The following is a 60,948-nucleotide window of genomic DNA, read 5'->3' as shown; positions in this document are numbered from 1 at the left end:
GACCGGACACAGCCGCTCCATTCTCCTGGGGCAGGAATGCTAATGGAAAATGCCAGCCCGCCCCGCCAGCCCAGCAGCCTCCCAAGGCCAGCGGCGAGGGGAGACCTCTGACTGCAAGGTCAGCGTGGTTAATCTTTGTCCCGGATAATCCCAGCCGGCTCGCCGGGCCCTTCAGGCTAACTACACCCGTGCACCCATCCCTCCCACAGCCGCTCCCGGCTCGGCCCCCGGGCCAGCCCGCCCCGGGGCGGGGCTCCGTGTTCCCCAAAAGCCGCCGCGGCCGGGCGGAGCGGCGCCGGGATTTGGGATCGGTGGGAACGGCACGGCGGGACGCGGGGGTCGGGCAGGGCTCGGCGGTGAGTGACGGTGGCGGATGCTGCGCTCGGGTCTTGGAGGGTGGGACATCATTTTCCGTGTGTAGTTTATACAGCCGTTGTTGCATCTCTAGACCCGAATCCATTTTAAATTGCTAAAACTACTATAAACTCGAGTATACCGCGCGCTTAATATGCTAGCGATGTTTTCAACTAATATGTAATTCCATGTGTGACTTTTCAAGCCTGTTCCCCGTTGGGGAAATACCGAGCTATTCAAGTATTTCGTTCTTTTATGGAACCTGGGCTTTTGGGTTTAGTCTGGTCGTGCTGTGGTTAAAAGAAAGAAGATTCTCTTCTGACCTCTGCAGAAAGTGCGTGGATGAATCTCTGTATTAATTCAACCCAATGTCCTTTAGGATCGAGTATCCCTTCTGTCATCACTGATGTTCAGGATACGGCAATATATATTTTGTAAAGGCAGTATCTTTCTAGTAAAAGTGGAGACATTAATTTTTTCTATAATGATGGCTGGATTCTCTTTTAAACTATTTTGCCACTTGCTCAGCTGATACAGGATTCTTCTGAGGAGATACTTACTATTTTTATTGATATAGGGAAGAAGTTCTGATCCAGAAGCAAACCAAGAATTTGGAACATAAGCGGGAAATGAGATACCTGAGATCATGGGGCGAAATTACTGGCTGGTGTGTCTTTTTGATTTTTTTTTTTTTTTATTTTTCTGAGGAAAAACTCTCCCTATTTGCTCTATTTTTTCTTCTTCTTCATACTTCTTCCTAATGTATGGAAATCTAGAAGAAGGGACTGGAGGTTAAAAGTTGAAAGATTCATGTGGTTAGTTTAGCATACTGGCAGGAGATGAAAAAGCCTTTCAGAGCTTCACCTTGGGATCTGTCAAAGGAAGACTGCTATAAAATTTTTGAATTAAGGTATCCTATTTATATATTGAAGCTTCAACTAATATTTGGAAATCTGTGTGCACATTGAAAACTTTATTTGACTGTGCTCAGAATTACATAGAAAAAGCAAGTAGCCTCCATTGCCTAGGCAGAGTGAAATATGAAACAAACAGAAAAAAGATCTATTTTAATTTTATTGGTGTTATAGTATTTGTGTTAGATGAGAACTTGTTTTTATATCAGTTTTGCTAAGTTTCTCAGGAGTACAGATCAGGTGTGCAGCGGATAGTGGGCACAGTGAGCTTCGCTTTGTTAATTAAATGATCTGCCATCACTCATGGCAGAACAGGATTATGAGGAACTTGGAGCTGTAACTGGCTTCCCTCTGATACAGTGTTGTACCCCTGTAGCTCTGCTTCTTCATACTGAAAAGCTGGCATGGTCTAAGCCCTGCCTTCAGACCTTTGTACTGCACTCTTTTTAGCAGTCTAATGGAGGACCTTAATTGCCTTTTCCTTGGTTTTTTTTTTTTTTTTTTTTCCCCTCCATCAATGTTGCTTTTTTTGCAGCAGTCTAGAGTAAGATGGATTTCTAACTCTTGTAAGAAAACTCTTGTGCCTGTAGGTGTTGAATATGTGAAATTGTGATTTTAGCTTCTTTCTTTTCCTCCTGTGTTAGAAGACCAGGTAACTCATGAACTAAAGATGATAAAAGGAAAATTAGAGCTGAAGAAATTGTTCAGGCCTGCTGAGTGTCTGCAACTCTGAAAATTCATTTAGGTGCTGGGTCATTGGCATTTCTAGAAGAAGTGATTAAAGAAGGTTCAGCTGTACAAGAGGCAGGGCTAAGTAACTGGTGTATTTGTGATATTTTCTAGTTGGGCACTACGGATGATTAAGCAGGGGAGAATAACAGGGAGTCTAAGTGTCAAGGGAAGTACTTTCAAGTATAATTTTCCCATAAAATTAATTGGCAAAAATACCTTTAGAATGCAATGCTTTGGGGGATATGATAGAAAAAGGGGAATGAAAAGTATTTATATTGTGAGGAAGGGGGAAAATAAGATGTTGAGAGACATGTTTGGTTTTGGGAAGGACAATCTTGTTTTGGCTGGACTAGTTTGGTTTTGAAGTTCTTATCTCTTTTCTAATATAGCTGGATTACTTTACCATCTTGCAAAGATGCTGTAGTTAATTATGAATTGCGGTCACTTTGTCAAATTCACTTAATTGACACAATTTTCATGTAGCATTCACAAGAATGAACATTGTGAACACTAGTAGCAGAAATAGGTCTGAAGGGAAGCAAAATGGTGCATGCACCCTTACTTTCTGTCCAAGTGTACCAGCTTGGTTCATGCTAAATGTTGGTAACTGGACAAAAGGAAGTTTTGTAATGACTCCAGGATGTAGTGAAACTAGTTCAGCTTGGTAAAAAGCCTTGGAGGCTATTCACTGCAGTGCTCCTTAACATTGTGCCTGGGAGACAAAATGCTTTAACCTTTCATGGAGGAGAGTGGTGGCCCAAATACATAGCAGACACTAATTTGAACCCAATGTCTTTCTGTGCTATTCCTGTCTTTCTTCTGACTGTCAAAGGTATTAGATTTTTTTTTTTGCTCTTACGGGTTTTTTTTATTCTTTACTCATGTTTGAAAGGCCCATTTTAAATGGATCAGGCTCAAAGTTTTTACTGAGTGTTAGCATGTATATTTATGACATGTACTTACAGTAGTGTTAAATCTTCCTCTTTCACAGAAAGAGGAACCAATAATGCCAGCACTGAACTGGAAGCCCTTTATCTATGGAGGTTTAGCATCAATCACTGCAGAATGTGGTAAGTGTTTGCTTTAAGTGTTAACATGATTTTCTTTAGTGGGTAGTCTCTATGTAAAACATGTTTGATTCCATGCTGCCAGTGACACAGTAGTATATGGTGGTCTGCAGCATAGAATTTTTTGCTTAATGCTGACTGAAGAGCTGCTCTGATCTCTGTTGCAAAGTCAGAACATTTGTGTCTGTAAACTCTCATCCTTGGTGAGTCTTTTTATACATGTTTTGCCTCTGTGTTTTATTATTTGGTGTTTGTTTGATCTGTTCCTAGACATAGGTAGATATAGGTTCTGCTTTGCTGCAGCAGATGAGTCATGATCTTAAATTTTTCTCTTAGCTTTACTGAGTACTGAGTATCTATTTTGCATTTAAAATTATCTTTTTATTTAATGTAAGTTGCTGCTTAGATTTGAACACTTAAATTCAATAGTGAGCAACACAGAATAATTGCTATAGTGAGACAGTGCATCTGATGTTTTAGGCCTGCTCTAAAGGCAAACCTAAAATACCAATATCTTTGTAAAGCTTTGTATCTGAAATTCACGTACATGAAATTAAAGGAAATCTGGATTTTCATTGTAGCAGGACATGATTTGGCATACGGTGGGCTTGCATGCAAAGTCTGTCTTGTAAAGTAGATGCAGTCAGTATAAAATTACACTTAAAACCCACTATTTTGTTTTCATAGTGTAGTTTGGGTTGGAAGGTCATCTGGTACAACCCCCTACTTTGAACAGGAACATCTTCAATTAGATCAGGTTGCTCAAGCCTTGTCCAGTCTGACTTTGAATGATTCCAGGCATGAGAAGGATTTATAGTTGGGAAATTTGTGTGAACTTGAGTTTGAAACCTGTCATTATTTGACTTGACTGAATATGGCCAATAATGCCAAAAGCTTTTAAGGTAGACAAACTGTTCACGAAAGCTTTGCTTGTCTGGTATGCCTCATTTAAACAGATGTAGTTAATCCTGACTCCTGTTGGTGCTTTGGTGAATATGGAATGTTGAGGTGGTCTCTTTCCTGGATGGATACAGTTTCTGAATCCTTCTATTAGGGGAGCATGCAGAATATGAATTGAACATAACATAGCAGTAGGCTACAGGAAAGCAGTAACAGAAATACGTACTAGTGTATCCTACGGAATTTATCTGCCTTCAGTCCTCTTTCAAAGGTGTTGGTAGGAATACACATGTAAGATCAGTGCTTGATTGGGATTGCAGAGTTCTGTTCAGTGTGGCTGCCTACAACCAGGCAATGCTATGCTGCCTGAAAATATAGTGAATGTGGAATCTAAACACAGGAGGTAGACAGGGCCTGTGACAGGCCTTTAGAAGAAACAAGGTGATAGAATGCCAATCACTTCTTTAAAAGAAAGTCTTGGTATAAAAGGCTTCTTTCCCATGAGACTACTTTTATATATTATGATATACAATAAATGTTGCTCTTTCTTGTATAATGTTCTCCTTTGTCTTTTTGCTAGGTAGGTGTTTCATTAATTTTCTCACTGATTTTCCTTTAAGGTACTTTCCCCATTGATCTGACCAAAACACGTCTCCAGGTTCAAGGTCAAGTTAATGATGCCAAATATAAAGAGATCCGCTACCGTGGGATGTTGCATGCACTGGTCAGAATATGCAGAGAAGAGGGATTGAAAGCCTTATACTGTGGGTAAGGTGAACTGAGTTGCAGCAATGCCTTATGAACAGTCTATTGATGTATAAGCCCATTGTATGTGATTTTTTTGGGTTTCACGGTTACAAGGGATTTGTCTAGGCTTAATCTGGAAGTTGGAAGACCCAGCTTTGATACCTTCAGTGCTGCACACTGCCATAGAATTTCATATTTGAAAAAAACCCCCTCAAATAACAATAGCTACATGAAACAAAATAGCTAAGCCTAAGGTTATTTTATTCTCTGCAGTGCTGCTATGATTGTTCCATCTCTCAGAATTAAAATTTAATTTACCTTTGTCTATAAATGAGCATGCTTTTCTTCAAAGCATACAGGATGGTGTGGGAACTGCATTTCAGACATGACTGCCAGCTATTTTTATGGATTACAAGTTGAAGAATGGTCTAATAGTAATAATCCCTTCATACTTCGTTCATGTTCTTGCAGGCTCTATTTAAAAAAATCCAAAAACCAAAACCTAAAAAGCTCCAAAGCTTGTTTTGTTTATAGTGAGTTTAAATTGTTGATTTAAATGAACAAACCTTTCTCTACTAGATATCTCTGCACTAGGAAGAATTTTATGAATTTTTGAAATCTTGAGCATAAACATTATTTCTGCTTGTTTTTATAGGATTGCACCTGCAATGCTACGACAAGCTTCATATGGAACTATAAAAATAGGCACTTACCAGAGCTTAAAAAGAATGTTTGTTGAGCATCCAGAAGGTAAGTGATTATTTTCTATTTAATTGGAGATTGATTTGCTTGAAGCTGATTGTTTCCATTTGGTATTTTACTGTAGCATTTGAACAAGTCTGCTGAGAAGACATTCCTTACACCAGTTACAACAAAGTTAGTCAGCAAGGGTAACTCATCAGAGCAGGTTTTATGGCTTCTGTTAAACAAGGATAGGCATCATCCTGTCTGAATGCATCTTGATCTTTGTGAATCTGCAGCTAAGCTCTTTGTTTGTGAAACAGATGAAACCCTCATGATGAATGTTCTGTGTGGTGTTCTTTCGGGAGTGATCTCGTCATCAATCGCCAACCCTACAGATGTCTTAAAGGTAATTACTTAGAGCTTGTCTCTTTAGTTTCTGTTCTCTCCTGATGAATATAGGATTTGTTTTGTAACCCTGTTTATCATCTCAACTTTGAAAAAATCAGTAACATCCTGAATGCTTGGAACCTCCTTCTGGTCCACACTAGTCATTTGGAAGTATGCATGAGAAAGGTGAAGGCTGGGGAGGTAGTTAGATCCACAGTTTTCTGAGTGTGGGGGGAGAATAGCTTTGATGCTATAGTGTTTGTGTGGAAGCCACAATGCATATTTCATCTGTACTTCTTGGTAACACTGTTACACTTGTATGTTTCTAGAGCTCAAAATAGGTAAAGATAGATTCAGAGGCAAGAGTTCCAGTGAGTGCTACTTGTACTCTATGGTTCCTTAACACTGTAGAGAGGCTTTGCAAACCTGTGTTCCAAGGAAATAGTTCCAGCATCAGTCACACAAAGTGAATTAGTAAAACCACCTCTTTTAGAACCTGTCAGCTTAATCATAGTCAGTTACTTGAAAGGGTTGATGGTATTTATCTTGTAAAACTGGAGCTTGTGACTTACACAGCTGCTCCTAATAAACAGGAAGTTCTTCTGAAACTACTAAAAAGCTTAATCCTTCATAGTGCTAGTGTGGTTATATAGTGGCGTTTCAAACATAAGCTTGAATTTCAAGTGTGGCTTCAATTAGTTACTTCCTGAAATTATGTCCACTTACCAAGTCACTTATTGGCAACTTGTATTTGGAAGTTACCTTGGCAGGTTCCTAAGGATGTTCTTATAAATCTACAGGGTTGAAGACCGTGGTCCTCAGTGGATGAAACAATAATCTTTTTAACTTTTCATTTCAATACTTTCCTGTCAGAACACTGTAAAACATCCTGCAGAACCCATCTGCCAGTCTTATCTAAATGGGGCAGTGTACCCATACAGAAATAGAAGTGACTTAATGTAGCTAAGAATTCTACCACATACTTGTTCAAAATTAGCAACTGCATTTGGATAGTTAAGGCAAAAGATTGCGCTATAGTTGTGTTAATGTCAGCTCTTGCTTTTATACTCAAAGAGAAATTGACTCTGCTACTTGCAATTGTAACTTAATTTTTTAATCTAGTTTTATTATTTTAGTGGTTGTCTTATCTTTTAATTGTATCTTCAAATGAATCTCAGATCAGAATGCAAGCTCAAGGTAGAATGATTCAAGGAGGAATGATGGGCAACTTCATACAGATCTACCAGAAGGAAGGTGCTAAAGGATTATGGAAGGCAAGTTTTTTTTTTAACTGTATCTTACATTGCAGCTACACTTCCTTGCTCACTTGAATGTCATGTATTCCTACAGTGTTCTCAGCTGAAATATGGAGGATGTAATTTTTGTCTGTCATTTTTCCTGACTGCTTCACTGCTGGTGTCTCAGTGCTTTTTGGTGAAGGGTTACAGCCAGCCCTGTGTGTGAGGATTAGCTGCCACTTAGGAGAGGGAAGACAGATGTAGGGTTCAGTTGGGGTGACTGGCTCTAGGAATAGTTCAACAACCCTTTGCATGACATGTCTCAATCTGCATGCTCTGTCTTTTTTATAACATATGCTAAAGAACATTTGGAAGACAAGGAGCTACTGAGCATCCCCTCTAGCTCAGGAATTCTCATTCTCTTACAGGCTGTCTCTTGGGCCAATTATAGTCCATGACTGTATAACAACCAAAAAGCTAAAATGGACAATTGTTTTGAAACAGATGGACGATAGGAATGTTTTCCTATTAGTGTGCTTTTCTCACAAAGTTTATTGATATCCAGTTTTCTGTTCATCCTCTTTACTTTGTCAGTTTTTCAGCCAGCAGCAAAGGAACACTGTTTTTGAGGTTTTAGCTAACTGATGATGCAAAAATTGAGATGTTAAGCAGACATAGAAAATAACTTGAAGGATCTGAAATTGCCATTCTGTGTGGAGAAGTGATTTGGCTGTTATTTCATATTTCTTTTTTTTGGAGCATACAAGACTTGTACTAATTAGCCTTATTTGAATTTGCAATGTTCTTAACACATCTGTGGTGTTTTGCTTAGTGTTAGAAGAGCTTGGCTTTTCTAACAGTGCACAGAAGTTGACTTTAAACTTCAACTATATCCTTTCTTTTGCTAGGGCGTATCACTGACAGCACAGAGAGCTGCTATTGTTGTTGGAGTGGAGCTGCCAGTGTATGACCTTACCAAGAAGCACATAATTATGTCTGGCCATATGGGAGATACAGTATATACTCACTTCCTGTAAGTTTTTATAACTGGCTATATAGCTCATGATTGGTTAGTTCTTGCTACAGAGGAGATGAGTATTTTGATTTTTCTGTCATCTGTCTGGATGTAAATATACTTCTGATGTATTTATTTTTTTAGTGTAATAGCATCTTAAGTGGTAACATGGAAGAAAACTAAATCCAAATGCTAAATAAAATTTTCTTTTGAGATATGGAAATTTTTTTTATGGGTGGTCTGAATCATTCAACTGCAAATTGAGGCTAGAAGAAATTTACAGTCAAATATTCCCTGGGGCATGAACATCTTTTTAAGCATACTGTATATAAGGGCTGTATAATAAATTTTCAAAGCTATGTTTTTATTGTAAATGAAAAGTTACTTTTCAAATCCATAGGTGGATTTAATTTTTTCACTAAAAGCATTTAAACAGTATTATTATTGTGTTTCCTGGGAATGGGATATTGTACATCTGTGTGGTAGATCAGATTTCATTAAACCCTTCTTTTACTAGTTCCAGTGTTCTTTGTGGGTTAGCTGGAGCCCTTGCATCCAACCCAGTTGATGTTGTAAGAACACGCATGATGAATCAGAAAAGCCAACAACATGGGGGACACTCAGCTTACAAGGGCACTTTGGATTGCTTGTTACAGGTAAGTAGTTTATGTATCCTCATAAATAGGAACTGCTGCCATCAAGCAATGGTTTTGCTGTAGAGCTCAAAATTGTTCTGTTTTCGCTAGTAACTTAGATATGCCTTTTGCCATAGTGCTTAAAACTACTATGCTGTCAGTAATGCACTCAAGTGTGAAAAGTATCGACTGTCTTGACAGAAAGGAAGAAAGTTTGTGTCTGCTGCAGAGCCTCACTTCCTTTGGGTGCTTGGATGAGGAGAGGAAGGCTCTCAGCAGCAGTCTCTCTTCCTCAGCTTTATACTCTGTCAGGCTGACAGGAAATTATAATTTCATAGGTCAGTCTTTGATGAACAAGTTCTTCTGGAACAGATGGTTTTCCATGTTGCTTACTGCATAATGGAAAGCCTAGTACAGCCAGAGGCAAGGTCAGCCTCTGATTTTGATTTCTTTGATATGGTTTCTTAAGTTTCTAACTCTTATAGCCTTTCACATGGAGAATAATGGATAGTAAGCTGCTGCTGTCCAACTATTGACTGGACAGCCCAAGTCACATTGTCCAGTGAAATTCTTTGAGGTCCATAAAGCAAACTGAAATGTTTCAAGGTACTGCCGAATGTTAGCTACAGGTTTACATGCAGCAAATTTCAAGAGGCTACCAAATGTGAACTGCAAGTTTGCATCTAATGAAATGTATTTCTTTGTCCTGTCAGACAATAAATGTAAATTAAGGTTACAGGACTAATCCACCCCCTTGTCTGATACGGTCTTGTTAGCTGAGATGCTGTCTGGATTTCTCACTTAAAAATAATCATCTAAGTGTGCTCTTGTTATGTGTTTTGTTTGTTTTTTTTTCTTAGACATGGAAGAATGAAGGCTTTTTTGCTCTGTATAAAGGGTTTTGGCCAAACTGGTTAAGACTTGGTCCTTGGAATATCATTGTATCCTTTTCACATATGTGCAAAACTACTAAATTAGCCATACAACAGCAAGTATCATTTTTTGCAGAATTAGTGTGGGAAGTGTCATATCAGCATAGATATTCCCTTTGTTTTATGAACGGGAAATTGTACAGTTGACAGGCTTTTTTAGTCAACTACTTCCAGTCAGATTGAATTTGTGATTCACACAGAGTCAATACTAAAATATGATCTTGCAAAATAATTTTATACACTTCCAATATCATACCTGTCCATTTCCTTTGTTATGAGCCTAGTTGTAATCCAAGTTGACCAGGTGAATTAGGAATGGGAGCTATTTCCAGAACTAGGGAAACTGTGGACAGTTACTGATGTAATCTTAGTCTGAGAATTTTGGCTTTGATTCAAGAGCCAGCTGATCAGAGCCCTGGGAAGTGGGTTGGTAGAAATGTTTTTTACAATAACAAACCTCCTTTAGCCCAGCAAAGCTAAGTGAGTAAAGACTCTAAAGGGCTTTTGCAGTACTGTCCTGCCTCCTCAGTCCTGGGTTTAAGATCCTGAGGAGGAGGGATGGGAAAGTAGTTTGTATCACCAGTCTTAAAGCAAGTTTCATTGTTCTGCCTAGCATTGTGTAAAAAAGTGGCCAACCTGCATGCAGCATGGCATAGGAAGGAACAAGGAGTGGAACACAGATGCAGCTGACCTTCAGTAGTGAAGTGACCACTTTTCACTGCATGGACAGGAAACAGTTTTCCTTAATCAGCTGTGCCAGTTCTTTCTGACGTATGAACAGCTGAAGAAATTGGATGCCTGACATTTTGAGTGTACAGAATTCTGTTAATGTACTGAGTTTAGAGCAATGTGCAAGTTGTCTTGAGTGTTTGCTCTGTATTGTCTGAGCTGCTGGCCAAAGGAAGAGGACCTTGCAAGACTGAGTGAGAAGAACCTGGAAGTGATTTCAAGGCAGACTGGCTCCTGTAACCACAGTTTGTGCACGTGCTTAAGTGGCTGATGTGCACTGTTTCTCAGACTGAAGCAAACATGGTGGAATACCTTCTGTCAAATGTTTCAATGTTCTTGAATGTAAAGATCTGCAATGCAACTTCATGCATCTGAGTCTCAAAGCATAGTGTTTTATAAGAGTCAAAGAACAGGGTTTTTTTCTTCTGTATTTCCATATATTTCCATAAAGGAAGGTAAAGAAATATTTCTGTAAAGGAAAAAAGTATTTCTGTAAGGGAAGATAAGCAGAGCCAAGGAGCTGGGCTTTTCCTGCTTCCAGGAATACAGGTATACAATTTGATTGTAATAGCTTAAAGCTTCCATTTAACTGGAAGTGTCACAAGACATCTTTGCTGGCTTTCAGGTTGGCAAAATAACTACTGCAGTATAAAATCTGTTTCTGGTTTTGAAGCTTTCCTGTGTTCTAAGTCCTGAGATATCTGCATAATTTTCTGGAAATAATCCAGCTTCATTTGCAAGTGTGGTTGCTACAGTTGACAGTTTTGCATAGCTTGAAGAAAGTGTTGTGGTTTTTTTTTCCAATGTGTAATTCTTGGTTTCAGCATAAGTGATTCTTCAACATATTCATATGGAAATTATGAATAGGAATGAAGTTCAAACAAGTTCATGCCCATCTGCTGATCTTACAAAGAAACTTTCCATGCCTCTTCCATTCTTGGAAGAACTATGGGTTACTGGCTGCTTTACAGTGAGCAGTCAGACTCTGTCATGTGGGTGCCTATGTGACAAGAACTAACCCCTCCAAAAGTGAATCTACTATGAAGACTGCCTTCCTTTAAAAAGACACCCAAGTCCAGAACTAGTGAACACTTTCATAAACCAAAGAGGCTCAAGTTGCTGTTACATGCAAGGAAACACTTGATGTAGAAATCAACCACAGCTTCTATAAATATTACCTTTAGGATTTAAGGTATATCAAAACTTCAGGGCCATTAACTCGACAGTTATATTGAGCTTCTTAAATGATGTTGTTGAATTCCAGGAAAAAGGAATATGTGAGATGCAAGTAGGAAGGATCTTCTGTGTTTACAGAGGGCAGCAGAGCTGAATCCATAGCTTTGGATTTTTGTGGCCTTGTGTTAATCTTTTACACATTTTTCATAGAATCATGCATTCCACTTAAAGAAGTTTCATTGCAATATCAAAATTGCTATAATTGCTTAAAACTACTAATTTTGAATTCACAAATAGATTTTTTTTTTTTTTTTTAAATGCACAAGGCACTTTCTTTCCTAAGGTAAAACATTTTCTATATATAGGGGTATGCTGATGTACAGTGTTTTCCCTTACAACTGTTTCTGTGCTTTAATAAAAAAAATTGTAAATATTTTTGTATGCTATCTAAGCAAAGTCTATGTTTGACTTTATTTTCAGCCCTATTAATTAAAATGCAAAGTGTGATGCCTTAGAACTGCTTTCAGTTTTGAAGTTTAGGACACTTTGATGTTCTTAACAAAGGAAAGCTGTTGCTGGCATTGAACTGTTCCATGTTATGAGTTGTTAGCCAGAGGGCATACATACTAAAGTTGCTTGTAGTTAAAAGCTTGTGTTCCTGTGACTTGTGGCTGAGTAATATGCACTGACCACAGGTTTTTGGTTCTTTGGCATATCTTAAACAGCAAGACCATTTCCCCCTCTGTTACAGAAACTGCTTGGTCTGAAACAGATCGATAAGATTAGTTCTGTGTAGCAGAGTGAGTTTATCACACTTGTGATCAGAGTGGATTTTTTGTGTGTGGTAGGTCAGTGTCATGGACTAACTCTGAGGGGGATGAGGAATCTGCTAGTTTGGAGTGACAGTGACTGCTCTGCACCAGTTCATCTGTGGAGGGATAGCTGGACAAGAGGGACTGGAATTTTCTGCAAAGCCCCACAGGCATCAGTGAAACAGTAGTTCAGGATCTCAGCTGAGACTAGGAGCCAGAGTATGTCCAGGTGGCCGAGAAGGCCAAGGGCATCCTGGCCTACAACAGCAGCGGTGTGGCCAGCAGGGCCAGGGCAGCCTGTGCCCCTGTACTTGGTGCTGGTAAAGCTGCAGTTCAAGTGCTCTGTCTGGTTCTAGGCCTCACTGTCCAGGAAGGATATTGAGTGTGGAGTGTGTCCAGGGAAGGGCAGTGGAGCTGGTGCAGGGTCTGGAGCACAGATCCTGTGAGGGGGAGCTGGGATATTCAGCCTGGGAAAAGGAGGCTGAGGAGGGACCTTATCATTTCTAAAGCTGCCTGAAAGGAGGCTGCGGGCAGGTGGGGTCGGTCTCTCTCCCTGGAAACCAGCGACAGGATGAGAGCACTGAACCTCAAGCTGCACCAGGGGAGGTTTAGGTTGGATATCAGGGGGAATTTCCTCTCAGAAAGGGTCATTAGACATCGGAAAGTCTGCCCGGGATGCCGTCACTGTCCGTGGAGGTGTTAAAGGAAGGACTGGATGTGGCACTCAGTGCCATGGTCTAGCTGACATGGTGACGTTCGGTCACAGGTTGCTCTCGACGCGCCGAGGTCTTTTCCAGGCGAGTCTGATCCTGCGGACACACCTGGAGCCGCGGAGGTGCCGCCGCCCGCGCTCCTCCCAGCCGCCAGGGGGCGCGCTCGCGGCCGGCCGCCCCTCGTGACGCGCCTCTCTGCCCCGCGCCCATGACGTCGCTGCCCCGCGACGCGGCGCGTTGCGCTCCGAGCCTCCCCCGGAAGCGCCGCCCCGCTCCCGGCGTTCCGCCGCGCTCCCGGCGCCGCTCCCGGCCCGGCCCGTCCCGGCCGCCCGTCCAGCCGCCGGCAGCATGCTGGAGCCGCCGCCCGCGGAGCCGCCGCCCGCGGGCAGGGACGTGCGGGACCGCCTCAGCCTCTGGGACCGCCGCCCGCAGCCCACCGCGCCGCTCAGCGACCGCCAGACCGACTCGGTGCTGGAGCTGAAGGCGGCGGCCGAGAACCTGCCGGTGCCTGCCGAGGTGAGGCGGCGGCGCTGCCCGGCCCGGCGGGGCGGAGGGCGGGAGGAGGCGGGAGCGGCGCGGTGCCACGTCGCCAGGCGGGCGGGGGTGACGGCCTGCGGGGCCGCTCCCGGCTTCGGGGGGCTCAGCGGCGCTCTGCGCTGTGCGCCGCGCCACAGCCGCGTCCCAGCCTCCTCCTCCCTCGGGAGAGCTCGCTGCTCCGGAGCCTGCCCGAGGAGCCTCTTGCCGCCCGCTCCCCTGGCTGGCGGGGGCTGTAGGCAGCGGTGGGAGCTTTCCCCTGAGAATCCCCGGGCTTTCTCTGCCTGCCCTCGCTGCTTCCCTCAGTCCACCAGCTTTTATCCTCTTGAAGTTGGGAGCTTTAGTAGTGGTGCTCATTCTTGTGGTCCTCTTAAATTGATCCTTACCAATGCGTAGCTGCTGGCGCCAACGTTATTTCCTGGTACGAATTGCAGGCTCTCGAACGAACTGAGGAAAGCCAGGTATAGTGGTAAAAAGCTTAGTAATTTGTCAGCACCATAGAAGACGTGGTCTCCCACTGTATAAAATTCCAGCTTCTGATAAGGTGATTATTTATGAACACACCCTTGTCTGCAAAGGGAGGTGGAACAGAATGCTTGCATTCCTAACTGCACTTTTCAGGAGAGGGTTTGTATTTGAGCAGGATTGTGGTGCAAGATACAGTGCCATAAAATCAACAAAACTTGCTCTCAGCAAGTATCTGAAAGCTCAGAACTGCAAAAGAGAGAGTGTAAAGCAGTTCCTTCCTCAAATGCACCTGTTTTGTTTAATCCTTCCTGGTTTCTTTTTTTTTTTTTTAAAGTAAGCAGTATGCAGAAAGTAAATATTGGCAGGCATCCAGAGTGATTGTAGAAGGATGTCCTGCTATCAGAGGATGTTCTTAAGGATCTAAACTAGTTTTGCAACAAGGCAGGTTCTCTATCTGCCAGTGAGGACAACAGCAAAGCCAGGGAACTGGGATAGTGGTGTCCCAGCTGTCCTGAAACAGCAGGCTCTGGTGGATTCACCTTTTCCTCTGTACTAGACACGAGAGAAACCTGCCCTGCTGAGGTCACCCCCCCTTTTGGGGGCAGGGCAGAGAGGTGTGTGGAAGTTTGGCAGTTTATGGCAGTCTGTTTTCTCTCAAATAGTTGAAAACCTGGTGGTTCTTTTTTTGTTGGACTGGTATTACTAGGCAGGGAATATTTTACTAAGTGAGTTTCTAAAGTATACCAATTTGTAGTTAAGCAGTGTTTTCTGTTTTTACCCCGTTGATGTTCTTAGAAAACATACAATTCATCGTCCTGCAATTAAAGAGGGTATTATAATATTTAAGTGTATATAACAGTATTTTTCTTCTTGAATTAATTTCTTCTTATTAATTAATTTCTGTATTAGCTAATTAATAGTCTCTGGTCATACTTAAATACAATTTATCTCCAGTTAATGTTTTTCATGTTTTTCTTGCTTAAACAAAATAATTATGGCTAAAAAATAATTCCTGTTCAGCAGACCTATTCTTTGTCTTCTGAATAAATTATGGCAGCAGTATTGAATTTTCCTTGATTGTCTGGCAAAAAAACCTGACAGTTCATGCGTGGTGTTCCTAAATGTATGGATGTTGTAGCTGTTGGTGTAATGAGTGATCTCAGAGGTTTTTTCTAAACATAATTATTCTGTGGTTATCATATTGATAGATAAAATGTCCATTGCTTTTTTTTCTTCAAAAGTAGATGCCTGTAATTTTCTCATCTTACTGCCTTGGGTTGCTTTATAGTTAAGCTGCACATACAAATCCTCAGCGAGTTATCTGACCAAAGTTTGTGGTGTTTTGTGAGCAGCTTCCCATTGAGGACTTGTGCAGCCTGACATCCCAGTCGCTGCCTGTTCTGGTGACAGCTGCAGTGCCAGAATCCACGGAGGATGTCCTTTTGAAGGGATTTGCAACACTAGGGATGGAGGATGAAAGAATTGAAACAGCACAGCAGGTAAGTGAATGACCTCCAAGATACAGTAATCTTCAGAGAATTCTGTTAGTTTCTTGCCTAGCTTTTGGTGGGTTTGCTAAATCTTTTGGGCGGTTTTCAACATACATAAGGGGGAATTTGGGGGGAAAATTTCACTGAAGTCTTAGGCCTGAAGTGACAGGTACTTTTCACATTTGGAGTGGAATCTAATGTAAGAATAAGGCACCCCCTCTGTAAAGTGGTGTTGCTCTTGAAGTAGAGGAACCCCTACTATCTAATGTGATACCCTTGTTCTTGTGGAAAAGCCAGATGAAATTCAGTCTTTCCCATTTTAATTCAGAGAAGGCACAGAATGGAGTATTTCAGTTGGAAGGGACCTCTAGTGAGGGATTTGTTTCCTAGATTAATGACTGAATCCTGAAACAGCTCTGTTTTTAACAAAAGCTCATATTCATTTCATAGATCATAGATTTGATTTTTTTTAATTGATTGCATGTGATATCTATATTGTTCACACCATAAAATCTCTTCTAGTTCTTCTCCTGGTTTGCTCAGGTGCAAACACAGATGGATCAAGATGAAGGTGCCAAGTATAGGTACGTGCTCTTCCTCAGTTCTTTTCACTATAAGCAGTTGCACCCTTGAAGGACATCATCTTGTCCATTAATGTTAGCACATATTCACTTTCAGCTGGCGGGGAGTGGGGGAATGTGTTGGAGCAGCTGAAGCTTTCCAAAGCTGTGTGCCTCACTCCCAAAGGCCATTGCAGAGCAGTTAAAGGGGATGCAGATTTCCTTCTGAACTGCCCAGGATATTTAGACAGGTGGAAATTAGTTTTGGCTTACAGATAGGGCTGTAGACAAAGGCAATCTAAGAGCTTTCCTATGGTTTTTAAGTTACTGCTGCTATTGGAATGGCATCCTCTGAGGGCGAGACTGTAAGCAGAGTTGGCTGGTGGTCATTTCTGTTCTCACCATTTGACTCACCAGTGACTATGGTTGTCATTCTATATCTGCATTCCCTGCATTCCCTGACACTGCACTCAACTCCACTTTTGAGTCTTGCCATTCTCATCTATTTTTGTGTAGCTGACTTTCCCATCAGGCTCAGAGGAACCACTTCCCACCAACTTTGACAGTTACTCCTTGGACATCTGAAGTACAGCTTCAGCTGGCTTAGCTAGGTCTGCTGGTGGCTTTTAGGGAAACTGGCTTCTGTTTTGAGACTTCACAAACTTGCCCTTGGCCACAAAGAGATGCTGCTGTATTCCCTCTTCTGTTTTTCTTCTGCTTTTCTTTGGGCTGTTTCTTTCTCTTTTGCTTTGACATTTGAGGACGTGATTTTTCTTAAAAGCAGAGGATGAGGCCTATACTGATCCCGTGATCTGATCATTAAGAGCCTAAAAGGAGTAGCAGGCTTGCACTTTGTCAGTTGATGTGTTCATAATGTTGCACACAGGTGCTCAAATGTGCCATGGATGCACAGTGGTTTGTAGGATGGCCAGTATGCCACTGTCTGCAGGGGGCTAAGGTGCAGGAGCAAAATAAATAAGTTATTTGCCTTTTGTACATGGATACAGGGAGCTGTTTTACTTGCAGCTTTGTAAGTGGTAAAGTAAAACTCAGAAGTTTTAGCTGATATCCAAGAGTATTGAATTTTTAATATGCTTTAGATAAGCTGAATGCTTGACATAACAGTTATCATTTAGAGTTTTTGTTCCAGACCCTTCAGCTCTGTTATTTCTGAGGTGATGAAACATCTGCTTATTGTGAGCTCTTGCTTGATGCAAGTGATCTCTTATTCCTAGGGAGAGAAAAGTGGTGGCAGTGTCCCTGCAGGTAGCTGGATGTGCAAATACAGAAAGGGAAATTTTACTTCTGTTATCTGTTGATTCTCTTTTTTCTAGACAGATGAGGGATTACTTGTCTGGCTTTCAGGAGCAGTGTGATGCTATCTTGAATGATGTGAATAGTGCCCTTCAGCACCTGGAGTCACTACAAAAACAGTATCTTTTTGTGTCCACAAAGACAGGAACACTGCATGAGGCCTGTGAACAGCTTTTGAAAGAGCAGGTAATCTTTGATGGAAGAATTACTGGGAACTGCTCAGACATCTTAAATGAAAGTTTATTTTTCTTGGGCTGGGGAAACGTGAGCTGTGGTACCAATCGGTCCATTTGCTTTGGACCTGATTTTTTGGGTGTGTTTCACCTGCAGCTGGGGTGTCAGGCTCTGCAGTAAAATGTTCAGTATGTGTCAGTATATGCTTCAAGGAAGAAAGCTAGCTGAGGACAGCTTTTGTAACTGATGCCTGACAAGTGCAAACTGTATTGGAGTTAATAATTCATATCACTTGCAGAATTACTTTAAGCTGGTTACTGCAAGATCCCTAAAGCTGGTAGCTTATTTCCCAGACACTTTGTTTTTCCTGTTGAACTTCTGCAACAGACAGTTTTTTTATAGTTAGACTGGGTGAGAGAGAACTTTTTAAGACTCCAGTCCTGAAATACAGGATTTCTACAATTCTCCATAATGCTGATGGCAGCAATGCTGTTTGTATGCCCCACTGTCTGTGGGATACTGACAAACCTGCAGTATATATTATTTTAAATACACTACTGAAAATAATGTGTTAATCTCTGGTAAGAGAGCGCAAGAGAGCACTGTTGTATTCTGCATCTTTTGTTGTACTTAATTAGATTCAAGTTACTTCGAGATATTTAACAATGGTGTGTTCTGAGAGATGAAAAGGAGGCTCAATAATTTTATATGCACGTTTATATATATGTGTATATTTATTTATTTATTTATTTATTTATTTTTCTTTTTTTTTTAAAGCTGCTTGGTAGGTTGATGATTTTCTTTCATTCATTGTTTCTTTAATAGTCAGAGCTTGTTGACCTGGCTGAAAACATCCAGCAGAAACTTTCTTACTTTAATGAGCTGGAAAACATCAACACTGTAAGTATTATTTCATTGCTAATAGTCTTAGAAAATGAAAGTGTATCGGTCTTTTGAACTTAGTCACTAACAGTAATGCACTTAGGTTCCTTACAATGATGCCTTGTCTTGTTTTCCAAAGAAACTGAATTCCCCTACGCTGTCTGTGAACAGTGAAGGATTCATTCCCATGCTGGCTAAGCTTGATGATTGTATTGCATATATTTCATCACATGTAAGTCATTCTATATTAATTTTAGTTAAATTGTCACAACTGTGTGTTCATACTTTTTTAATGTTTTTTTTTTTTTCCCTATAAGAAGTTTTCTCTGCCAAATCTGGGAAGAAGTTAAGGATGGTACTTTATAAACTTAGGAAATTTTTATTGAATCTACTTACTATTCTGCTTAATTTTTGTAAAACACTGCTTTTAGTTTGTACTAGCTAGCTAGTTATGTGAGTATTATAAGTTTTGATAAATTTTTGACTCTTACTATTTCTATTTAAAATGGATTTTTTTTTCTCTCTCTCTTTCAGCCAAATTTTAAAGACTATCCTGTATATTTGACAAAGTTTAAACAATGCCTTTCTAAAGCTATGCACCTTATCAAGACATACACTGTGAATACACTACAGAACCTCACAACCCAGTTAATGAAAAGGGTAAGGTGAATCAGTAAGTGGGAAGTGGAGCTGTACTGAAATGTCTATTATAACATCAAACAGTTTTTTTTTTTTTTTTTTGAGAGTGGGATGTGTCACTTTTTTGTGAAAATAGGTCAGTGCTATGGTGTTTGTGTAGGTTGTCCAATACTTAGCCAAATATGACAGAGACCTAGTGATCCAAAAGATGTAAAAGTAGAAATAATTAGAAAATGATGTAAATTGAAGAAGGTGACGTTGGTGAATTGAAGTAGGTGAGCAGTAAGCTGGTGAAGGCCAGGGGTGGATGAAGGACTGTGTTAGAGACACCAGATGGCCAGACAGTTTGCTTTCCTGAACCAGAGTGTGCACTGGAGCTCCAAACTGGCTGTTGGTCTATTGCCAAATGGGGAAAGTACATAAGAGAAACAGAGGTACTGTGGTGTTTTGTTGTGGAGGTGGATTGCTTTGGAGGCAGGGAGAGACTGAGGGGAATACTTGAAAAAAGTATACAGGGGCTGGGTGTTACAGGATGGTAATTGTAAAGCACAACTCTGACTTCATGTTGTGATTGTTTCAGTGTTACCTTCCAATAAGTATTCTTGGGTGGTCTTGGTCATGTAAATATTCATTTATTCTGCAGTGGTTTGTGAAGCTGCAGATAACAGCTGTGCCAGGTTCCTTAGTTTTGCCACGATTTTTTGTTCCATTTTAAAATGTTGACAATTATGCTAGTATGTTCCAGGGAAGAGACACTCTGTCCTAGGTGTTTACTCCTCCTCACTCCAGTGAGATTTAGGCATAAATGTAAGCAGGGAGGTTTTTTGGTCTCATTAAAATGTTCATAGTCTCATGCTGCAATATTCTGGCAGAGCAGAAAGGAGAGGGGAATGTCTCTTCCTATGTGCTTTGACTCTTTCTCCAAATGATTGTTGTGTACCTTGTGCTCAGTTCTATTACAGAAAGCTGCGTGTCCTGAGGGATAATCAGTGAAACTGAAAGATGCTAGAATTGAGAACTGACACACCTAAAATAAGGGAATTTTAGGCAGCGTTCATGGGGGCTTGTGTAAGAGTACTCCTGGAGTGAAGATCTTGGTTAAGTGGCATTGAGTGTTTTTCGTGTTTGGTAAAAAAACTAGATTTTATTAAAAAAACGGTATCATAGCTTGGTTTGATGCCAGTGGATTGCTCTGACTGAGCTGAATTTAAACAAAATTGAACATCTCTGATAATAAGCATATCTAGAGAAAGAAGGGTGTAACTTCAGTTTCTGGATTTGAATTGCTACTTAGGAGTTATAAATCAGGAAGGATACGTCTTCTAAGGGTCGGATGACCTTTCCTTCCCATGTATATGGCAGTTTTGTGGATATTTTGTATAATTTGAAACATCAAATGGCTCCTTCTGCTAGAACTGCAGCACTGGATCAGTGTTTTTTAGTTGTGATCAAGTGCTAAGTTTTCCTGTTGCAACAGAGCAAGACTGTCAGAACTGGAAAGGGACTGAGATCTGGATGTTCTTTGGTGATGCACACATGTGAATGGAGGTTTTGATGTATGTTTGTAGAAGGACGATGGGGTTGCTCACAGGGATGAAATAGGAGGTGAGGATGGTGGAGCTTTCCTGTCTCCATCCTGTTTCTCAAGAAGACCATCTCTCTTGCTTCAGTAGGCATAAGGGGAAGAAATCTTTGTGTGTAAGCTGGGTCTCTGCTCTGCTTTGTTAGTGTTAGAATTTGTCTAAGTTCAAGCTGTCTGCCCCACTGGGCCGGGGAAATGCCTCAAGACTTGATATTCTGCTTGGAGCTTGAATACAAGCTGGAATGTAGCTTCTCTGCCTTAGGACCAGCAGATAAAAAGAAAATTTGTTCAATTTTAGTACTACATATTAGGGACCAAGAGTCCGTACTGCTCTGTCGGGTCTAGAGAAAATTGTTGTCTCTAATGGAGAATGTCATAATTAATGAAAATGTTCCTTTTTCTGTAGAGGCTGTTGGATGAAACTTTTGGGTTGGGTTTTGTTCTTCTGTCTGACTTTGAGTTCTGAAACCAGGATGCCTTTGTTGGTGGGAAGTGGCAAAAAGCTGTTCCACTGGAAGCATAAGCATTAAGAACCAGTATTCTATTTTAGAGGCTAATTATCTCAGCCATTATATACTAGTGGCCAAATACAGCATTTTGCTTTTTAACCAATTACTCATCTCTTCTTTCAGGATCCTTCAGCTGTGCCAAATTCTGACAATGCCTTCACTCTGTTTTATGTGAAATTCAGGGCAGCTGCTCCCAAAGTCAGAGTAAGTAGCTGGTAACTAACTTTTAAAAAGGAAGTTTTGAAAATGAGGTTTGAATTTATTTGTGTGAATGCAGGGATTGCATATTGTGCAAATATGAATGTCCAAAGATTGCATATTGTATCCATGGAAAAATATTATGAAATCTTTCCAATTACTACAATGAAGTAATTTACTAATAATACTTCGTTCTTTTTTTTTTTTTTTTTTTGGAGTAGACTCTTATTGAACAAGTAGAGCAAAGATCTGAAAAAATGCCAGAGTGAGTATGTCTGCATAATTTATCTTCAATGGTTTTAAGTTTTGAAAATATTTACTATTGATTAAGTACTGTTGCACACATTATATATGTAAAAGAAAGATTTTAAAATTGAAATTACATAGACCTACAGAGGCTATTAAGATGCATTTTATGTGTGCCAGAAAATGATCTTCAGGATGCAGTTACTGTTTTAATTTCTTGGATAGGTATCAGCAAGTTCTCAATGAAATCCATCAATGTTACCTCGACCAGCGGGAGCTTTTGCTTGGTCCAAGTATCGCTAGCACTGTTACAGAATTAACCAGTCAGAATAACAGAGATCATTGTGCTCTGGTAGGTAAAGTAGTTGTGTGTTGTCTGAGTTTTGTTATGTCTTAATCCCCTCTCCCCCAGGTAAAATGAACGTACTTAATTCAGTCATTTACATGCAGACTTGTTATTGTTGCCTGTGAGTTTGAATCATTAGCATTCTACTAATAGTTTCAAGCCATACATGTTTTGTTTCTATAAAAACTTCACCCTGTTACAAACCTCACAGAGGGGGGGAGGATAAAAAAGAGGTATAAGATGTAGTTACTTAAATTTCAGAAACAAAAAATGGACCAAAGCTGTGGAGTGAGCTTTTATTTGGCTAGTAGCATCTTTTCAGCCCACAGTCTTAGAGTTCATCTCATTACTTTTAAATTTTACAAAGCTTTGGTTTAATCATAGCTGTAATAATCACAATAGAGTATGTAACATATAGTTATAATACTTGTAATATCTCTTGTGATACTCATGCAAGGAAAAGAATTTAATAATCAAGTATTTGTATTTCTGTGAATGCAGGTACGAAGTGGTTGTGCCTTTATGGTCCATGTATGCCAGGATGAACACCAGCTTTACAATGAGTTCTTCACAAAACCAACACCAAAACTGGAGTAGGTGGTACATGCTTGTTTTGTTTTACTGCATGTTGTATTTAGTGAGTTGTGATGTAACAGACAATATTACGTGGCAAACAGGGCTCTGTTCAAGTGGTTTGGTAAGAATTAGCAAGATAAAAAACCAGCTTAATCACTGTAAGCATCAGAATTTGATGGTCTTGTGTTTCCTTTTTTCTTCAAGCAAAGCTAATAGTTCCCATTCTCCATAAATAATCTTTGCAAATGCTCTGTAGATAATCTGAAAAAGTTCAAGATACTGAGGTTCTTTGAAAATAGCTGTAGAAGTGTACAGCTCTCAGCTGTTTCTGTACAGCCTCTTTTGCACAGCCTGTTGCATAAGTGCTTTCATTTGCTTTGGTCTGAAATTAGGCTGATGCACTCCAGCTTTTTTTCCAGAAGGATTTAATAATCTGTCCTTACTGTCAAGCAATATTTGTATGTTACCTGTATTTGGGCTGGACAGAAGGCAGGGTAGTGGATGCCTGATGAGAACAGTGTCCCAATCTCCTCTGCCTAAACTTAAAAAAGGGACAGGTTGTTGCTTCACACAGTAATTGCAATATAAAAGTATTGTTAAGTTTTTGACAACAGACCTGTAATAGTAAAGCAATTGAATAGTTTACGCCCCTCCTCCAGTTTTCTGGTATGTTTTAATAATGATACTTGATTTTGAAATTTGGGTAGGTCATGTTCCCTTGCTGTAAAGTTCCTAACTAAAGTGTATTCCTATTAATATAACTGAGACACTGGTTTTGAGTGTTGCAATGTCTTAAATTGAGTGCAGCTTGAGTTGAACAAGTGTGTAACCTGAAACAAAAGACTGCCTGCTGCCCTCCTCATCTTTCAAAGCTAAAGGAAAACAAAAACTGCATAAAGCCTTGCTAGAGACAAACCACAGTGCCTGAGTAGGTGCAGTCTTTCCTGAGGAATTGTGGTCTCGTGTGAGGCATACTCAGAATGTGAGATGACCAAAATAAATTTGCATAAGAATCAGTTTAGCTATCTCAGTCCAAATCCTGGAGTAAACACCCCAGATTGAAATCAGTCTAAAGTATTGTTCATCCAGAAATTTTGTCACTAGTGCTATTCACACCAAGAATGAGAATAGACTTCTGATTTTTTTTTTAAATTTTGATAGAATGTAATTACCTCATTTCCTTTTTTTTTTTTTTTTTTTGCCTACATCTAAATAAAATACTTTAAGAAAAATGTTTCAAACAGTAGCTACTTTATTAGGTTTCTCCTAGCATAATACATAGCCTCATTTTCTTTTCTGCAGTGCTAAGGTGCTCTGAAGACATTAGAAACTATGTAGAGATAAGAGTTTACCAAAATTTTACCCAAGAGTAGAGATCTGAGATTGAGTATTGTATTTAATAATAAGGCTGGTGAAACTTAGTCTTTTGTTTCTGCTTTTAACATGGAGAATTACTGTTTTATCAAGTTGTTTCTAGTGCTATAGAATGCAAAGGAAAGAGGTGTTCAAAATGTTTCTTCTGAATATTTCTGAATATTTCTGGCAATAGCATTTATGCCTAATATGTGATTAGTGAAGGAAGCATTGAGAATGGCAAAAAAGATCTAGAGTGAGTGCTGTTGGTGTCAACCAAAATATGCATAACTTTGAGCATGAAAGAAAAAAATAATTTGGAATGGGATTTCTGGTGTGTCACTTCATTGATATTGTAACTTTGATTAGATTGGAAAGTATGCTCTAAGATGTTGGTAGCTATTACAGAAAACATTAGCAAGCTTCTCCTCCTGTGTCCCTCTTTGTGTTCTTCTGATTCTAATACACTGTTGGGTACTTAGAATCAGATGAGCCTTTTCTCAAGGGAAAGTTTGGGTTACAATTCTGAACTCAGCAGGAGCATTTTTTTACACAGAAGCCAGGTAAACCAGTTTGCAGCATCTTCTTTTTGAGCTGGTGGTTGGTGTGTGTAGGTTTTTTGTTTGGTTTGTTTGGGTTTTTAAAATTTTATTTAGAAGCTGTAACACCATTGTTAAACAGTTGGTATGCCACATCTTTTAAAAGGAAAACTTTTCCTACTTTGTAGGAAATAGTGGGTTTATGTTTTAAACAGTGTTGTCTAAAGTCTTTTATGAGACTCTTTTTCTCACCCTCCTTTCAAAAATCTTTGTCACAAAATAATCTATGTTTGTGATAAAATTTTCTTTTGCTTTTGGGGGATCCTGAAAGTATTTTGCTTTGTTTTATTTTTCCTTCACAGTGAACTCTTGGAGAAGTTGTGTCTTTCATTGTATGATGTCCTGAGGCCAATGATCATCCATGTCATTCACTTAGAGACACTTTCTGAACTCTGTGGGATTCTCAAAAATGAGATGCTTGAGGATCATGTACAGAACAATGGTAACTCATAGATTGAATATTATTGTTTCAAAGTGTCTTCTTAACTGATGAAATTATTTATTGCATAGTCAGAAATTCTAGATGCTTATTTCTTCCTAGTGGATCTTCTAACCTCATCTTTGATGTGTAAAATTAATTATGGTTTTTCATTTATAGTGAAGGTCTGTATCTTTGAATCTGCATAGCATCATTTAAAGTTAGGCATGTTTTCTCCAGTTTGTACAAATGCTAGCAAGCGTCCACCCAGTGCATATGCATGCACCAGAGTTGATTTAAATTAACTTTTCAGGTGAACAAATTGCTTCACTTGACCCGGCTAATGCATCATCCATGTAGAGCTTTCTGCATAATGATGATAAAACAAAGGAATGCAAACTGGTTTTTTATTCCAGTTCTCCTTCATGTTTCCCAGACTAGAAATGGTAACTTCAGCAGAGAAGTAGCAGTGTAGATTTTTGAGTTTGATAAGTATGCAGAGCTCGAAGTCTCATAGAAATGAGCCAACCTGGTGTCTTATTTCCTAGTATGACCAGTGTATAATGGAATCCTTTCACAGTCTTTATTGCACCACGCAATAAACAGAAATCATGCTTGGTAGCTGGTATATCATCCAGTGTAGCTCTTTGTCGCTGAAGCTGTGCCAATAATCATGAAGAATTGTTCACTTTCCTGGAAATATAATTGTAACACTCTTGGGAATGAACAAAACCTTGCTGACTTAATCTTTTGGCTTTTCATAAGTGTCTTCCTACTACTTAATTTTGGGCTGATATAATAATTCTTAAGTTTGATGTGAGCTGCTTTGGTTCATCTGTTTTTAACAAATCCCAACAGTCACACCATGGATATTGGCCGTGATAGAACCAAAGCCACCTTGCTTTGTTGCTCCCACCAAAATTCCACTTAATGTACCCAGGTCTGAAATAATTACAACCCTTAATTCTAACAAGGCATCTGATGTCATCAGTGTGAGGTTGCATTTTCATTGCCTAATGAAAATCTGGGGAGCCAAAGCAACTGCAGCATGGAGTTCAGTAAATTCCTTCTTTGTCACAAATTTGTCTGCATGCCGCTGTTCCAAAAATAACCTGACTCCATCTGCAGCAAGCCAGGTTTTTATGGTCCTGTATGTGATACTTCAAACTGGTGTTTCTGTGAGCTTGTTTTGTGATTAACAAGTTTGTGCCTTTTCTTGCCTTTATCAGCTGAACAACTGGGTGCATTTGCCGCTGGTGTCAAGCAGATGCTGGAAGATGTACAAGAGCGCCTTGTGTATAGGACACATATTTACATTCAGACTGACATCACCGGCTACAAGCCTGCGCCGGGCGATCTCGCCTATCCTGACAAGCTGGAAATGATGGAGGTACATCTCAGCTTTCTCACTGTCCTTGACTTTGTACATGCAGTGTATGCAGTTGTGCAGCACGGTGCTTTGCAGCTTGGGTTTTCCTGTTCCTCAGTGTATTTAGTGATGCTGGCGTTTTTAAATTGAATCCCGCTAATTAAATTATGACCCTCAACTGGATGTCAATGTTTTATGTCAAACTTAGTGGCAGTGGCAGTGTTCTCACAATTGATAGTTTTATCAAAACTTGAAGCTTCTGAATTTTTGTTTACATTCTTAAGTAATAGGTATTACCCAATGTATTTTCTAGTTGAGCTGGAATTGAAGAGATGCTTTAGACAGTCCCAGCTAGCTGCAAGTTTGTTTTCAGAATTATTGGTCAACTAGCTTTCGGTAGGCATGTGTGTACCCTGTACTCAGGCAGTGTGAGAAGAGACTTGCTTTAGATTTAACATGTTATGAATGGCTTCCAGAAGCCTTTTTCAATTTCTTATCAGTATTAGCCATTTTTTCGTCATTCCAAGCCCTTTGAGTCAATGTTTCTGTTGAAATGGATCAAACTAATTCTGCTTACTTTGAAAGATTAATGCTATATTGATGAAAGTTTCAGAATGAAACAACTCACAGAAATAAATAAATAAATGGCCAATGAGAAACTTTTGATCAGTTTTTGGCTAGAACAAGCTGCAACTGCATGAAGACTGCATGGAAGCAGTAAAGCGTAGTAAAGATCCCCCTCCAAATAACTATTTCCATTCACTTCATAGTGGGAGGCCCATGCTGTCAAAGGACTGAAGTGACTGAGAATGGCCTTTCCAACATGGACTGGCAAGACACAAATTTTATTGCAGTATTCTGCTTTCTACCTAGCTGCCAGAATAGTTGGTGGTGCTTAGAAAATTGTAGGACTTAATTCCAGCTGGCCAGTTGGTAGAGAAGCTGCTGTTTGACTACAGAATTAGAACATTACTTATAAAAAACATAGAAGCTTTCTTTCTGTCTATATGTCTATCTATCTATCTATCTATCTATCTATCTATCTGTCTATCTATCTGTCTATCTATCTGTCTATCTATCTGTCTATCTATCTATCTAATCTATCTATCATCAATCTCTTTCTCTCTTCTACCTACCTACCTAAAACATATGTATGTTGCTGTGGGCTGAAATAAATTAACATTGTATGACTCCCCTACTGTGCTCAGTTCTTGCCTGCAAACAGACAGAACACTATGAGAAAATTATCAGTATTGAACTCATATTGCTGTGATACTGTCTTTATACACATCTAAAGCTTTTTTTGTGCTACAGCTTGTACTTTGCCATTTTGTGGGATATCCATGGGGTTTAAACCCTGAAGCTAGTGAGTTTGTTGAGTATGTGCTCTTTGTAGTGAAAGTTTAAGGACTAATAAGCATCTTTAGACAAGCGATTCTGCTGTTTGGTCTGTATGGGGTCTTTTTTTCTAACAAATGTCCTCTGGCCCTTTGGTTAAGGAAGAGAAAGTTCATTCCAAGTTCAGAAATTACGCTGCTGTTCATATGTCCTCATAAGACTTCAGTTCTTGCCTGGTTTGAGATTCATTTTGCTACTTGATTGCTTTTAAACCTCAAAACCTTGCTGTTTAGAGAGAACTTCTGTCTTAGTAAATGAATTATTAAAATGTTAAGAGCACAGGGCAGAAATGTTTCTTGTGCTATTCTGCTCAAATATTAATGCAGTTCTTTGCCCATTCTTGCTGTCTCTAGTTGCTTTGAAACAGACCAGGTTGTAGAAAAGGTTGAAGTGTGGAAATGTTAAGTAATGTTAGGGGAAAGCTTTTGGTTGAACTCCTGCAGGGAATAAACTAGAGAGTACTTTTGGGCCATCTGCACATACGATTTATGGAAATAAAGCCATCAAAAAATGATCTGTTTAAAATCCAAGTAAGTGTTGAACTGGGTTACCCTGTTTTGAACTTTTCTTTCTGGGTGGCTTTATTAGGTCATTACTGAGAGATCAGTAAAACAGGCAAAATGGAAAGAACAGTGCTTTACACAGATATGTATTTGTGAATCTTTATTGTATTACAATATTTCTGCTACTGTTTTGGAAACATTTGCCTATTTCTTCTAAATGTCTTTGAAACACTGGCAACTGAGTGTAGCTGATTTCTTTTGCAATTCAGTATGCTTTTATCTGTTGTGACCAAAGCAGTGTTATGTGATACTAAAATATTGTTGTGTATCTTTCTTTGCAGCAAATTGCACAGAGTTTGAAAGAGGAACAGAAGAAGCTGCCATCTGAAGCTTCATTTTCAGATGTCCGGCTAGAAGATCCCGAGTCCTGCAGTTTAGTTACATCTGGTATGAAATATGTCTCATGTTGTCAAATTAATGCATAAAGCTCATGGAATGTGAATGCTAACTTGAAATCATCTGTAAGAAACTTGCATGTATCTTAAAGGGTTATTTTCCTAGACAAATTCATAAGCAATTTTGAGAGGTGAACTTTGTCTCAGAGTTTTAGTTTTGTATTTTTTATGAGAAACAACCTAATCTTGTTCTTTTGATGCCATTTCTTTGCGCTTCTAGTGCAGTCCATTATGTGAAGCAACTACTTCTACAGCCAACAGCATCTATTGTACTTTGTATAAACCTGAGCTTTTGTATTTTCTGCTGAAAAGTATCCCTGCCATCAAGATGTGTACTTGAAAATGTTTTTGTTAGCTGTGCTAAGATGAGAAAGGTAATTTGGTGTGTCAGGCACGTCTCTTAAATTATAGGTACTTACAATAATTCAGAATTTAGTCCTTGGCATTTTAAACATGTGACCCATGTGTCTGTGAATTACAGCAAACTGGAATAAAATTCCATAAAATGTGACTGTTCTGATGCCAGTCATTTGAGCATTACAAATTTTAAAATTACTGTCGAAGATCCACGAAGAATTTCTCATTTTATCATTTTTCAGAGTGGTACAGTGTTTTTTCCCCAGCAGCATCTTTCTCAGCTCTTTATCACTTGTTTCTTGTCTTCCTTTTGATTACATGGTAGTTTCTTGCTTTTGGCTTAGAAGATCTGCAGAGGTGTTTCTAGCAAATCCCATTGAGAATGGAGTTCATTGTACTTCACCCCAGGTGCACGAATTTGTAAGTCCTGTAAATCTTACCTGCACCCAGGAAATGGAAGGAATCTGTATGGCAGAATTTGAAGATATGTGTCTGAGATAATTGGGATTATTTGCCCTTCAGAGGTGCCTCTCTCCCATTTCAGTACCTGCAGGAGTAGCTGAAGTGACTAATAAATGGCCTAGGAATCTCAAACTGATAGCATAAGATTTTACAGGGTAATTGCTGTGACAATAAATTTATAGGTGCAAAAGGTAGAAAAATATTACCGGATTCGTAAAGATGATTTCTACACTGATTACATAAACACAAGTGCACTTTCCATCACTAGGTGAAGCTACAAAAAATTTTTTTTTTTTTTTAATGGTTGATATTTGAACACAGAGTTCTGATGCTATTGACTCAGCTGTTTCCCAGCTTGATTTAAGGACAAAGTGCAAACAGACTTCTGTCTGTCAGATGCTGTGAAAATCCATTTAGAGCATACAGAATTGTTACGAAGCTTACCTAAGAAGGAGCACTTTTTTATGTTTGCAACCAACCTCATGGCAAAATTTGTTTTGCTGTTATTTTTACAATTATTAAAATTATGTTCAAACTCTATATTTTCTGCGGCTGTTTAATCCATCTAGGGTTATCCCCAGCAGAAAGGAAAGCATGAAGAAATAAAGTAGAATGGTTTTTAATTTTTTTTTTTTACCTAAACATTTCCGTGTAATTCCATGATATCTAACCATTTATTTTTCCTCTTTTCTCCTGTGCTACTCTTTTTTCAGTAGCTGTTTGATCATTTCAGCTGTTTAGCTGAGTGGGAGGTGTGTGTCATTGGAGACATGCCTGTGAAACTAACTCATTAAAAAAGTCGAGCTGGGCCACCCCTGAAAGCAAATTCATGTCTTTCACAGGCTTGTGCTTGGTTCACATCAGAAATCTAATACTGACCTGCTCAGAAGGAAAAAAAAAATAACTTGTTTGGGTAAAAGAAAATGTCGTATTTCTCTGTAGAGAGTTTAAAATGCAGTTGATATTGCAGTCGCCTTTGGTTGAAAGGACAGATGGGCAAGTTTTTCATGTGTGTATTTTGCTTTTGAACAGGTTCAGCTGAATCCCTTAATCCCAGGCATCAGAGCACAATTTCACCTGCAGATCTGCATGGAATGTGGTATCCTACTGTCAGAAGGACTCTAGTGTGTCTCTCCAAACTGTACAGATGTATAGATGTATGCAAACATTTCTTTATCTAATTTTTTAGGTGAAGTTAGAAAGTGTGTAGATATGCCTAAGTATTTTAATATAAACTAGGAATGAACAATTACTGGCTTCTAACCCCTTGGTCTTTCTGCTGCTATCTTTATGTAAAACAAGTGAACTGGCAAATTTAGGTCATTAATTTCTAAGACAGTTTTATATTTGTAGAATTAAAAAAAATGGCACTGATTTGTACATCTATTGCTTTTGCTGTTACAGAAATAATTTAGTGTCTGGTGTTCAAGATCCTGGTCTCAGCAAAGCTGAGGAGTGAATAGGACAAGAGAATCATAGAAAGTTCTGGGTCAATTACAGGGAATTATTTTATTGCTGAAATTACTGGGTGAATGTGTTTGTGTGATGTCTCTGGTCTTAAAAATGGTGACTCTCCTGCTTTTACATTTTGAAAATGTTCTGAAATATTTTTTTTTTGTGGCACATCTCTTCATGTTCCAAAACGTAGCAACACGTTTAAGACAGTAGAAATCTTCTTGTCTAGCAGAAACAAAAGCAGTGTTTGCTTAACATATTTTAAGACTTTGCCATTAGTATATGTTTTGTGTTGCTCACTTAACAGTATATAAGACTGATAAGTCTCCGAGGAAACTAATGCAATTGTTTTTGCTGGTTTTTTTTGTTGTATCTTTATTAGATACATTTAATGGATTTTAAAAATATTTTTGATGGGTGTTACATGAAACTCCTGCCAAGATGCTATTGCTAAAAAAGAAGCTGAAAGTACTAATGCTTTATTGCTTAAAATATCAATCCCACTAAAGATAGATGAGTATTTGCTTTGTTTTTAGCTAGACCTTTGTGAATGGGGTGATTTTTGCGTTTTTTGCAAGGCTCGTTTCCAGTGTGTCTGCACAGAGGTTATTTTAGTTTTCCCCTGAGACACTGTAGCAGAACTGATACCCCTTGCCTGCACCCTGTAGATAGAGAAGGCATGAATGAAGTGGTGCTGGCAGGTCTGGGGCAGTCAGGGCTCTCCTGTGCTCTGTTGCAGTGCTGGTGGGGGCAAGCTGTGTTCCTATGACTGGCTCAGCTGTAGGATCATATTGCTGCCACTTAAGGACTTGCTTTGTGTCCCCTGGGCCATGGCAGCTGTCGTGTTTGTTTACTAAGCTGTCACAAATGTGAAGTAATTTGAGTGTGCCCGAGGTTAAGCTCAGTTGAATGATCCCATGTCTGTTGCAGATGTAGCTTGCACGCACAGGTAGTTGCCCTGGCACACGAAGAAGTGTCTGGTCAGGTTACCCAGCACACACCACTCATGCTGTTAGCTCTGAATGTGTGAGGTGTCACTGACCATGTTGCTACCCAGGTGCCAATTCAGAGCCTCAGGGTGAGCAGGGCATTATTGTGTGGGTACCTGCATCCAACCTGAGTGCTTGTAGCAAGCTTTTGTATGTGAATGCTCCATCCCATGTCACTCCATTGAGCCAACGTGTTTGTAGCTAGTTAATCTGGAGTTTTATAAGCTGGTAAACACATCGTTCACAAAACACAGCTCTTGAAATTCTTCCTAACCTTTGCTAACACCTCTTTTGCTGGTCTGATTTCCCTGCAGAGGGCAGTGTTTCAGGGATTATCGCAAGAGGCCTTATCTGCCTGCATCCAGTCGCTGCTGGGAGCTGCTGATTCCATCAGCAAAAACAAGGTCAGAATCTGTGCTTTGGGTAGGATTTCCACAGCCCCCAGCCCCTTTTATATCTAAAGTCATGAAGCAGCAGTTCAGAATTCCGTTAAAATTTTAGTCAAAGCATGTTGCTCTGCCCCCAGAGATTTAAGAGATTTGCCGGTTCTTAGTTACAGTTAATGTATTGCAGGACAAAGATAATGATTCACATGCTAGCCTGTCTGAAAAGATGGAATACAGATCATAGCAATCGTGTTTACAGACTGCTCTAACTCATGGAAATTCAGTGAGGTGATGCCTAAAGAGAAATTTTTGCTAGAGGACTTTGCTCTCTATATTTATTTTCACTGTCTGTTACTCTTTTCTCTTTTTCTCTGCCTTCATTGTTTGAATCTTCAAAAATCTTTCTAACTTATGTTCACTGGGAAGGAGTTTTAAGTACTCTCTTCTCAGAACTGTATTATCAAAAGGTTTGATCTCATGTGTTGCACAGAATTCAATGCAGATTCATCAAGTCATTTAAACTTCAACTGTGTTTAAGTAATTGGAGTAAACTTTCTTTTTACTGTCACAGTTCCTTTAAATCCTGCAGTGATTTGTTAATTCATAACAGCCAGGAAGTGAATTAAAAAACACCCCTCTTAGTAGGCTAAAATAGTTGGATTTTTATAAGCAGTAGATATTTAGTAATGGAAAAGGTTTTAGTTCTGATTGGAAATTATCTGTTTTAAAGTATCTCTTTTGAGCATCCTTTGAAAAATATCTGTTAAACATAGGATCTTTAAAAAGAAATTCAGGCCACATTTCTCTTTAGCTTGAGCAGATAATTATTTCCTATGTAACTGGTTCAGAATTCTACAGTTAAATACCAATTCCAGCACTGTGTACCTGACCAGCATTGACTTAAAAGTGTTGCAGAGAATGAATCTTGTCCTGCAATGACCCCTAAATAGGTTGGCCCAGAACTAGGATCTCTACCACTTCATTCTTGATACATGTTAATTTAATACTATCTGGTGAAATGATGCATATGAGAATTAAAAAAAAAAAAAAAAAAAAAAAAAAAGCCAAACCCAAACAACTCAATAAGTCCTTTTCACCACTCATTTTAAGTGAAATTTCTGTTTGCTGAAACTGTGAATTTAAATGTGATTTCTTCTTTTCTGTTTTATTTAACATTGTATCAAGTAAAGTTCTCCTCCAGCTTACAAAAGCAAATTTGAATTCTAGAGTCCTCCTCCTTTTACCTCAGTGAGCCATGAACTTTAAAGATTAAAACCAGCAAGCATGTGGTTAAAATAACAAGCAAGGCAAAACTGCTCATTTTGATGCTGTGAACTTGGCCTTCTTTTACTCTTTGTATCTTTGCTGTACTGTTTAGAAATTAACTAAGCTTTGTGTTTAATGACATGAGAAAAATGCATTGTAAGACCTTTGCAAAACAGCACAGTTAATCAAGGTTATTACAGGAACATTAACTTTTTTTAGTTATTGTAATGATGAAAGCAAATTTAGAACCTCATGTTTTTCAACTATAAATTATATGAATTACATGAAATAATTCCTCTCTCTGAAGAAGAATAAATTTGTATCTTTCAAATAGAGAATACCTTTACTTAATGAGGACATTTAGTAATATGGCCGTGTAATCTAATTCTTCCGAGAAATGGGAATAAGGTCTGCCTCTGTAGTGCAGTGTATTAGGAATAATGCAGAAGTGGGATTTGTTGATCCCAGAGTGTAAGTAATGACACTACAGACTAATGGAAAAAGCTTGTTAACTAATAAAAGTGGAATTGCTGAAACTTTGCTCTCCATTTAATTGCTTGGGGGTTTTTCTTAACATGTATTACATGTTCTTTCTCTTGTGCTGTAGACCCAGGTTGATGGACAGCTTTTCTTAATAAAACACCTTCTGATTCTTCGTGAACAAATTGCTCCTTTCCACACTGATTTCACCATTAAGGAAATTTCCCTGGACCTTAAGAAAACTAGAGGTACTGAACAGTTGCTGGATACAGAATGGGATGGGATTGTCTTCCCTTTGTGCCAGCAAAAGTTTTGGGTTTATTTTATGTTCACTTGCAATGACCTGTATGCTTTTTCTAATCTCTTGCTTTTTCTTAGCTTCTCTGAAAAAAAACCAAAACCATTCTCCTGTTTAGGGCAATCCAAGATGTATCTTATAAATCCTTTATTTTTATATGAAATGCATTTGCCTACTTTCACTGCTGACCTAACTAATTTTTCCTGTCTTTTTTAAGAACAGCTAAGTAATCTACATTTCTATTGCACAGAGATGTCTTTCCTCTTTTCTTAACTGTTAAAGGAATATTTTTCCTTACTGCTGCTTAGCAGGTGAATTTAACAATACATGGTCAACTTAGCTAGAGCAAATTAAGATTTCCTGAACCTTTCTGTGAGGTTTTTGTTTTGAGAAAGATTTCTTATTTTGCAAGTTTAATAAACAGCATCGGTATTATGTACCAAGCATGTCTCTTGTAGGAAAATAGTAGTGGCCATGGTCATGGTTTTTGAAATTGTACTGTTGTTCCCTTGTAAAATTCAGGAGAAAAGCTCTCAATACAGAATTGAACTGTCATGTACTTTCCAGGTTGTTAGGATAATGAGAAAAATTATTGGAAGCATGTTAAGTTTCTCTCCTTCCATTCCAGAAGAGAAAGCTGAATAAATAACTTCTCTTTCCTGCTAATATGCTGCAGTCTTAACTCTGAAGCAAGCATTTCTTACACTAACCATTTCACTTGTTGCATTTGAACATCAATGAAACCTCCTACCTGTTGAGTGGTTTCTAGTTGCCTAGAGGTTAAAGGGCAAATACATCCTTTTGGTGTCTTGCCCTGGCTGACACACAAGTTTGTTCTCCATCTTCATTTAATGTAATAAATTTTTGTGCCAGCCAGTGCTTTGCAGGTGGTAGTGGTAAGTAATGGAAAACATTTTCTTTATATTGAGTGATGGTGGCAGTGGTGTTGAAAAAATGTATGGTGTGCTTAATTCTTACTGTGGTCTAGCATAGGCCAGTAGGGCTTTTATATTTGGGATAAGTTGTAGAAGAAAAATAACAGGGCTAGTAGCTTTACTGTGTTCTAGCCAAACTTCCTGCACTCAGATTTAAGATTTAATTTGGTATTTACAGATGAGGTGATACTGCTTACTGTAAAAGTCATGCTTTTGCTCAATTTCTCTGAGGTAGTATAACGTTAAGATTCATGTAACTGAAAAATTTGGTGGGAGAAAGGACTAGCTCGTAGTCTTCTAATCAAGAATTTGGGAAATCTTTGGAATTTCTCAAATTGCTGATAAAAAATTCAGAGAACAAAAATAATCTTGCTCTGTGTTCACCTTTCACTGCATTGGAGTGCAGATTCTTAGTTCAGTGCAAAACCTACAAACCTATATATTTGGTATTCTCTCTTTATTTAATGCCTCAGAGAACACTTCTTTTACTCTTATGTCTTTTTTCCTTCCCGCTGTTTTATACAGAGTGCAGAATTCCTTTTGAAATGGAAAAAAAAGGAGATGGATGTGTAGGATGATAAATGGCTGACAGTAGGGTAAAAAGCTATACTGCAACTAATAATTTTCTTTTTCCCAATTTGACTAGATTTCAGCTTGACAACATCCTGTTAAGACTATAGGTGTAATTTCTGTATTGTGTTAATTACAGACATTGTTGTTTTTCTTTCCTGAGACTTTTGTAGACAACATAAATATGAATGTTTATTAACCTTGATGTTTTGTTGTTTAGTCCTAACTAAAGCAGCTAAGCACAGAGGAAAAAAGTGCCAGTTTGAAGGCATTTCATACAACTGTAGTTGGTTTTCCCAGGCAATGTGTGCAAAATTTTTCATATGGTTTTAAATGCTTAAATAGCTTACATGAAAGTCTTCCACTTGGAGATACAGTAACAAGAAGAGGAGAGCTCACACAATTTTCATGCTCGTGACACAGTGGTTAATATCAGCAACTCGTCAGTTTCTTGTAATGTATTTATCTGTTTAGACTCTGCAACTGTTAGGTACAGGTGTACTGTAGGTGCCATTGAAAAGTAGTGAATTAAGCCTTGTGTGCAGTCATAATCATTAATGCTGGACCATTTTTTATGCATAAATGAGTGATTAGAATTTGTAGTTCCTGAGTGGCATTGACTTACAGTGTGAGTGACTTTCTGATTCACAGATGCAGCATTTAAAATCCTGAATCCTAAGGCAGTTTCAAGATTTTTTAGACTAAACAGCAACAACGCCTTGATACAGTTCTTACTGGAGGTAATGCGGGATCTTATTGCATTAAGAATAATTGAGTCATTTAAGTGTGTTGTGATCTCTGGCAAATAAAGAGAATTGTCATTCTCTGTTCAAGGGTACTCCAGAAATCAGAGAGCATTATATTGACTCCAAGAAAGACGTAGATCGTCATCTGAAATCAGCTTGCGAGCAGTTTATTCAGCAGCAAACTAAACAGTTTATAGAACAGCTGGAGGAGTTCATGACAAAGGTACAAATGTGTTGTATGTTTGTTAACATAACTGAAGTACTGGTAGGATAAGGAAATTTGGTATATGACAAGCTGCTAGTGTTGTGTGATTAGCTGAAGATGGTTTGCTTTCCTTTAAGTTCCAACAGCAATTTTCCAGGCATTTTTGAGATTAGTGGGTTAAAGGAATATGCTATAGTTTGTTTTTAAAAGCAACACTTGTGTTTTCTATGATCAAGAAGCTTTAATTTTTCCTTGAATTGTAACAGGTGTGTGAAGGTTGGCAGGAGCTTTTGTTTTTGCAGGAACTACTTTGACTGCATTTGTAAGCATTCAAAAACAGTCTTGGGTCATGTGTGTTCTTGAGGGAGGTCTTAGAGTATTAGATGTCTTATTACGTACAATACATTTCTTTCTAGAACCTGCTCTGGAGGTCAGAATTTCTAGGTCTCTTGAGAAAACCTCACAACAGGATCTATTCTGAACCTTAGGTCCTGACAATAAGGGACATGACCTCTCAGAAACAGGGGCTACATCACTACATGGACTGCAGATGTCCAAACTGCTGATTTTTTGAGAAGTTAAAAGATTTACTCATGCCTGTCGTGCTGGGGTAGGGGTCAGTGGCATGCCTAAAATATAGATGGCTAACTGGTGAGATTGATAGATTGTCTGAGTGATCTCAATGATTCATTGGGAATCTGAGGAGTTTAACTAAGCTGCTTAAGGATAAGTCTTTTTTGAGGTTATGTGTCCTTAGGTGCCTAAGCATCTTTGTAAATTTAATCCCACTTTGAATTTTACTTTCAAGAATTGATCACGGTTGTAATTTTGAATTGCATTTCTGTCAAGCTGCTTCCCCTGTGTGTTGTTAAGTCAGGTTGTAGAAGAGACAGAGCAGTGGAGATTGTACATTGTGGTATCTAAGAGAGTTGTGCAATTTTTACTTGGTCATTTTGTTGGGAACTCAACTGAAAGAAACATCGTTTTATTGATTTTACTTGTTTTAGGTAGCTGCTTTAAAAACAATGGCCACTCAAGGAGGTCCCAATTACAGCCTTTCACAGCAACCTTGGGCACAACCAGGTATTTACTTTGCTTTATATTCATGTTACTGTTAGGAATCTGAAGAGGTGGTCAGAATAACTTGGACTGAGAGACTGTGATTGATTTTGAAAAATTATACATATAAGAACTCTACCTTTTTCTTGCAAATACTGGCTTCCATTTTAGCCTGTGTGCTATTTGAAATGTCTTAATCCATCTCTAAAAATCTGACAAACTTCAAAATATGTATTTAATTGGTGCAGTAGATGAATCCCTTGAGTATTTCTCAGGCTGTGATTGTTCTTGCATGTAAACTGCATACAAAATGTGTTTAAGGAATTAATTGATTATGATAAAGCTTTTGCTTTTGTAGGAAAGAATGAATCCTCATTGAAGTCCTTATTGTCTGTACATTTGGTATTTACTTTGTTTTCAGTTTTCCTGTCTTTGCAAAAATAGAATCTGCGTTTGTTTCCCTCTTTTTTAAAAATTCAAACGTGAACGCTTCATAGGAACATTTGGAGCAGTTTTAGTAGCTCCTTGATTGTTTTGCTCTTCACATTACAAAGTTGTGCTTCTGGGTAAAAAAATCTGATTATTCCAAATCATATATTGGAACCTTCTGTTGCATCATATTCTTAAGATGCAAAGCCAGCCATGTTCATACATAATTCAGTGCTGCTCCATGGGTCAGACTCTCAAGGGCTAACTCAAGCTTCTACTTAACATCTCCTGCTTCTTCAGGAGTATTTTTAATGTTTGTTTGGAGATAATTATGTGTGTAGAAGCAGATCGAAGCAGAGCTTCTGTTGTTTGCTGGAGTCATTTGTCTGGGAAGTGGGTCTAGGCAGAAAATTTAGATGTGGCAGAAGTTGAGGAGGGGAAAAGCTCACATAGGGTATTAACTTCAGTAGTTTAAATCTGCAAAATGTATTTTTCCCCTGGCCTTTAAACAATGATCTTGTAAAATCATTAAAATTCATAGCAATAAAGAAAGGTCTTGTCTGACAGAGGATTCTTGTCTAGTTAATTCAAAATCCAGATTTCTGTGCAGCCTTTACTCTCAAGACATGGCCTATGATCAGCAAGGAGAATTTGTGATATTCTGTTCTCTTTATTAGCACTGTTTCCCAGCAGTTTCTTTCCCAGGTAAGTTTTCTGGGAGGGAACCTATGTAGAACTTCATTGCTGTTGATGGGCTGTGATTTCAGAAACCTCAGGAGGATGTGGTGGCTGTCAGAAATGGGGTGGGTGCATTTTCTGCAGGGAAAGGAAGCAGTGTCTGGCAGCCTGTGGTCCTGTGATGGGTTTGACACTACACAGCCCAGCACCCCTCTCTCCCTTCCACTCAAACCTGTGGTAATGATCTGCCCCAGGAGAGCCGAGGTGATTTTCTGGAGCATAGTTTCAGCAAGCACAACTCCGTTTTAGACTTTTAAGCATATTTTCTTTTACTTTCAGCAAAAATCAACGATCTGGTCTCTTCCACTTACAAGACAATAAAAACAAAGTTGCCATCAACTTTACGAAGCATGTCCTTATACTTGTCCAATAAAGATACAGAATTAATTTTGTTTAAGCCAGTCCGGGTGAGTATTGCTGTCATGTTTTTCTGTAGATGTTTCATGGGTGATATCTTTAGTTTAAAAAGGTATCTTTAATTTAAAAAAGCCAAATCCAGTCAGCTCTACTGCTCTTGCCTGTACTATGCAACACACAAGTAACTGCTGCTCTTTATTGTGTACATCTTCCACTTGGCACTAAATGAGCTACCATAAGGAAAATTAACTCTGTCCCACACCAACCAGTCGATTTTGGTCACTTATGCATAGGCAGGAGCACCAGAGGCAGAGGAGATGATAGAGATTCAGTGGAAAACCTGCTGTAAACCACCAGAAGAGCCAAGCTTGAGTTTTAAGCTTCCAGGTTAAGTCTTTAGGACTCAGTGTTTCACTTTAGCAAATCTTAGCTGAAGTTTTTATCTCACAACTGATGTGGATTCCTTGTAGGTATTTTGGGGCTTGTTTTAGTAAAGTTCTGAAGCTTGATAGCTTCTCCCTATCTGGTCACATCAGTAGCTATTCTGTGTACATTGTGTTTGTTCTGGTTCACGTTTAAGATGGGTGTTGTGGTTTTTAATACTGATTTTTTCTTCTTTCCTTTAAAAGAATAACATTCAGCAAATGTTCCAGAAACTCCATGCTCTGTTGAAGGAAGAATTTAGTAATGAAGACCTCCAGATCATAGCTTGTCCTTCGATGGAACAGGTATATATTGAAGCTCCCTATTTTATCAGTTGCTCTTTCATGTGACTGGCTTTTATAAACATTGATTTTTTTCATTTTTCCTGTTTCTGGTGTTCAGAATCATTATTTATTTCTTATCCCCCTTAATCCTGTATGATTAAACTTTGGGCTTTATCTGATCTTAAGACTATTAGCTAGGAGGAGACTGTTTGGTTGGGTTTTTTAATGAATGTCTAATAGATTTTCTTAAAGCAAGGTGGTGATTTGATGTTGCTGGGGATTGAGTTGCACAGCACTGTAGATGAGTCTTGCCATTTCCTGGCATTGTCTTCTTGGAAAGGTATCAAAGCCAATGAATATGCCTTTAAAAAACTTGTGCATTTGAAGGAAGTTTTCTTTTTTGACAAATACAAAATCAGCAGCTTTTACATTTAGGAAGCACAAGAATGAATTACTGGAGTGCATTTAAAGTGAATTGTATTGAGAAAAGGTGCAGATGTTTATGAAAGTGTAACCCTACATGGTCTTTAGTCTCAGAGATAATTTGGGTTAAGAATTCCTTGTATTAGGATTCTCTGTCAGAAACCTAGTAGGGTTTTAAAAATACTGCTTTGACCTTAGTAGTCATGGGAATGTGGGGAGAATCTTGATTATCACAGGATGCCAGTATTTAAACAGGTAATCTTGTTTGTGGATTAGAGGATGGTGCCTGCAGTGCATGTGGCCACAGGAATGTGTGATGACTGTCATGGAGCACTGAGTGGGAGTGATGCACCATAAGGAGTTGGGGTTATCCTAGAGGAGATGGCTTCCTCTTAATTGTTTATCTGATGAGCCTTAGGAGCACTTATCCTATAAACTGAAGTGTGTGGGAAAACCATATTGTAATCTATGGGAAGCAAGTACTGTGAAGGATCCCAAATGTGTTTCAGATATTTGAGGGGAATAGTAACATTTTTTGGAATTTCTTGACAACACATGAAGTTGTCTTAGGAATTTTATCATAGTGGTTTGTGGCTGCTGAAATGAGTGGTCAGCATGGTCAACAGTTGCATTTTTAAAAGGCTGAGAGTAGGCATTTGAGTGGAAATTTTGGCTGTTGTTTGTAACTGTCTTCTGATTAATGTGCTTCCTAGGAATCCTGTTTAAAGGTTAAAATATGACACATGAGCTCTGAAACTTGGCTGCTCTGTCTAACGTAGGCTTTAATTTTGTCTTTCAGGTGAACTTACTGTTGTCGATGTCCAAGTAGCCCAGCAGTGAGGCTGCTTGGAATAAGCTCCAGTCAAATGCCAGGGAGTGATGGGAATGCAGAGATATTTGCTTGAAGTAAACGAAGGATCCCACTGTGCAGTCCAGTCTGCATCAAAACTATCCAGGCTGCTTAACCCTGTTCTAAGGAAAAAACCCAAAATGGACAGGTTTGTTGATTGGTAAAGGTCTTCCTGATCATTGGCTTGATCAGTGGGCAGAAGAAAACTAAACAAAAATCCCTTTGCTGATCACTCTTATGGAAGCTCAAATACTGCCTTTTCCAGATATTTTCAAAATTGAAAACCTTTCTTGTTTGTTTTTTTAATTTAAAACCCATTCTTACTTTCCCTTGATATACCCAATGGAAAGTCACACTTTCAAAGAGATGCTGGAAATACAATGCAGGGAATTAAATGAGAGCAGCAATATATATTTGTGAGACTTGGGAGATGACCACATTGGTATGACAATTTGACTTATGGAGTCATGCTCTGAGTTTTTCTTTAACTTCCCTGAAAATCCTGGTAATCACCACATGCTTGAAAGTAATTCAGAGGTTCTTGCTTGGGAAAACTAAATTTCCCACATGGGAAGTGTTTCTTGAAACACTGGATGGGCTGTCTTTCTTACACTCTTGTGATTGGGAGCTGTGAGGTCTGACCTGAAGTGTCATACTCTAGCCTTTCTCCATGTGAAGAGTCTCAGACCCTTGGGATTTGCAATGGAAAGCTGTGCAACATAATTTCTGTTGTTTCTGAGGGGGCCACATATTTTCAGATGTTTACAGCAGTGCTTAGCATTGAGGTTTTCAGCTACCTAATTTTAGGGCTGGGTTGGTATTTTTGCCTTTCCCAAGATCAGATGGTGGTGTCACATTGTTTAAAGTGGGAACAGGGTCTGGAGCTTGCACAGCCTTTGTGCCATGGAGAAAGTGCTAATCAGGAGCTGTGGGGACGCCTGAAACTCGATGTGCAAGGCTGTCAAAACTGCATTGTAAAGAGGGGATAAGTTCTCATAACTGGTAAACAGTGCATGCTGTTGAATGAGCATTAATTGGACATTAGTGTGCAAAGCTGGATGCCAAATGCCTGGCCCTTAATGGAATGGAACTTAATGGAACTTCAGGGTGTCTTAGTGTGTAAATCTTTGTTGTGCAGCACTGCAAAATGAAAATGTAGTGAGTGATATGACAGATTTTAAACTTATTTATAAAGCCTGTTCTGTACTTTTGAATATGAAGAAATTTCCTTGCACATCGGTGGTATTTTGGTTTAATAATTTTCCTGCTATAAATAACAAGTCTGGAGTATAAGATGGTGGGATTGAAAGCTACCACAGGAAGTGTTACAGCAGTGGTGCTGAGATACATAAATGGTACTCACAGGACCTTACATGACTCCTTAAAAATTAAGTAAAGGAACTAACATGGAGAAAAACCTGCTCTTTCCCTTTACTTATGTAGAAATACAGGCTGTAAAATAATGTCCAGTGCAATGTAATATATGTATATTTGTTTTTTATAAAGTTTTTCAGAAGGAATGCATGGTCACTGTACAGAGTTATGACTGACTTAATACAGACATTGTACAGAAGAGATTTGAAGGGTAAACCATGGCAGAAGTCACTCTTGTGCTTGGGATCTTTTTCTCTCTTAGAGTACCCAGACAGCTCTAGGACAGCTGGTAGAAGGATTAGAAGAGCAATCAGTTTATACAGCCTGTTTGCTAAATGAACTTTTGTTTAAACATGTACAGTTTCAGATATTTACGTTTACAAATAGTGTAAATACTTTCAAAAGATTAATTTAAGATGCTTTATATTACCTGACTAGAAACTTGCTGTTTTTAATTTTTTTAAATAAAAATGTTGCCTCCTATTTTGGTCCAAGAGTAAAGCTTTATCCTGTATCCTGAGGCTTGTCTGTCAAGATAACTGTAATACAGAGACAATAAACATCCTGTAAGCACAGGTTGTGCATTGCTGAGAAGTATTCTTTTTTTAGCAGTAAGAGAATTGAGTTTGTTTGGCACAGATACATACCTGAGTGCTGAAGGTACAGTTAATTGTTAAATTAATGCCTCTTCCTGGTTATAATAAAAGTAAATTTGTATTTTCTTTACTGACAAGCAGTCTTGTGTGACTAAATGGTCTCTTTCCTTGCAGTTTTGTTAGGAGGAAGAAACCACAACTGGGAACCACAACTGTAATACAAGAACATATTTTTACTAAGTTGGCTTTTGCTAAGAGGGCTTGGGATCTGGTGGCAGAAAACACAAGTATTATGGTGTTTGGTGACTATTCTTGCCTGGTTATCACAGACTCATCTTCCCAGAGTTTCTCACTACCCTGTAATGCTCTTCTGGCCCTTGGTGGTGTAAAACACATCATGCAGAAGCTTGTGGTTTGTCTCCTGTAATGCCAGCATGAAGCTTTCCTTCACCCTCTGTCTTTCACAATGTCATTTGAATGAGCTGTCGAAGTAAAAGCTCTCCTTCCCCGTGGAATTTGGCTTCTGTCTGAGGTATGGGGCAGTGATGTGTGACTAGAGCTTCCTGGTCACTTGGAGCCTCCTCTGGGGGTCTGGCTCTTTGGATTGCATCTTGTAAACAGGTGAATGCCTGGCCAGCTTTTGGACAACAGTGATGCCTGCAGCAAAATCTTGTGCTGTGCCATGTATTTTCCAAGCAAAACTTAATTGTCCTTTTGTCAAACTGCGTATGTGGTATTGACAAAGTGATGTGGATGTGAGAAGGTGGAATAGTCTGTGAAGCAAATCCTGGTGACTGCAGGTAGATCCAGCTCTGTCCACAAAAGCTGTTTTCTCCTACTCTTGTGCCTTTTCATCCTTATTGAGCCCTAAAACCAACCAATATGCAGAGCAAGTCAGGTCTTTGGTATAAAGACCTCCAAATAGGCCAAAGGAAAAAAGAACCAGTTCCTTTCAGTGGTGGCCCACCATGCCACTAAGCCATGGGTATTGCCATCAGCTGGAGCCTGGAAACCCAGGAGACACCTTGTGTTCCCTCTCTTGGATTGGCCCTGGTTCCTGTGCCCAGGCTGCTCTTTGCCATCCCCTCTGCACCAGCCAGGTCTCGCTGGCTGAGAGCCAAAGCAAGCTGGCTGGTCACACTTGGCACAACCAGTTCCCAAATTTCCAGTTCCTCAGCTGCATTATGGAGGCCACGTGTGTATGGCTGTGTGTGTGGGTATGGGAAGTAACCCTGCCAAACCACAGAGGAGAGGGAAAGGCAGCCCATATTTGCACATGCAAATACAAATTGATGTCCCCTTTTCATGACAGCTCTGGGTGCTGGAGCATCCCCCAGCTGTAGCACACAGGGAGCTTTCATCATTCACAGCATGTGTTGCATTGAATTTTTCCTGCCCAAGCATGAAGAACTTGATTCTCACCAGGCTGCAAGATTGGCTTGGTTTCCCTCAGTGTTACCTCAGAAAAAAACAACGGGGAATAAAAAAAAAAATCTAACTTTGCATCTGTGATGTGTTACAGTGCCAGCCATGGGCAAGCCTGAGGCCTGTCTGTAAGCAGGACAAGCTGTCAGCTTTCTCTTTTTCTCCCATCAAAACAATCCCATTCTATTCATAAATACCAGAGGGGTCACTTGGCACTGCCCTAAAGGTGCAGGTGCTGCAGCAGCCAGCCCCAGCCCTGACGTGAGCCAGCAGCCAGCACACGGCCAGCACCCACGGGAAGCGTGCGGTCCTGCGAGGTCGGGAGAGACTGGTGGCACGTCAGTGATGGTTTAGAGCTGCTCAGCACCTCCTCGGTGTCAGGCTGTAAAACCTGGCTGCTGTGAGATGGATGGAGCACCAACATGTCTGCAGGCAGGACTGCAGCAGTCTGATGGGAGCATTATTGCAAAAGCTATTCAAAATGATTTGTAATAGCCGGTTAGACATTTAAGATGTCCATTAATTAGTCTCAGCACAGGGAGGACTTGTAAAATTGAGATGGGATTTAGTGATTCCCCCAGATACGGGCTTTTTGAAGGGAAACTTCAGAGACTGGGAATGGGGTGTCAAAAATTATTACTTGATGGCTCAGATGCTTGCAGCTTTTACTAAAGTCATCACTCACCTCATATAACAACTTACGCTGCCAGAAATTGGTCACCTAAGTAATTCTTCAGTGAGGAGCACTCACTGGAGATAAAAGAAACAATCCAGCAGCAACGTTGACTAACTCTGCTGCAGTTTCCCCTCACAGGTGCAGGTAACAAACCCACATTTTTCCATTGTGGCCACCTGGGGCTCCACCTGGAAGTGTGCCTGGCTGGACAGAGGGGATGGGATGTGGTGCCCCAGGCCTTCTTCCCCCCTCCACTGGTACCAACCCCAGAGCTCTGCCAGACCATCACACTCTGTGCTTTCTACCTCACCTTGGCTATTTTTGTTTGTTTGCTTACTGTTTAATTAAACCCTTTCAAATAACTGAGAAGAACTCATCCTTCACTTCTGTGTTTTCACACTCCATATACAAAGATAACTCTTTTTATTCTATGTATTAGCTGCTCTCTGATGATATGATTTGCTAAGGGCCCTCTTTTCATCAGACACAAAAGTAATTAATCCTGCAAGGTACTGACAAGGAACATAGAAACATTTTTTCACTAAGGGCTTAGCTCCCAGCATTACAAGGGAGCAGGGTTTAATACTTTCTGATAGAAATAAGCAGCATTACCACCTGCTTCTCTGGGAAGAATAGGGAGCAACTATCAGAGGGGGAGGCAGAGAGATCATTGTTAATGCAGCAGCCAATTCTCACTTGCAGAAAGGAACCTTGCTCGGGCTGTGTCTGTGGCAGGGACTTGAGGGACTCGTCCTCAGCAGCTCCCAGGTGCAGGCATTTTGTATGCTCGAAGTGGGTGCCTTCAATAGCTCTGGCACCAATTTAATAACCTGAAGGTGCAGGCTTGGGCTCTGCAGAATAGCTAAGAATTCCTTCCTGCTTGTAAGGGATAGAGGAGAGTAAAAAAAGCAACAAAGTAATGATTTTGTACCTGCTTTCTTTTTCTAGGCTTTTTATGAGGCTAAAAAGACAGACAGTCCCAGGCAGGCAGATTTGCTACCCCTATATTTCAGTGGGGGAGAGCAGTATAACGTGCTTCTATGTCCAAAATAAAAAAAGCCAACAAAATCATTGATTGTGTGATAAATCACAGGTAATTTTCTTGCATGCTGGCAGAAACTGCAGTGCTGTCTGGCTGGGGAAGGGAGAGGAGAAGCAGGCAGGGAAGAGAGGGGCCATGCTGCAGGGGTCTGAGCTGTCAGGGAGACCCTTCCAGCCCCTTTTGCCAGGAAGATGCTTGTGCTACAGCCATGCTCACACAGTATGGGTCGACTCACATTTTCCTTGGGCTGTGCCTTCTGACAGACACTGTAGATCTAGACTGTTCTCATAAAGTCATATATATATATATGTACACACACACACATATATATATACATATATATATACACAGATATATACATATATATATACACACACACATATATATATAGTCAGGAAATGCAGGTCATATTTAATTATCTGTGCTCCCACATAAACACAGTTGGCATGTTTACACTTCCTTCTTAAGAGCTCAATGGAAAGTTGTAGTTGTTTTTTGTATGAAAATGTGGACAACTTGGGAATTTGGCCTTCTTTTAACATCCTGTGAAGCACTGAGAAAGTGAAAAAAAAAAGAGGGAAAAAAAAAGGCTTTATGCATTTTTAAAAGGCTTAAAACTTTAAACAAAATTTAAAAAAAGCAGCTCCTGTCTCTTCTTTAGAGAGAAAACCCTGAGAAACATTAGAAGTCAAGACACACTCCTCTCAGTTTTTAAGACAATATTAATATGAAGAATCTTCAAGGGAAATTAGAAAATTTGCATTTTTGGAAGGCAAAATAGCCTGCACTTGCAAAGCATTTGCAATGGAAACATTCTCAGCTCTCCTCCTTCCTGACTGGGGATTTGCCAAGCAGAGAATGGATTGTGAGCAGCCCTAAGGAGAAGGACCTGGGGGTGTTGGTTGGCAAGAAGCTCAACATGGCCCTGCAATGAGCACTTGCTGCCCAGAAAGTCAAAAGTGTCCTGGGCTGCATCAAAAGCACTGTGGGCAGCAGGGGAGGGAGGGGATTCTGCCCCTCTGCACAACTCTGGTGAGACCCCACCTGCAGTGCTGCATCCAGCCCTGGGGTCCCAGCACAGGAAGGACATGGAGCTGTTCCAGAAGATGGCCACAAAGATGGCCAGAGGGCTGGACCTGTGAAGACAGGCTGAGAAAACCTGCCTGTGGAAGAGAAGGCTCCTGGGACACCTTACAGAACCTCCCAGTACCCAAAGGGGGCTCAGGAGAGCTGGAAAGGAACTTTTGACAAAGGCATGTAGTGATACAACAAGGGGGAATAGCTTTAAACTGTCAGAGAGTTTGGATTAGGTATTAGGAAGCAATTCTTTATTGTGAGGGTGATGAAGCTCTTGGAACAGATTGCCCAGAGCAGCTGTGGATGCCACATCACTGGAAATGTTCCAGGCTGTGCTGGATGGAGCCCTGAGCAGCCTGGTCTTGTGGAAGGTGTCCCTGCCCATGGCAAAGGGATTGGAATTAGATGACTGGAATTACATGATCATTAATGTCCCTTCCAACCCAAAACATGCTGCCATTCTGTGATTGTGTGAGAATGGCTCAGAAGAAGTGAGGGCCCTTTTCCTCTCTGTAGTATTTATAGCAGCCATTCTGGTGCCTTCTACTGTGATCAGTCCTGTCACCTAAACCCAGCCCCTCTTTCCCCAGGTTTCTTTCCAGATGGGTTTTCCTTACCTGTCAACCAGCTGTGGTCCAGGGCTGGGTGGGCTGGCTGACAGCACAAACCCTGGTGCCACCAGCCCCAGTGAATGGCACCTGTGCATTTTGCATCTTACTCCAGCTTTATTTGCAGGCTCTGTGGGTTTGTGCTGGCTGAGTTACATAGGCTGCTGCCACTGCTGCTCTATGAGCTGTGCTCTGTGTATGATCCACATCTGCCTTTCTGGTGGTGAGAAGAGTTGTTTTTTATTGCTCATTCCTCCCCAAAAGCTCCCATCAAGGGAGGAAGGCAAAGACCATCCAGTTCTGACCAGAATGAAATGCAAAGTTTGTAACAGGAACAGAAGGGGCTGATTTTATGCCCTTGTCAGAGCAGCAGGGCTGTGCAGATGTGTGAGCCATGCAGGTGTGGGTCACTATGCTGGGCTGGCACTGGGCTCACCCCAAACCTCACCCTTACACAAGAGGTGAAGGCACTGCTGGAATCCTCAGACACTCAGGAGGGGCCCTGGTCCCTTGCTGGTGCTCAGCTTCAGTCCCCAGAGTGGGCAGTGGCACAGCCAGAGCCCAAAGGCTGGGATGGAAATTAGGAGCTGCCTGTAGCAGAGCAGCTTCCCCACGGGGATGAGAGGGGGCTGGCAGCTGGGTCTGCCACTGGCTGTGTCTTCAATTTCTGTTTTGCTCCCTGGCTCTGTGAAACCAGTCAGTTTTTTTTATGTGCACACACATCTCTTTGCCAGGAGACAAAAGTGTTCCCACAGCTCAAGAAACCCTTTGTGCTTGAGTCACTGATGCCTGCTCTTTTCTTTTGTCATCAAAAGGCTTCTGGTTTTCTGATGGTCAAGCTTAAGTCTCTTAAAAGGGGAGAACCTCTGCCCTTTGAAGCAATTTTTGCTCTATCATCAGAGAAGAGACACTTTCTTTTCCTCCTTGCAGGTGCAGGAGCATCAACTCACTTCCACAGAGCATTTTTCTGAAAGCCACGTGCTTTTTCTGAAAGGCATCTCACCAAAGGGCTGGCAAATCCTGCACTGCCTGGCTCTAGAGGCTGCAAGATTAATTTAGTAGGAGCAGAGAGCAGAAGGAAACATATTCTATGTGACCCTGTGGCTCTGAGCAGTGCCACTGGACAGGGATGAGGAACCCTCTCCTGCTTTTTTCCTCTAGCTGAATTAATTTCATGTCCCCTGTGGTGCTGGAGAGATGCTCAGTCTGGTTCCTTTGCTACAAATGGCAGTGGCAGCTGTCCAGGCTCTTCCCCCAAACAAGGATGCTCCCAGCAGAAAGCAGAGCCCCTGTGGCTGCTGCCCAACTCTGATCCCTGCCAGGCACTGCTGCTTCCCAGGGAAAGCACACCACTGGGAAAGAGCTCCTCACTGGGCATTTCTGGTTTTTTCTCACTGAACAACCAGAGCTGGGCAGAGGGCAGTGGCTGTTCCATCATCCTTGTGTTCTCCTCCCATGGAGAGAGGCTCCTTGTCTGACTCTGGCCTTGGACTCCCCTGGGCAAGCTTGACAGATTGCTTTTTGTGAGGAAGAGTTCCCAGCTGGCTCCTGTTGATTCAACAGCACAAGTCTGTGTGCAGAGGTTTTCTCAGAAAAACGCTTTGCCATCCACTGCTTCCACTCTGCACCTTTTCCTGGGGCCCCAGGGCTGCTTCCCACCTCCTTGGGCTTGTGCCCATCTTAGGCTGGTTTGGTACAGGGCAGACACACATCCCAGCAGGTGCCATCACCCCCATCCCATCTGTGCAAGGGAGAAGTAGAAGTGCTGCTGAGGCACAATGCCATTTATCCCCAGCTGTTCCCCAGTGATGCCCCAAGAGCTCAGGAAATGGCATTTCTCCCCTCTCCCTGGGAGCTGGCACTTCTAATTTGAGAGAGGAAGCTGTTAAATTAGCCAAAACATTGTCCCACACTTTCCAAATATTCAGAAATAATCTTGAAATAGCAGCAAGCAGGGAGAGGAGAAGTTTGCTGGTGATATTAAGGGTGGTTGAGGCAAAGGGCTGACTGTGAATAGTTTCAGAAAGACCCTTGTGGCACTGAATGAAAGGGTAATAAAATCACAGATAAAATCTGATGTAGATAAATGTAAAGTGATGTGCATGGGAAAAGACAATCCTAGCTTTACATACAAATTAATGGGCTCCAAGCTGGCTATTTCCACTCAGGAGCAAAATCCTCAGGTTATAATAGATAACTCTATGCAAATGTCAGCTCAAGATTCAGTAGCAATCAAAAAAGCAAACAGAAAACTAGGAATTATTAGGAAAGGAGGAGAGAGCAAAACAGGGGAAATCATTATGCTGCTGTATAAATCCATGGACTCTGTTCTCTTGAATGCCATTGTGCAGTCCTGATTCACTGATCTCAAATGTGATACAGAAGAAATAGAAAAGTTACAGAGGAAGGCAATTGAAGATGATCAAAAGCACAAAAGGGCCTCCATTCAGGGAATGACTGAATAGATTAAGACTTTTTATCTTGGAGGAAAAAATGACTGAAGAAGAAATATGACTGAGTTTTGTGAAAGGAAGAGCAATGTGACTGGGGAACAGCTGTTCATTTTATTCAGTGCTCTTCAAAGGAAGAGAGTGAACATCAAAGAAAACTATCAAGTGACAAGTTCAAAATAAACAGAGGAGATTTTTGGATGTGGCACTCCCTGCCATAGGGCACAGTGGATGTCTAAAGTTTGTGTTGGTTCAATAGGGTGTAAGCTGATCGATAGAAGAGGAACCCATCAAGGGCTATTAAATGCAGAGATGGCATCTGCACAGGTCAGGAGGTTCCTGAGTCACAGACCACTGGGGAAATGGAAAGTATGCTGGGAAGTAAAAACAAATGTTTGCTCTATTTTTGTATCACTTCCTGAGCATCTGCTGGGTCTCATCCAGGGCAGAATGCAGGGCCAGGTGTATTTTGGGGGCTGACCATTTTCAGCCATCCCTCTGTCCTTCATTTCACACCAGGCCATGCATCTCACTAAGGGGAATGGCTGAAATGAAGCCTGAGGTGTCTGGTGCTCTTGCCTGTCACTGTTCCCACATCAGGCACAGTTTGCACCTTAAAAGGTCTTCCACCAAGACCCACAGGCAGGTGATCCTGTTTTCCTTTTGCTCCCAAAGAAGAAGTCTTCACCTGCATGGACAAGGCTCCTCAGCTGGAGGCCAAGTTCTTCTGGAATGCAGCAGGTGACCAAGGGATGCAGCCTTGTTCTCCATGCAGACCCCTCATGTGCATCTCACTTTGTCTGGCCTGGGTCACCCTGGGTTTGTTGTTCCAAGGCACCACTGAAAGAAAATGCCTGGGTATGAGTAAGAAGAGATGGAGGAAAAAAAAGTGCAGCAGTGGCTCTAATGGTCAATCCAAACCTGAGTGATTTGCTAAATTTTCCCTCAGTAAATTAAAAACAAACACTTGGATGCTGCACTGACAATGCAAGTGACCCTTCTGGTTGAAATCTCAGTGCCTAAATGAGAGACATTTGTGTTCCTGTGCACTTTTCCAAGCTTGCCTTAAAAGCCATGCCTTGGCAGTTTACAAGCTGGTGGACACAAAGCAGCAAACTCACTCTGCACCTCCTTCCCAGCTAGAAATGAGAATGAGGGATAGTGGCTATTACAAGATAATCACACCCAGGTAGAAATTCCTGAGCTCAAGTATCTCTGCTCCCCAGATCAGGGTAATCTCATTGCACTTGGCCAGCCACTGGCTAAGCTTATCAGGCCAGGCTGGCTTGACACTCTCAGATTTTAGGAGCCTGCCCTAATTCTGGAGCCTGCTGCATCACCCAAGCAGCCTTGTGTTGACATCACATGCTCAGTAATGTGAAGGTGAGGCTTATTGTCTGAAAACCTACCATTTTCACCTAGAAAGCCTAAATGAAAGTAAATGAAAGTCCAAATTCTATTTTTATTGACACCTGTGCTATTTTGCAGCAGCTCCAAAGGAGTAATGATGATATACATTGAAACAGGAGGCCAATCAGACATCTGTCCTGTTGATTGATCTGCAGGAGAGGGAACACAAAAAGGTCCATTACACACACTGAAGCAGCTACTCTGATAATGACTGTTATGGGGAAAAAAAATCCCCACCCACATTTCTTGCCCCCAGATTTCTATTAGGAAGGAGACCCTGCTCTGTTTGGCTCTGGATGGAAGACAAGAGTCCTTGATTTCAGTGTGAACTGCAAGTGGGCAAGGGTAGGAAACCCCAAATCTTGACTGTAACCTGGGGAAACCAGGCAGCTCCCTCTTCCTCCTCCTCTTCCTCAGTTCCCATCACAAAGGCTGGCACTGTCCTGCCCGAGCTGGAGGGAGTTTTTAGCCCCAGGAAGGCTGAGCCCTGGCATCCCACAGCCACACACCTTGTCCTGGTGTGGCATCTGTGACACCTGTGGCTCCTGTTACAGCCTTATTTTAATATATTTGTGCTGAATAAAACCCATTTCCTGTGAAGAAAGGTGAGTATTTCTGTGTCAAGGGAACTTAGCATCTCTGAATATGAGCAGCCATTTCCTCAAAGCTGTAGTATTCAACCCAGCAATCAACCCTATTAGCACTAAAAGGAGCTGTCTAAATTCCATGCCAGGTTCAATAAATAAGCACTAACACATTTAGAAATGGCTTAGAAAGGAGAATTAAAAGTTTTGCTGCTAATTATGTTTCTTATTTTAGATTTTCTGTCAGCTTTAGCTGTTCCATTCAAATGAGACAATCACTTGCTGCCAAGATGAAGGAAGTGAGATGACCTGAAAGTGGGCAAAGATGTTCATCCATAACAGAGACTTCAGCTCCTCTTGCAAGCCTCTGGAAGCACCATGAGGATGTCATCAGCAGACCTGCAAGCAGAGGTGCCTCCGAGGCTCCTGTCAGTGAGATCTGCTGATACCCTGTGATCCCACCTGAGCCAGGAAACCCCAGGAGGCAAGGGAGAGGCTCTGGGCAGAGGAAGGTGTGCAGCCCAGGAGGCAGGCAAGCAGAAGCAGGGAGCAGAGCTGGCTGGAGGCACATTTTATAGACAGCTCCAAAATCTGTGTTGGGTTTAGCAGCCAGCCCTGCTCCTGGAGACCCAGCTGCCCAATGGGAGCAGGCTGGAGCTTTGATGTGCTAATGACATATAACTGATACTGATGGCAAAGGCTAATCCACTCTGCCCTGTAATGTTCCCAGTCAATCATACAATATTCTGTTATTGGAAAAACTCATTTTTGCCCCTCTGATGGTAATCAGTGTATGCCCTGAAGCACGAGCCTTGATAGCCTGTGTAATTTGCAACCCAACTAAGTGTAACTGTGGATGTTAATCCTATTTATACAAATGCCTGGCAAGCAAAAGGAGGGCAGGGCAAGGCACAGAGCCAGATTTCCAGGAATTCTCCCTCTGCAGATTTCAAGCTGCTGCACCCCACTGATGGGAGACTGAGAGGTTTGGGGTGAGCAAAGAGAAGTGGCACAGGCAGTGACTCCACACTTGTGTCACTCCAGCTCCTGGTATTTATTCTGGAATATGCTGGGGCAGACTTCACCACAATGCACACCCTCTGCTTTGGACAGCCACTCTGTACCTGACAAATGCTGTCCAGAGGGAGCTTGACAGGCTTGAGAGATGGGCTCATGTGAAAATCATGAAGTTCAACAAGGGCAAGGTCCCCCACAAGGGTCAGGGCAGCCCTGAGGACAAACAAGGCTGGGCAGTGAGTGGGTTGAGAGCAGCCCTGAGGAGAAGGGCTTGGGGTGTGGGTGGAGAGGAGAAGCTCAGCATGACCCAGCAATGTGCACTCACAGCCCAAAAAGCCAAACACATCCTCTGTGAGCTGAACCAGAGCTCAAGATCAACACCCTAAGATCAACACAGCCTGGGGGGAAAGAGATGTGGACACAGCTTTGCAGCTGCCCACCCTAAAAGGGCAGCAAAAGACATTTCCTCCCCTCACCAGGGTGCAGTGACACCTGGACATGTTAAATGGCACATTCTGGGGGCACCAAGCCCTGAAGTGTGCCAGGCTTCTCTACCTGGCTGCTCAGTACTGAAAACAGCCTCCTAGCTGCCTGGTGTGGGGCTGAACTGGGAGCTGAGGTTGTGTGTTTGGAGAGGCACCAGACCTGCTCCTGTCACAGCTGGGTGCTCAGAACAGACTTGCACTGGTGATGGGCACCTGAGACCACTCACTCCACCCATTTCACCAAGGACAGGGAGGAAGGGAGGTCACTCCCTTCCAACTGCAGAAAAAGCCCAATTCCCAGGGATTCATGGCTTCAGCTGGAAACTCACCAAAGAAGAGACAGGTCTAATGCCACTGAGCCTGGCTTTGCAGGAGCTGTTACCTGCCAATGACAAAGTGCAGGGGGACCCAGTGACACAGGGACCCAGCCACTTCCAGACATGGACTTCCCTGGGCTTGTTCCCTTCCCAGCAGCCCTGCATCACCCAGCACTGCACCCTGATGTGTTACTGCTGGCACCATCCCTTGTCCTGCAGGATCAAAGAAATAGCAGCATTTCCCTGCTCCTAGTCCAGGTTTAGCTAACATGAACTGAAACCAAGCACTTCCCCAAATCCAAACAAAGGAAAGCTGAGCTTCATAACTCTTCCATTAAGAATGATACCTCTGGAAAACATAAACTGCATCGAGTTTGCTGTGCCTTCTTGTTTTCCTGCTGTTCTTCTCTAGGAATGTCTCCTACTTGGGCAAGAAACACTAAGAGCACACACTTGTGGGTGCAAGCAGCACTAACCACACCAGCACATCCTCTCTGTTTTGTGACACCCATCTGCTTTGCTTTTTAGAGCAAGGCTGGGACAGCTTGGCCCTGTCACACATTTCTGTAGCTGCAGGGACCCTGATGGTGGCCAAGAGATCCCACTTGTTGTAGTTCCAGCTGCAGGGTCCAAGGTCAGCAGCAAGGATAAGCTGGCAGAGGATGGAAATATATTTAATTGTGTCCATTGATAGAGATGGAAAAGAACAAACATGCATTCAGACACATTTGTTTTCTTCCAGACCTGAGAAGGAGTTGGTACAGCCAAGAACACATTTTCCTACCCAACTGCACACTACAATTGGTCTAATAAAAATGTATTTCATTTGCCTACAAAAATCACTCTTCTGGGCACATTACAGCCATAAAGGATGCTGTTTTCTATTCCTGGCTTCTTTTAAAAGGCCAAGCCTTGCTGCTGTGTTATTGAATTCACCAGACACAGGGTACAGCCCAGTGAGCACTGCTGTAGGAGTCTCCACATTATAGTTCTCTCTGCTTGATCCTTCACACACATAAATGGATTTTACACTCATGATGCTCCTGGGACACCCAGGCAGCTGCTTCAGGTTTTTGCCAGTTTAAGTAAGATTATTATCAGGCCCAAGAGCTTATGTGCCCTGCAACAGCCCACGTGTTGTGGGCACTTCTACCTCAGTGAGCTCGTATTGTGACAAAGAGCAGGAGTGGGATGCACAACCAGGGTTAAACATGGGCATGGATAATCAAATCTAGATGAAAACAGGCAAAATTGGTCCAGGATCTGGTTGTGATGCACATGCCAGCAAGTAGCTTCTGGTCCTTTTGGCATCCCTGAGACCATAAAAACCAGAACCTTATATGCCCTCCCTTGGTGTTATGTGGGCTTAAGGCTGCTCCTGCCACCCACTGCCTCTGAGCTCTTATTCTCCTGTGCTATTACTGAAACAGCCTAAACATCATGTTTTAGTTATAAAGTGAGTTTAGTGGATGGAAGGGCGGGGGGAAAGGGGGATTAAATTTACTGCTTCAGTGACTACAGATCTGAAATAAATCTCCAATTCAATGATAGATCAATAACATCAAGATTGGGTTTAAATTATTAATAAACTATGAGAAACAAGGATAATTATTCTATGAGTCACAGCTCTCTAATGCACTGCACATTTTTTCCCTAAGACATCTGCACTGAAGCATGACCTGCCTATCTTTTGGCAAAAAGCTGTAGCCAATAAGTTAATGCTTTGGGTTTTGCCAGCTAAGCATTCCATAAACCCTTGTGGGCTGAGATATCCTGGTGACAATGTTGTGCTTCTCTCACGGAGAAACCCTTAGGCCAGGACCCCCTAAAACACTGAGATGTCTAATGAGCCCCTGGGAATCAATGTGATTGATTTGAATCACATTTGTGAATGGTTCAGAGGGCCCTGAAATGTCCTTTGAGGTCTGGATGTCTGGAGATGGAGGAGTTGTGCCAGCCTAAAAGGAGATGCTGGCCTTGATGCCCACCTCACTGGTGGCAAGGGGGAGGCACAGCCTGAGGACTGCATAAGGCAGGGAGGAGGAAGAGCTTTTGCACACTGCCAGCACCATTGAACTGCTGAATTTCAAGTGGATTAACTTCTTTACAGGCAAAAAGAGAGGGAACCATCAGCCTGAGGAGGCCTGCTAAGATCAAGAAGCTGAGGACTGCTCCATTCTGGGTCATGGCCATCTCTGCTGGCTGACAGCCCATGCTGACACACTGAGGCTGGAGGTGCTGGGCACCTCTGGCATCCTCCCACCTCAGGTGTCATCCCTCAGCTGGGGCATCACGGCTTGGGGTGATGAGAGCTGCCTTCCAAAGGCACCTCACAGCAAAATGACTAATTCCTGCTCTCTGACAGGGTGGATTGGGGTCATCTCCTCAGAGTGCCCCTGATGATGCTCTTCAGCTGCTGGGCTATCAGGTGAGGGGCTTAGCACTGCCCTGGCTTACCAGGGCACCCTGCTTGAGAGAACAGGAGCAGAGCTCAGGATACAGGCCATGAAAGGCACTTATCCTCATGGAATTAGCCCTGCAGCAAGCAGGGAGAGCATTGTCCTCACAAAGCTAAGGGCAGCACAGGAGAAGGGCAGCACAGCAGAATGGACAAGGAGTGTGGGTGCAGACTCTTCCATGGTCTTACTGCTTTCCTGGCCACTGGACACAACAAGGTTTTATCAGCCCTGAAATCGCCCTCCTGCTGATCTCAGCTTACAGAGCTCTGCAAAAGGCAGTAGGTGACCCCCACTGTGCTGACAGTGTGGTGTCCCTGTGCACACACAGGGCTGGACCCTGCTGGGACACCCCCCTTCTCCCACAGCCTGCCCAGCTGCAGCTGGGGCTTTCCACACATCCTTGACTCTCTCCTGTCACCTGAAGCTGCCAGTCAGGGTACAAGATCATTCTGAGCCTACAATACAAAGATATCAAGGTATCCAGTCACTGCTATCTGTGTAATGTAGGGATAATTTTTTTACAGTCCTTGTGATATACTAATTTAAAGATTCCATTGGCAAATGGAAAAAAAACCACAAAATCATGAAAATGAGATACTGAACAAACTGTGTTTAGGGCTTGACTGTGATCTGATTCAAGGTAAGGAGTGAAGAGTGCTCAAAAATTTATTTATGTATGTATGTATTTATTTATTTATTTATATCTATCCATTAGTAATTCAACAAGGCCTGTACACATCACTGCCTATGAATTGTAAAGGATTCTGGGCACAGCACACACAAAGTAATGTGGATGAAAGCTGATGAGGAATAAGGGGATACTCCCATTGAGTGTCTGCTCTAGCAGCTGTCCTGAGGCAGGAAAGTGCCATCATCTCTGCCTTGCACATGAGGGGTAGAGCCCAGTAAGGGACTTTGTGCAGGTTAACTGGGACCAGTATCAGCCCCAAATCTCATGGAACCCCCTGTTCCTGGGACCAGGCTTGGGATGCTCCCTGGGTCACGTTGGTGTTTGTTTGGGAACCAGATGTGCTCACACTGACCAATCTGCCTGCCCAGGAGGGGCTGGGGTGCAGCCTCAGCAAGGCATGGGAAGAAGTAGAGTCTGCACTCTTTCAGGGTGAAAGTTATGAATTTAGAACAGTACTTTATATAAATGTTGGACAATTATATTTATTTCAAATCTGTCACATATTTACAATTTATATGAGTGTAATTTATAAAATACAATCAGAAAAACATCTTGCAGCGTGTTCATGTAACAGCTTTCCCTAATACAGCTGCTTATATCCCTTTCCCTTGGTGCCTAGGGAAGAAGATGTTTAAAAAAATCATTTGGATATTCCTATAAAGATTGTTATTAATGATCTGAGTGCTGTTTAAAGTCACTGAAAAATAATTTGGTCTTTGCCTCTTAACAAGAGTGTCTATTCGATTTCCTTTCCCTGCCTTCTCTCTGCAAGGAAGATGAGATGTGTCTGTGTGTTTACATCAGGCAGAGGGGAGGAGGGAGCCTCGTCTCCAGACAGTGTAAATCCGTGCTGCTGCAGCAGTGCTGGTGCTGGGAAGGATGGCATTATGCTGATTTACTGTGCCGGGGGAATCAGACCTATTTTTTTTCTCCAGCTGGAGGAACAGCCTGTAAAATAAAAATCACACATCTCAGTTGATTTGAGAGATGCTGTGTAGGATTTATCTGTCTAACAAAATAAAATAAAATAAAAAAGTTAAAAACCCCTCTGCAGAGGCTGGCAGCATCCCTTTTAGTACAGCTGATGTTGAGGGGCCCAAAGACACCCTTGGACAGACAGAACTTGCAGTTTATTAATAGCAAGGGCAGAGCAGAGGCTGCCAGGCTGTGAGTGTCTCAGGCACACTGTAAATTTCCAGTTGCTGGCTGTTCCTGCTGCTTGCCTGTGCATGGCATAAATACAGCCTAACATGACTGAATTATACAGAAAAATGTTACCAATTACTCTGCTTACCTGGATTCCTTTGGCACAGGTCCTCTGGGCTGGGCTCTTGGAGAATATGTCACTGGTTCTGAAGGGAAGAGAAAGAACTTTCTTTAAAAATAAAAAAAAAAATCCTCCCTTTGTGTAGAACAGCAGGTTGGTTGGGTTTTTTCTGCCTTGAGATTCCTTGCCATTTCGTTATTTTGTATTTGAGATAAAACCTTCTCACCTTAACGAGGAACATTTTTCCCCATCGGTTTTAATGGTATAATAAATTGAGGGAGAGCAAAAAAAAAAAATCTCCTGAAAATGAACTGTAAAAAAAGTTACTGGAGACTGAGGGCAGGCTTTGCAGAGGAAGAGGCAAGAGTAACAAGCTAATTTACTTTGCCTTTCTGTTCAGGTTTCATCTGTAAACAGCTTGGGTCTCCATCATCTCCTCAGGATGGATCTCCTCATCCCCTCCTCATCAGGAGATTCTCCTCCCTGACCCACTCACAGGAGACTCTTTGGAAGGGCATATTCCCATGGGAATTTTGCCTTCCCTGGGCTGCACAGGGGCAATGGGGTGAAGAGAAGTGGGGGTGCCCCTCTGTGGGAAGGTCATGATGCTGCAAGAATGGGGAGTGAACCCAAAATGGTTTTGGCCCAAACATGTCATCCACGAGGGATTTGCTACCAGAACAGCACCTTCCTCCTCCAGGTTTGCTTTAATTCAGTGGCCACAGGCTGCACATTCCCCCCTGTGTGCTGGGCACAGCACAGCTGGGGTGTGTTACAGCCCACACCTGCAGGGTCAGCTCCACACCTTGGCTTGTCTCACAGGCTCTGTCAGCCATACAGCTCTTATGCAACCTATACCAAGGGGTCTTATTTCCAAAAATTCAGAGGGGACAGAGGGAACAGAGGGAACAGGTTTAGGGCAGACACATGCAGAAGGAGGTGGGAGAGAGGAAAGGTGCCTGTGGACACACAGGGGTCTGGGGAAAGAGGGTGGACAAGGAGGATTTGGGAAAGGCAGTAGGGTGGCAGAAGAGATGGTAGAAAAGAAAATGTAGAAGAGTAGGATACATGGTAAAAAAGGGAGGTACAGATAGCTATGGCAGGGAGCCAGAAAAAGCATTGAAATGCAGGTTACTGCTCAGATTACATAAGCCACTCTTATGAAAGACAAAAAACAATGAAAAGAGATCAAAAGAAGCCAGAAAACCCCTGTGAACCACTGTAGTATACAAATTCCTGATGACATATTAAATGTTGACACTGGGTCCCTAAAGAGGCATTCCCATATTTGATTTTCCTTGGTAAATCTTTCTGTGTCTACATACTAGCTCTCTACTGAAACAAACTTCATATATCACCTGAATTTTAATTGTGATGTGCAAATCCAAGAAATGACTGCCTAAGATAGCACTAAGAGAGGTTTCTGCATGCATTTGCTTCCTGTCTTTTGTGGTGGTTTCTGACTCTCAGCCTCTTGCCAGGATAGATTTGTCCTCAAGGATCCTGCTTACATGTACCCTGATAAGAATACTTGATTTCCACATGGAAATCTCTTTATTACATTAATCTTATGTGTGTGAACAGTTTATTTTTCTCATTCCTAGGAGCTGGCAAATTTACATTGAGAAAAATGCAAAAGTGAGCAGAAAACACTACTGTTGATAACCCCCAATGAGGACCAATGCATGAATTCCTTAGGAAATAGGTAACCCTTTACCTCAAGGAATAGCCTTTCATGCTGGCTGTGCATTTCTGACTGTGCCAGGGCTCTCCTATAGCAAGTGGAATCCCTGCTCATAACATGCTCATAGAAGAATTAATGGAAAAAGTCCAATCTTTCCTCCAAAAATATAGTTTAAACCTAGGATAATGCAAAGCTGTCCCCCCTGGACCCCAGTTTGTGATCCAGTCTGTGTTGCAGAAAGCCAGACTCTCCCTATGTAGGCAACCAGGGCTGCTGTTCCCCAGGGCTGCTGTGGTGTCCCCTTCCAGTGGCTTTAGGTGGAGCCACTTGTCCCTTGCTCACCCACTCCCAGGGGACAGCTGTGACCCTATCCTGGCTAGATTGCTGAATGGGCTGGAAAATGTTATTAAAAGCAGGATGTGCATA

At 41.3% G+C, this 60,948-nt stretch overlaps 2 protein-coding genes across 3 annotated transcripts; both read left to right on the top strand.

The window, feature by feature from the left end:
* The first annotated feature begins 212 nt into the window (after positions 1-212).
* SLC25A30 (solute carrier family 25 member 30) lies at positions 213-10,700 on the top strand. Of its 2 annotated transcripts, XM_056486542.1 has the most exons (11): positions 213-356; positions 932-1,021; positions 2,992-3,070; positions 4,588-4,735; positions 5,370-5,464; positions 5,719-5,804; positions 6,964-7,059; positions 7,932-8,056; positions 8,556-8,694; positions 9,534-9,614; positions 10,366-10,700. In XM_056486542.1, exons 2-11 carry the CDS (start codon positions 1,001-1,003, stop codon positions 10,405-10,407), a joined length of 912 nt encoding a protein of 303 aa, XP_056342517.1. In that variant the 5' UTR covers positions 213-356; positions 932-1,000; the 3' UTR covers positions 10,408-10,700. The 2 variants fall into 2 exon arrangements, with proteins under 2 accessions (XP_056342517.1, XP_056342525.1); XM_056486550.1 differs by lacking the exon at positions 932-1,021 and having other exon boundaries at positions 255-356.
* Positions 10,701-13,285: 2,585 nt separating this feature from the next.
* Positions 13,286-43,309, top strand: COG3 (component of oligomeric golgi complex 3). Its single transcript, XM_056486530.1, has 23 exons — positions 13,286-13,551; positions 15,390-15,536; positions 16,050-16,111; positions 17,422-17,587; positions 18,401-18,475; positions 18,597-18,689; positions 18,992-19,117; positions 21,311-21,391; positions 21,607-21,650; positions 21,857-21,983; positions 22,479-22,570; positions 24,808-24,947; positions 26,153-26,313; positions 28,535-28,640; positions 30,500-30,624; positions 32,226-32,315; positions 34,171-34,291; positions 36,498-36,586; positions 36,681-36,815; positions 37,805-37,880; positions 39,303-39,430; positions 40,010-40,108; positions 41,310-43,309. Exons 1-23 carry the CDS (start codon positions 13,384-13,386, stop codon positions 41,337-41,339), a joined length of 2,481 nt encoding a protein of 826 aa, XP_056342505.1. The 5' UTR covers positions 13,286-13,383; the 3' UTR covers positions 41,340-43,309.
* Positions 43,310-60,948: the final 17,639 nt, after the last annotated feature.

The sequence above is a fragment of the Oenanthe melanoleuca genome, chromosome 1 (assembly GCF_029582105.1).
Source record: "Oenanthe melanoleuca isolate GR-GAL-2019-014 chromosome 1, OMel1.0, whole genome shotgun sequence".
Taxonomy (NCBI): Eukaryota; Metazoa; Chordata; class Aves; order Passeriformes; family Muscicapidae; genus Oenanthe; species Oenanthe melanoleuca.
The sequence above is the reverse complement of the archived record's forward strand: the minus strand, read 5'-3'. Positions and strand labels throughout refer to the sequence as shown.

What these genes read in the sequence shown, in the direction of transcription:
- SLC25A30 (XM_056486542.1), top strand. Translation starts at nt 1,001, where the DNA reads ATGGGGCGAAATTACTGGCTG. An exon ending in GTTTGTTGAGCATCCAGAAG is followed by an intron (nt 5,465 to 5,718) that starts GTAAGTGATTAT and finishes TTTGTGAAACAG; the next exon opens with ATGAAACCCTCATGATGAAT. An exon ending in ACAGTATATACTCACTTCCT is followed by an intron (nt 8,057 to 8,555) that starts GTAAGTTTTTAT and finishes TTCTTTTACTAG; the next exon opens with TTCCAGTGTTCTTTGTGGGT.
- COG3 (XM_056486530.1), top strand. Translation starts at nt 13,384, where the DNA reads ATGCTGGAGCCGCCGCCCGCGGAGCCGCCGCCCGCGGGCAGGGACGTG. An exon ending in GAATTGAAACAGCACAGCAG is followed by an intron (nt 15,537 to 16,049) that starts GTAAGTGAATGA and finishes AATCTCTTCTAG; the next exon opens with TTCTTCTCCTGGTTTGCTCA. An exon ending in CAGCTGCTCCCAAAGTCAGA is followed by an intron (nt 21,392 to 21,606) that starts GTAAGTAGCTGG and finishes TTTTTGGAGTAG; the next exon opens with ACTCTTATTGAACAAGTAGA.